Consider the following 68,633-nt stretch of genomic DNA (forward strand, 5'->3'; position numbering starts at 1 on the left):
TTAAGGTCACCGTTTTGCACATGCTATGCGCCTAAGTGCATAATTTGCTGAATGGCTTCTGAAGGCTGGCCACGTAGCTCAGCAGCAGAGCACGGAGAGAACATAGGCCAAACCCTAGATTTAATCCCTGCTGTGGAGGGGCAGGGCGTGGGGGAGGAGCTTCTGAATGGTCTCCCGCAGAAGGGGGGGGCTAATGGTCATGTTCAGACACGTTCCTGAAGCCGGAACTGCCCATCTCGAGTTCAGCTCTGTCAGAGCTACAAGGTCGCATGGGCCTGACAGCACTCTGAGGTTTGAGAAGAAGTGCATCCAGGAGTGAACTCAAGCAGAAACAGGACACAAGAGGTACCGGTAAGATGTACAGGCCTGAGGCCCAGACTCCATGGCATCCTCCACCACCGTTGTCCCCGTGCCCACATAGGGAGGTAACTGCCCTTCAAGAGCCTAGCTCACACATGCACTGGCCCAGTGGGTACAAGCCGAGGACAGATTGTCAGCTGCGGCCTAGTCTCACTCCGGTTGCCTTCTGGATAATACCAGTGATGGCCAATCCTCCCAGCAGGCAGAGCTTCGGCAGGGCCTGGGAATACCCAAGACTTTCTGGGAAAAGGAGAGCCGTGGGAATAAAAAATCTAAGAGTCAAGCACAGTGGGAAACGGCTTGACTGGTGGCCACGGACTTGAAGGATGGGAACACCAAGGAAGGGGGCTTATGACTCGGAGCTGAGCTGTAAGCTGGGAGAGGGCACGAAGCCTGAGGATCCATGCCTTAAAAGACCACCGGGAAAGACGCATTGCAGAACCAAGGAGGGTAGCTAGGCCACTGGCGTTTGCACGCAGCGCGTGCTGTGGTTTCAAGTACGGTTTGCCCCTCTGGAGTTCATGTTGGAGTTTTGGTCATCCTGAGGTGTTAAGAAAGTGGAATTTAATCGGAGGATAGTATTTAGAAGTAGGGCCTTGGGGTGGAGATTAAGATTAAATAAGGTCAGGAAGTGGAGCCCCCATGACTGAATGACAAATGGCGTGTTGCTCTATAACGGCGGCTCTCACCCTTCCTGACGCTGCCACCCTTTAGCACAGCCACAACATGCTACCTCATAACTAATATTGCCGTGGTTACGGATTATGATATGGATGTCTGATAGGCAGGATATCCGATATGTGACCCTCAAAGGGACTGCAGCCCACAGGTTGAGAACACCGATCCATACGCAGGAGCAAAAGAGCTGTGGCGGTGCACGCCTTTAATCCCAGCACTCAGGAGTTCGAGGCCAGCCTGGTCCACAGAGTGAGTTCCAGAACAGCCAGGGCTACACAAAGAAACCCTATCTGGAAAAGACTAAATAAATAAATAAGTGAATGAATGAATGAATAAATAAATAAGGGAGAGACCAGAGGATATAAGTACATTAACACATTCCCTGTCTCTTCACATGTGCTGTCTTGGGACTCTGTCAGCAAGGATAACACCAGATTCTGCCCCTCAACACTGGGCCTCCGGAACGGCGGCCTGAAATTAACCTTTTCTAACCTTTTTTTTATATCTTACCCATCCGGTGGATACTGTGATATTAGCGAGAGAAGCAGAACTAAGACAGTGCGAAAATGGAGGCCTGAGGAGGCGGAGGATGATGTTGTAACTAGGCCAACAGCACGGGCGCCCGCTCACCAAGACGCGCCCTCCTGCGGCTGGCCAACCTGCCCATTGCCGTGCGCCACGCCAAACCCCTGTTAAGACGCCACCAGTCCTCATCCTGTGCCTGGAGCCTGTCACACGCGAGTCTGGAACTGACGCCTACGCCGGACAGCCCGCAAGCCGCTGGACCGCGGCTGAGTGCAGCGTGCTGCTGCGGAGATCTGTGCCGTGATGCAGCAGCTGGGTCCTCCCAGGCTCTCTTCAGCCGCTGATCGAACCTCCTCTTCCCCATTAGAGAGAGCGCTTGATAACCCTAGCTGCACCCACCCTAACTAAGAACTCGATAGAGACCACACCTAAGACCCGCCCCCACTAGGAAGCGAACCCGAGGCTCTGCGCAGGCGGGACAAACACTCTACCCAAAGCCTTCTTTCTCCTCCTTTCCCTTTTCCTGTCTGTGTGTGTGAGTGCTGGGATTAAAGCTGTCCTATTGTTGCCAGCCGCCCGGTTATTGTTGCTTGTTTTCTTTTTTTGAGACAGGCTATCTCTAGGTAGCCCAAGCTGCCCACAGCCAGGAACTTCCCATCTCCTTCAGGGATTCAATCCAGTGAGTGCTGGGTCTATGGGCGTGCACACCACACCCAGCTCCTGCCCGTTTTGTAAACACGTTAGTTCACGAGTTTCCTTTCTGCAACTATAAAAAGTTCACGTCAGGCTTCGGGTGTAGTCCAGTGACAGAGGGCTTGCCTAGCCGGCCTAAGGCAGACTGTCTATTCACCGGGGACTGTGCAGACAGAGGTTATTGTTCCGTGGAGTCTGCGCCGCTGTCCCGAAGATGTCGCAACGTTTTGAGGAAGTCATGCGCAATGTTTTGAGATCAGTGCCCATGCAACGCTTGCACGGCCGAACGTGTCATTTGAGGTAGCTCTATGTTCCCAGGCCATTGTGCCACTGTCGTTCAGATTTGGCTCAGCACAAACTGGAGCAGAGTTGATGTTTTCCTTACGTGAACAAAGGTGATTACCGGGACCAGTGAGATGTCGTGGAAGCCTGGAGACCTGAGTTTAATTGCCCGCTCTCTGTTAAAGGCAAGACCTGACTCCACAAAGTTGTCCTTAGACCTCAACTAGGCATCATGGCCCATGCTCTCCTGCCCCTACCCCTCTCTCTCATACACACAGGCACAGAGTAATTTTCTTTTCTTTTTTTGAGACAGGGTCTCTCTGTAGTCTTGGCTGACCTGGAGCTCGCTATATAGACTAGGCTGCCCTTTGACTCACGGACCCACTGGCCCCTCAAGCTTGTTCCGTTCTGCTCTCCGTCGTAGGCAGCTTTTACTCTGATTCGCAAGGGTAGCTGTCATTTCCAATTCTCAGCAATTGGTCTCCTGGGCTTAAGTCCTCAGCTCTCTCCTTGACCTTGGCTGGGGTCAAAAGGACTTGAAAAGGACTTGGATCATGAAGACAGATGGAAAAAGCCACCCACCGGGCTTTGAAAAGACCCCTGTTCTTTCACTCAAGATGGGCTGGTGTGAGTCTGAGGTGACCCAGCCCAAATACATCCCATCAGAGCAGCATACATCAACAACTCTATGCCACTCTCTTTGCTTTGGCGACCTTTGCAGAAAAACGTAGCCCCCTGTGGGAGAGCGGGGTCAATAAAAGACTCCTAATTTGTAACTAGCTAATGTTTGAAGTTCTAATTCCGGAGCTTTCCAGAGAGAGCACTAGTTTGTGGTCTGAGATGGTCTGGGATGTTATTTGCTAAACTGAGCCACATCACTCACCCTGGCCTGCCTACATTCCTGCTGTGGAAAAGTCGACAGCTCCAGGCCTGCGGGCTGGCTTTCTCCCAAGGCCTCCCCTGGGTGTTCAGCTCAGCGCTGGCCTCCGTTAATGAATACCCTCTCACCTGGGCCCAAGCTAGCAGGGAAGAAAAACCATACTGTGAAATCGGCCCATGCATCAAAGTGGCACAGTGGCTTATGGATCACATTTCCACAGTCTCACAGCTGGAGAGGGCAAAGAAGTCAGTTGAGTTCAGCTCTTCTCTTCTCTTCTCTTCTCTTCAGTATTCCTGACCCCAGAGGAGGAACAGCCGTCATTTCTCTCCTGCTCAATCTACCATTCCTTGCCTTCTGGACACTTTTAGGGATCCATCAAGGGAGGGGTCCAGTAGAACTACCACAGCATTTTCTGCCTCCTCGGCTGCGCCAGCCCTGCCCCCAGCAGAGGGCCTTTCTGCCTGTCACGGTCCATGCACCTATATGTTCCATATGCTCTGGTGTGCCCAGGAGTGACCCTTACCCCCTGGGTTCTAGACTGATGAGAACTGTCCCCAGGAGACACTTCTCTAATGCTCTTAGTTTTGTTTTTAATTTTTTTGGCATTGGGGGGTTTGAACCTAGAACCTTGTAGACACTAGGGAATATTATCTATCCAGAGCCCTCATTTGCTCTTTATTTTGAAAATGCTGAGTTGCAGCCAGGCCATGGTGGTGCACGCCTTTCATCCCAGCAACCAGGAGACAGAGGCAGGTGGATCTCTGTGAGTTGAGGCCAGCCTGGTCTACAGAGCGAGTTCCAGGACAGCCAAGGCTAAGCAGAGAAACCCCGTCTTGAGACACTGCTCCCCTCACACCAAAAAAAAAAAAAAAAAAAGGAGTTGCCCAGGCTGGCCTTGAACTTGTAATCCTACTGCCTCAGCTTCTCAAGTAGCTGGGATTACAGGCTTATGCCACCAGGATACTAGTATTTTTTTAAACCAGACTAGCTTTAGGACAAAGCCTGCTTTCAGGACAGCACCGAGGCTATATCCCATGGGAGGTCAGCCCTCACTCGTCTTTTCTCTTTCATGTTGGTATCTCTCTTGTTCTACTCTCAAGACAATATCAAAAATAAAAAACAAAAACCTTTTCTGTTCCTCCGTGAAAGAGACTGATCCAAAATGAGAGAAAATGGTTCCAAATGCCTTTTTAGCGGCTAGTCATCATCCCCTAATTACGTGTTGAATGCAACACCTTCTCTCCCAAGCTGAATTGCCTTGTGCTAAGACACTGGTTTCCTCTCCGAACACCCTGTGCCAGGTGGCAGGAACCAGCGAGTCTGGAAAGTGCTTTCTCTGCCCGGGAGTGAGCCACACGCAGTCAGGAAGCAAATGTTCAGATGCTTCTGGCGCCCACAGATGGAGAGTTTGACGGAAACTGCCTCTCCCCTCCTCAACCAAGACAAATGGAGCAACCAGACCACCAACACCCCGGTTTCCATCCGGCTGTGCCGAAGCCAAGGGAGCTCTCATCGTCCCACCTGTGCCTTTGATGGCTCTCCACCTGGCGGGTGTCTCTGGTTTCCTCCCAGGCTTCCTCAGAAGGCCACCCCAAGGTGTTAAGAAAGGGCTGTGTCTTGGTTACAGCTTCTATTGCTGGAATCAAACAGCATGACCGAAAAACAAGTTGAGGAGGAAAGGGTTTGCCTGTTTGCACTTCCTTATCAAGTGGTTCCTCACTGAAGGAAGTCAGGACAGGAACTCAAATGGGGCAGGAACCTGGAGGCAGGAGCTGATGCAGAGGCCAGGGAGGGTGCTGCTTACAGGCTTACTCCTTATGGCTTGCTTGGCCTGCTTTCTTACAGAACCCAGGACTGTAACGGAAGTTTTGGTTTCTTTAAAACAACAACAACAAACCTCTGTTATGTTATGTAAATATGTGTTCGTTTTAATCCCAAGTGTGGGATTTTCATTTGGGCTTTAGTTTGTCCACAGCTGATAACTGTCTCGTGTGTGGGGTGTGGTCTTTGCCTGCGTGGCCTAGGGCTCCGAGGATGTAAGGATGGGAGCCCAGGAAGAGACGGTGTGCTGTGTGGTGGTGGCCTGTGGAAAGTGGCCATTTGGAGAAGCCAGAGACACTTCGTGGCACATCAGCTTGGAGGAGAGAGACAGAGGAGACTGCTTGCGGCTTTTGCTGTCGATGGAGAATTGGTATAGCCCTAAAGGAACTCATTGACCCTAAACAGCTGGGAGAAGTAAAGGGGTCTGGGCCCCCTCTCCCCACTAACCTTCTCTCTCCTACTAAGGCTGGCGGGTTGGAAGGGAGAAGCTTTAAGGAACCCCAAAGAAAATAGCTTAAAGATGAGCGCAACACAGAACTACCTACAATTGGCTGGGCCTGCCCCCATTCAATCTAATTTTAAAAAAATGCCTTCCATGCTTGCCTGCAGCCTGATCTTATGGAGCTCCTCTCAGTTGACTCCAGCTTGTGTCCCGTTGACATAAAACTAGCCAGCACAGACCATGTACTGAAAGAATAGCAGCCTGGAAACTGGGCCTTTCATCCTGTATCCCAGCCTATCTTTCTGGGTCAACGATTCATCTTTTGACACTCACTCAAGTGCTGGATGATTCCTTTCCAAGCAGAGATGGTGCTGCCACTGCCAGCCCCGCACTCTGTGCATAATGGTCACAGTTTTGTGTAAGCTGCCTGTTTTGAAACAGGGTCTCCTGTAGTCCAGCTTGGCTTCCTATCCTCCTGCCTCTGTCTCCCAAGGGCTGAGTTTACAATGCTCCAGCTTTGCCAGTTTAACTGTCACAATTCTGATTCCACTGTCATAACTACTGGGCACACTCATTTGTCTCCTAGCCCTGTGAGCTCATTGGAAAAAGAAAATTGTCTCCTTGGCCTCAGTCCGTCCATAGCACGTGACCATGCATGTATGCAAATGAGTGCTTTTTAGGCTATTCAAACCGGGCATGGTGGCACGTGCCTGTAATCACTGTAAGCACTCTGGGAGACAGAGGCAGGTTGATCACTATGAGTTCGAGGCCAGCCTGGTATACAAATGGAGTCCAGGACATCCAAGGCTACACAGAGAAACCCTGTCTCAAAGAAGAAGAAGAAGAAGAAGAAGAAGAAGAAGAAGAAGAAGAAGAAGAAGAAGAAGAAGAAGAAGAAGAAAGAAAGAAGAAAAAGGAAGCTATTCAAATGGGCTAAGCAACTTATGTCCTTTTTGGTTTCTTGCGATGAGGTGTCAAGATACTGCCCAGACAGGCCTAGAATTTAATCCATAGACCAGGCTAGACTGGAACTTGTAGCGATGCACTTGCCTCAGACTCCCAAGTGAACTAAGTTATTTTGAAGATCTCTTCCTTGCTGGGGAGTCCAGGAGTGAAGCTTCTGCTTGTGGTGTGAACACTCAAGGTGCTGGAGCGGTCCCTTGTCTTAGGCGAGCCTAAGCTGCAAGAGCAGGAGCCCATCTCAGAGAAAATGACAATGATGAAAGCAGCCCTGAGGTCATCCCCCGTCACATGTCATGACTGGTCTGTCAGGCCTAGGAAGCAGTCATGAAAGACCTGGAATTTCCAGGCCCTCAAACCAAGCTTGCTTAAGCTGAGTGCTCCAACCTGGGAGCTCTTGCTTGCCAGGACTTAAAGAAATTACATATAACTATCACATGCAGAGGCCTATGACTGTCCAGAAAACTTAGAAGTTAAAGGCACTTCTCTCCCCTCTGTGGGCAGAGATCAGACGGCTAACGGCACTTTGGGATCTGTCACACTGTGTCCCCTGAGGTGGTCTCTTCTGCTGAGAAGATGGAAGCAGGAGCTGGGGCTGACAGAGTAATCGAACCGCACACACTAAGCCCTCAGTTTTCTTTCTGAGACAGGGTCTCTCTATGCTGTCCTGGCTGCCTGTCTCTACCTTCTGAATTCTGGTTAAACGTGTGTGCCACCAGGCCCATTTTAAGCTCCCAGTTCTTTAAAAAAGTGGGAAAGTGAGGCACAGTGGCACACACCTTGAATCTCAGCACTCAGGAGGCAGAGGCAGGAGGATCTCTGAGTTCGAGGCCAGCCTGGTCTACAGAGTCCCAGTCCAGGACAGCCAGTGCCACACAGAGAAACCCTGTCTAGAGAAACCAAAAGGGAAGCTATAAATAGATACATAAAATAATATCTGTTTTAGGTCTGTGAATGTATTGCCTGTACATGCCTGGTGCCCTTGGAGTTCAAAAGAGGGTGTCAGATGCCCTGGAACTGGAGCCGCAGGCGGTTGTGAACCACTATGTAGGTGCTGGGTCCTAACCAGGGTCCTCCAAAAGATCTGTAAGAATAACAAGCGCTCCTAAGCACTGAGCCATGTCCCCAGCCTCTCAGTCCTCAGTTTAATCTCCAGTACGGTGTAGATCTGTGCTCGAGCCTGTAATCCCAGCAGCGGAAGGTGGAAGAAGATTGAGTTGAGTGGTCAACCTTGGCTACATAGAGCTTGATGCCAGCATGGCCTATGTGAGGCTCTGCCCTGCCTCCCATACCCCAAAATAGATCATGCAAAGAATAAGTGTGACCAATAGCTCAGTCAGCCTCACATAGCTGGAGAAAGACCCAAGTCCTCCTCTGGTACCTCCGATTCCCTCTGGGTCACCCTAAGTACCCCAGGGTTTGCAATTAGGCAGTGCAGGAGCGAGCAGCCCTTCCCACGTGGCACTGTTTGTGGGCAGGGCAGGGCTCTAGGAGGAGCTACTTTGATGTGGGCCACTGAAGCCGAGGATCCTCCTCGGTGTGGTCTGAAACCCCGCCATGGTGTGTTTGAATTATAAAGTCCCTCTATAAAGACTGGAGACGAGGCCGTGTCTAAAAATAACCGTGGAGGGCCTGTGCAGTGGGGACAGGGGCGAGATGGCCATTCCAGGCAGGCAAAGGGGACTTGTTTTGCCAAAGAAAACAGAGCAGTCACACCCCACTTTGCAAAAGCAGAAGCCGCCCGCGTCGGAGAATGGGTTCTGGAAAGGTCCCCGTGGTAGGCAGGCAAGGTCTGCGCCCTCAGCCTACACCACACAGAGCAGACAGGCAACGCCAGGAGAAGTAACAACTCAGCCCATGAGACAGTGTGGCAGCCATCAGTGGCTAAACAAGGAAGCTCCTCAGGCTGGAGAGGTGCGTGGGCCGTGGGCAGCACGTACTGCTCTTGCAGAGGACCTGGTTTTGATTCCTAGTACCCACAGCAGGCAGCCCACAACTAGCTGCCTGTAATGCCAGCCTCTGAGTGATCCAGTGCTCTGGGCTCCTCAGGCATTTGTACATACCCATAATTAATTTGTTTTTAATCTTTTAAAAATAGGAAGGAAAGAAAGTCCTCTAGAAGCAATGAGACAGTAGGGAAAAATAAAATAAAAATTCACCCTCTCATCCCCACCTTCCGGCTCTGGGCATTTTAAATTTCTCTTAGTTAGTTAATTATGTTGTGTATGTGCATGGGGTGTTGGGTGTGATACCATATGGACATAGAGATCAGAGGACAATTTATAGGAGTCAGTTCTCTTCCTCCATCCTGTGACAGCATCTTTATATGCTAAGCCATCGTGTCAGCCCCTTTAGGCATTCCTTCTAAGGCAGAGGAGAAACAGGCTGTAGCAGGTTGGGTGGTGAGATTCTGTTGTTTGTTTGTTTTTGAGACAGGGTTTCTCTGTGTAGCCCTGGCTGTCCTGGAACTCCCTCTGGAGACCGGGCTGGCCTCCAACTCACAGGTCCACCTGCCTCTGCCTCCCGAGTGCTGGGGTCAAAGGCTTGCGCCACCACCACCTCCTGGCAGGCAGTAGGATCCTTGCAAGCTGTGATGGAGAGACACTTTGGGTTTCAGCCAGAAAAGAGGTTAATACAGGGACTAGGGTTGTTGCTCACTTGGTATAGCACAAACCTAACATGAACAAAGCCTTGGGCTCAAACCCCAGTATCCTATAAACTGGCCACGGCGTCATTTCCTTATTATAATTCCAGCACTTGGGAGGCAAAGGCGTGCAAGGTCACCCTGAGTACAGAAGGAGTTCGAAGCCAGCCTGGGCTACAGGAGACCGTGTCTTAAAAGGGGGTGGGGGGCTCGGTGGCTTGACCCAAGAGCCCCCGCTTGGAGACTCTTAGGACTGGGTTCTCTAAGAGACACGAAGTCTGTTAGAAGACCCCGTAGAAGGACAGTGCAGCAATTCTGAGAACAGGAAGAAGGGCCGTAGAGGAAGTAGGGTCACATCAGGTCCCTGGGCATTTCTGCCTCTAGGTGCCACAGAAGGCGCCGTTGTGTGAAGGTACAGAGCCGCCGGGCTGCAAATGTCAACCAAGGCTGTGCAGGTGACTTGGGGTGCCAGGCGGTGAGCAGGCCAAGGAAGATGGCTTTTATTAGAAACCTTTCATTTTTCAGACTTTTTTTTTTTTTTTTTTTTCTAATTTAGTCTTGGCAAAGGTCTGGGTGTCCTTAGCCTCAGGGCAATTCTGATTTAATATGAGGTGGGCTGTGGAGTGTTGGAGAAAGGAGGCAGCAATTCGAAACAAAAGCGGGGGTAGGGGGAACTACAGTCCCATCATACCCTTAACCACAGCAGGGACTCAATAAATCAGCCCCTCTGTCTGGGCCTCAATTTCCCCATCAGCAGGACACAAAGAATTGGTTTCGTCCAAGGCTCTGTTTCTCTGTGGATACCGGGTGACAGGAAAATGATAGGCCACCCTCTAGGACTCCCCTAGAAGCGACTCAGTTGAAGGCACAAGCCCTTTCACACGCTGGCTTTCGGGGACCCCTCCCCCCAATTGCCAAACTGAACAAGTGTCCCCAGTCATAATGCAGGTCCAACAGCAAGTTGTCCTCCTCATGAGCAGGCCTCTGCGGTAGGTCCCCGCCCAGTCCAGCCCCAAGCAGCCGGCGCCCTGGCAGCCGCGGTGGACCCCTGAGGGCGTCGGGCCCCGACGACGCGCCGGGCCTGGACGTGGCGCCTTCCGTGGTGTGGCCGGGACTGGGACTGGGCGGAGGCCACTGCCCAAGGGACGAGGGGTCCCCCACCACAGACTCAGGGCCCTTCTGGGACAAGCCGTGCTCAGCTCTGGCCAGCCCAAGTCGGTCACCACAGGAACGCCCCGGGACGCCGCGGCGCGTCGCGTGCAGCGAGACGGGGGCCATGGCAACCCCAGCGCGCATCACCGCCCCCCTCCCCCGCGCCACCCCCGCGTCTGCCGCTGTCTCGGCGGAGCCCCGCATCGGGGCTGCTGATTGTTCATCGCCGCCGAAGACTGCCTGGCTCTGCTCAATTTCCAGACGCCTCCGTGGTCCTCCTGGGGGAGGAGAGGAGGAATCCGTGCTAAGGAAAAGCAAGGCACGGACTCCGCGCTCTCGGGATGCGCTTACACCGCGCAGGCCTGCACGTGTGGCAAGGGGCAGGACCATTTCGCAGATGCCAAAGCCTAGGGCTCGCAGCGGTGGCTGATGGAGCCAACTCCCTCCACCTGGGGGAGGGGAGGGCAAGCCTCGAGGGTCTCTGACCCAGGCTGCAGCAGACTGCAGAGGCTGGGGATCACCTTCTGGGCTCCTGACCTCCTTTAAGGAAAGACTCTTATCTCCCCTGCCCTGGCTTCTCCCCATACTCCTCAGAGCCCCGGGTTTGGCAACAAAACACTGGTGTTTTGTCGTCGTGGTGGGTGTCGGCAGCTTCCAGTGGAGTTTCCCCCTTTGGTTCTGCCAGAATTGGAAGCCAAGGACCAAATTTCCTTTTTCTCTTTAATTAAAGACTATTTAGATCTGCCCCCTCCCCCTATTTTAGGCTCTAATTTCCCTGTCCAGGGAAATTTTCTATTTAGGGACTAAATTAACTCCTGAGATTCCTCCCAATGCTGTTACTCCAGGAGACTCACATTCACAGATGTTCTCTGCAGGGCTAAGCAGGGGGTTTTCTTTTCTTGCTTGCTCTATCGTGATTGGGCTCACCTCCCCATTCAGCTAGTGTACTCAATAAGAGATTTCGGGGGGCGGGGCTCATCACCACCAAGGTTGATTTCGTAAGCTGGAGCCTCAGGAAGCAATTGTGCAAGAAGAGAACTGACTTCCACAGGTTTTCCTCTGTCCTGTCACCTATGGGCGACACACGCCTTTAATCCCAGCACTCAGGAAGCAGAAACAGGCAGATCTCTTGAGTTCAAGGCCAGCCTGGTCTACAGAGCGAGTTCTAAGAAAGCCAGGGCTACAGAAAGACACCCTGTCTCGAGAAAAAAAAAAAAAAAAAGGAAAAGGAAAAAAAGAAAAGAAAAGATTTGGCGTTGGGGAGATAGCTCAGTGTGGGCCAGCTTTGTTACCTAAGTACAAAGTAAGTTTGAGCCCCAAAGCCTCTGTAAAAAAAGACAGGCATCAAAGCATCACGGTATGTATTTGTGTCCCTTTGATTTTTCTTTTTTAAAAATATTTACTTTTCAAATTTTCCTTTTGTGTGTGTGTGTGTGTGTGTGTGTGTGCCTGAGTGTGTGTACCACACACTTCGTAGACGAGCTCGAGGAGGTCAGAGGACATATTAGATTCCCTGGAGATGGAATTACAGGCAGTTGCGAGCCACTGGGTGGCTATTAGGAATGAGACAATCAAGTGTTCTTAACCATGAGCCGTCTCAACACACTTTTTTTTTTTTTTTTTTTTTTTCAGATAGGGTTTCTCTGTGTAGCCTTGGCTGTCCTGGGCTTGCTTTGTAGACCAGGCTGTCCTCGAACTCACTCAGATCTGCCTGTGAGTGCTGGGATTACAGGTGTGTACCACCGTACCAGGCTGCTCCTCTTTGGCTGTAGCCCTCACTGGCTGGAAACTCACTAAACTGGCCCACAACTTAGAGAGATGTGCTAACCTCTGCCTCCAGAGTTAAAGGCCTGCACCACTATTCCTAGGTAATACTTGTAATCCCAGTCCTGGCTTCCTCGGGCTTGCTGGTTTTATCAGATAGCCTAGCATTCTTAGTGCGTCCTAGACACTGGGAGAGCCTGTGTCAAAAAGATAAATAAAGAGCTGGAGAGGCGGCTCCATGGCTAAGAGCACCTGTTGGTCTTGCAGAGGACCTGGGTTTTGACTTCCCAGTACTCACATGACAGCTCAGAACCATCTGTTCCTCCAGTTCCAGGAGACCGGAAGCCATCTTCTGACCTAGCGGTATACTTACGCACACGTAAGCAAAATACTCACATGCAGCTAGGCCGTGGTGGAGCATGCCTTTAATCCCAGCACTCAGGAGAAACCGTGTCTCAAAAAACCAACTAACCGACCAAACAAACAAAAAATTCACTCATACACATAAAATAAACAAACCTAAAAGCTGATAGATAGACCTAGAGACAGATAGGTAAATGGTGGGTGCCTGAGGACCACCATCAGAGATTGTCCTTTGGCTTCCAAGAGCAGTGTGCCCAGATGTGCCTCTGCACACACATACGTGAGCACGCAGAGCTTTTGTAATGTTGGGGCCGGAGAGATGGCTTAGCAGCTGTAAGCACTGGCTGCTCTTCCAGAGGACCTTGGTTCAATTCCGAGTACCACATGGCAGCTCACCGCTGTCTATAATTCCATTCCCAGGGGACCCAACACCCTCATATAAAGATAAGTGTGGGCAGAACACCAAAGTATGTTAGAAAAATAAATTAATACAAGGGATTTCATGATGCTGGGGACTGTATTTGGGCATACGAGGCAAGTGCCTGTACTCCCAGTTTTGTTTTGGGTTTTTTATTTTTGCATTTTAAAAAATACTATTTTGGGCTGGAGAGATGGCTCAGAGGTTAGGAGCACTGACCGTTCTTCCAAAGGTCCTGAGTTCAATTCCCAGCAACCACATGGTGGCTCACAGCCATCTGTAATGAGATCTGGTGCAGGTGTAGATGCAGGCAGAAGAATGTATACATAATAACAAATAAATATATTTTTAAAAAAAAGAAAAAAAATATTTTATTTCATATGTATGGATTTTTTTGTTGTTTGTTTGTTTGAAACAGGATCTCACTTAATATGTGGCTCTGGCTCTCCTGGAGTTCGCTATGTAGACTAGGCTGACTTCAGACTCACAGAGATCCACCTGCCTGTGCAGTCCTGGGGTTATAGGAGTGTGCCACCGCACCTGGTCTGTGTGGGTGTTTTGTTTGCTTCTCTATCCGTGCACACCCGGGTCTGTGGAAGCCAGAAGAGATCCCCCAGAATGGAAGTTATAAAGGTTGTGAGCTGCCACAGGGGTGCTGGGGCTGGAACCTGGGTCCTCTGGAAGAGCAGCCAGTGCTCTGAACCACTGAGCCATCTCTCCAGCCTCTCTCTCTCTGTGTGTGTGTGTGTGTCTCGCCGCTAAGTTTCCCAGAGCAGCCTTTTGCCTCGGCTCTTTGAACAGCTGGCATTACAGGCATGTACCACAAAGGCCCAACCTCATAAAAGGTATCTAGTGAAGGCTAAAGGTACCTTGGGCCATCCCTTTTCCATCAACAAATCTCTATAGCTAACCAAAAACAAGATTTTTTTTTTAAAGTACATGAGCCTTGAGAAACAGAGGCAGGCAGATCTCTGTGAGGCCAGCCTGGTCTACAAACCAAGTCCAGGACAGCCGGGGCTGTGCAGAAAAACCCTGTCTCAAAAAACCAAACCAAACAAAGAAAGCTGCGATGGGAATTAGAGGCTCAGGGATGGAGAGTCCCAGGGCCTGAGGCTGGTGGACAGTAGATGCTGTGCCTCTTGCCACAGCCACTTGAAGTTCTGGTTCTTTCTTGTCCCCTGGGCTGTTGGTAACCACGCTCAGAAACAGTGGCTTGTGTCGGATAACAAAGCCTAAGAAGTTCCTGACTCGACTAAGAGCAGGACACAAGATGCTAACAGTCCACCATAGCTCTGCCCTTTTCCCAGCTTGGATGTCCTATCCGAGGGACCGGCCAGCTGGGTGACACGGTGGCTTCTTCTCCTTGGGTGGCAGGATGACTCTGCATGACTCAGGCCGAGTCTTGGGAGCACACTCACAGGCTTCCCTGTGGTTCAGCTTATATCTGTGTACAGAGGTTTTTTGTTTTTTGTTTTTTTTTTTTTAAAAAAAAGGCATAAATAAAGCTACCATCTGGGAGTAGAGGACCTTGGACTGGGACAAAGTTCTACACATTTTAAATGAGACCAGTGTGGCATAACACACCTGTGATGCCTGAACTCCAGAATCTAAGGCTAGGAGTTCGAGGCCAGCCTGAGTTGCATGCTAAGTGTCAGGCTAGCCTAGGCTAAAGGGTAAGACCAATCAGTTTAACCAACCTGAAAGACTGACACAGGGGTACTGGGTGTGATGGAGTAGGCCTTAATCCCAGCACTTGAGAGGTAGAGGCAGTGGATCTCTGTGTTTGAGGCCAGCAAGGCCTGTGTAGTAAGTTCCAGGCCAGCCAGGCCTACACTACTACATAGCCAATTTGAGGCTGACCTGGGCGACTTGATATCCTATTTTTAAAAAAGGTTTCGCCAGCAAAACGGTTCAGTGGATAAAGGCATGCAAACCTGATGACCTGAGTTCAAGCCCTGGACAGCCCAGTGGAAGGGAAAAAAATGAATACCCAGAAGTTATCCTATGACCTCTACACATTCATACACACACACACACACACACACACACACACAGACACACACACACGCACACTTTCACGTTAACAGTAATTTATCTTCTACTGATTTGTGTGTGAGCAGGCATGTTCCTGCCACCGTGGGTATGTGGAAGTCAGGGGACTCTTTTCAGGAATGCGTTCTCTCCTTCTTCCACGTGAGTCCCTGGGATTGAACTCAGGTCACCGGGCTTGGTGCCAAGTGCCCTTACCTGCCGAGCCATCTCATCAGTCTGTTAATATATTTAGTTAAAGCTTCAAATGTACTGTTGAAATGAAGTCACGGTTGTAAAGGTTTATCTCTTCGCTGTGTCTATGTCTGTGCACCACCGTTTGTGCAGTGTCTGGGGACGCCAGGGAGGGTGTCAGATCCCCTGGAGCTGGGAGTGACAGGCAGCTGGGAACCAAACCAGGAAGAACAACAAGTGATTTTAACCGTTCCCTCAATCTCTCTCTCCAGCCCTCCCTAAATTCACATTTTTATTATTGGCAAAACTATTTGTGTTTTATTACTATTGAGGCTTGTGAGACAGAATGCTGACCATTACAAAGGACAAATAACACTGAAAGCAAGCCTCTCACCCCAGCCTCCTGTTTGCTACCCCACCCCCACTGGGTAGTAATTCTTACTGTTTTCTTAAATGTCCCTATAGGACCAAATACTCTCTTTTAGAGATTTTTTTTTCTTAAGTTTTAAAAATTACATTTTGTGTGTGTGTGTGTGTGTGTGTACATGCCACAGCATACTTGTATAGGTCAGATGACAACTTCTGGGAGTCTGTTGTGTCCTATGGGGGGGGGGGTCCTGGGGATGCCAGGCTCAGTAGCAGGCACCTTTATCTCCTGGGGCCAGCTCACCCTGAAAGAAATCTCTTTAAGCAAGATTAATCAAGATTTGGCTCACGGAATACCGGAGCCAGAATCACGGGATCACAAACGCTACAGGGGGAGTGGCTGCCTTGAAGAATTTGCCAGCTGTCTCTCTCTCTACAGTGGGGGAGAGAGAGATTTCTGTAGGTCTCCATTTCTACATGAGATTACCGAGGCCAAACCTGCTCAAGCTCAAGAGCAGGGTTTGCCTGTTCTAGAACCCAAGTTGCTGGCACTTGGCCAGTGTGGTGGTTTGAATAAAAATGGCCCCTAGACTCACAGGGAGTGGCATTGGAGGTGTGGCCTTGTTGGGTCACCAGGGGTGGGCTTTGAGGTTTCAGAAGCGCAAGCCAGGCCTAGCATCACTCTCTCTTCCTGCCGCCTTCAGATCCTGGTGTAGAATTCTCAGCCACCTCCCCAGCACCACATCTGCCTTCCTGCTGCCATGGTTCCTGCCATGATGGTAACGGACTAACCGTCCCGCAGCTGTAAGCCAGACCCAATGAAATGTTTTCTTTTATAAGAGCTACTGTGATCATGCTGTACTTTCACAGCAATAAAAACCCTACCTAAGACACCCAGCGTGGTGCAAATCCCCAGCGTGTGCCTGTGTGTGGGTCCTTGTAACAAACCCCGCTTTCGAATGGCGTTGGCCTGATGAACACACAGATGAACAAGCAGAGCGGAATCCCTTTACCTCCCTTCCCAGGACTCTCCACCACGAAGAAGTGTAAAGCTAGTAGCCGCACCCCCTCCTGTTGTTGTCAGTTTCGCGGCAGAGAGAATAGCTAGGAAGAAGTGACGAAATGAATTGGCAGGTGTGAGCACATAGCCAAAGAGAGGTCAAAGCAGGTTAGTGGTGTCTGATGCTCCTCAGGAGAGGAGAAAGGCTGGAGAGGTGGAGGGTAAACAGAGTGGGCAGGAAAAACGTGACCCAGCCCCTCCGGCTGGAGTCAAAGCCCTCACCCCAGCTCAAAACTTGGAACCGGTTTGAGGGGCAAGTGTCAGAGTTCACAGTGGCCCCATGGCTCCATGCTGTAGCTGGCTCTCCATGGTTCTGGGACACCCCTGAAGGGTGTCCTCCCTAGCTCCTCCCCTCCTCCCCTAACTGTGTAAGTCCTTCTTCCCGACAGCTAAGTGTCACCCGGTGCCCTCCGTCGCTTCATGTTTCCCAGGGTGTCTGTGATCATCATATGGTTTCTATGCACTTCTCTCCTGCTGACTACTCCCGTTGGACAGGAGCTCCCTGGGAGCCTGGGGGAGGGGGTGCCACAGGGCTCCTGAAAGGCGGGTAGAGGGCGTGGCCCCGGCCCTAGCTGACACCAACTCGCTGTTGATACCCGGCTGGGGATTAGGGAGCAGCCGCAGCAGCTTTCGGAACCCTGTTGTGTGCAAAGCTTCAGACCTGGTGTCCCCCCCCACTTCCGGGCTCCGTGCCCTTAACCTGCCCTTGGCTCCGCAGATGAATCAGCAAGTTCCAGCCCCTGGGGTTCCTTGCAGCACATCCCTAGGGGAAGTGCTCTTACGTGACATTAAGAAATACATGCAACAGGGCAGGAGGCTTGTAAACCACCAACAGCCTGGGTAAGGGAAACCCATGGCCCCAGCTATGCCTGTGAAGCCTCCAGCCTAGGAAACAACCAAAGCAGGGAATGGGAGCAGTAAGGAGCCCAGCGGGGGTGGGGTGGGGGGTGTGTGTGTGTAGGGTTCGTGGGTGGGGGGTCCGGGAAGTGGGGGTGCCCCAGGCTCAGCTGAAAACCTGCAGCTTGGCTACAAGTAGTTACAAAGAGGCAGTTTGAAAGCAGAAAAACCTCGGAGAGAAGGAAAACAAGTGTGTGGACCCTGCTTGAAACTAAGTCTTAGATGAAAACCAAACCAAGTCTCTCTCCCCCAAAAAAATTGCAAGGGAAGAGGGCAATGAGATGGTTTAGTGGGTAAAGGTGCTTGCTGCCAATCTTTGACAACCTGAGTTCAATCCCTGGGACCCACATCTTGGAAGGAGTGAACATGCTCTCACACAGATACCGTGCACCACGGCCCATCTGGACACACACAAACACATATACACCAAATAAATACATAAATAAGATAATTTAAATGTTTTTTTTTTTTAAACAAAGAACACAAAGGCAGTGATTCCTCATTTTGAAGAAGATGCTCCTTGGGTACCTAGAGGAGCTCCCCTGACAAGCTTGGCATCCTTGCCGATTTTAACATTCTATTTCCACGGGTAGAGAGATGGCTCCACAGCTCAGAGCACTGAGCGCTCTTCTGGAGGACCCGGGCTGGAGTCCCAATATGGCAGCTCACAACCATCCGTAATTCTAGTCTAGGGGATCCGATGTCCTTTTCTGGTCTCCACTGGCACCAGGCACACAAATGGTGTACAGTACAGACACACATGTAGACGACACACCCGTACTCGGAACACAGTGAGTCGGAAATATTTAGCTTTCACGTGAGTTGCATTGTTGAAGGTGGCCTGATGGACAGGCCACCTTCAAAGACGCCAGTTCTTTGGCTTGGTTGGCGCAGTGCCTTGCCTAGCAGGCACAAAGCCTTTGGTCCAAGCCCCAGCACTACATAAACTAGTGACCCCAGAACTCCGAGGTACAGGCAGAAGGATTGAGAGTTCAAGGTTATCCTTGGCTACATAATAAATTTGAAGCTAGCCTGGGCTGCATGAGACCCTGTCTCAAAACAAACAAACAAAAAAAGACTTAAGTAGTTCAAACACGCATGATATCAGACTCCCAGAGGAGCCTACGAAGACGCACAGTGAGGAAACAAACAGGGACCGGGTAAGACCTGAACCTTAGGCTGCTGTTCAGACTAGACGCCCTCCGAGATGTGGTGCTGTTCAGGTGTGGGCACAGCTCTGGAATGCCAACGTCTCAGTCACGGTCCTATTGCTGTGAAGAGACACTGTAACCCGTGGGGCCTCTTATTAAAGAAACACTTAATTGCGGGGCTTGCTTACATCATCGTCATGGTAGGAAGCGTGGTGACACGCGTGAGCCGGAACGGAAGCTGAGCACTCTATCCTGTTCTGCAGGCAGCAGGCCCCGGCAGGAGCTCATGAAACCGCAAAGCCCACCCGCAAGGCACACTTCCTCCAACAAGGCCACACCTCCTACTCCTTCTAATCCTTTCAAACAGTTCTACACCCTGGTGACCAGGCATTCAAATAGATGAGCCTATGGGGGCCGTTGGGGAGGGGACATTCTTATTCAAACCACCACGGCCAGTGTGCAGAAAGTGACCATGATCCTATGTGACAGCTGGAAACCAGAAACCACACGGTACACGGCTGTCACGCCTGAGTTCAGGTCTGAGTTACCTCCCTAGGTCACTCTATACATTTGTTTTTTTTTAAGTTTCTAGGGCCTGGCTTTCCTTGTCTGTAAATGAGAATAAGAATACTTACATCAGCAGGACTTCACCGGCGACCCGAGCGGTGTGTATTACCGCTTACAGCAGCCTGACACGCAGCTGCCGTTAGTCTGCCTGTCATTCCGTTATTTTTAGAGGATCTCACACTTGTATGAAATACCCACAGGGACGTTGAAGGGAGAATCCTTCTCCCCTCTGGGGGCAGGCAAGATGTCATCCTGTCCCCATCCTAGACCTTTGTTCTCCTACCACCCATCCCCTCATGGGAAGCTCACACCTGACAGGTCTCTCCTCTGCCCATCCGAGCCTCCCTGCCATGGGCTGGCTGGATGGCAGGGACAGCGCTTCATACACACCACGAGGCCATCATGTGGTGGCTGGACTCAGCCTGCAGCAACGCCTGGAGCCCAGACATCCTGGGCAGGCTGCCAGGACTTCCTCCGTAGGAGGCCCCGCCACTCCCTCTAGGCCCCTCTATTCTGGGAGCCGTAATTTACACACGTCGCTTCCCCACCCTACTCGCTATCTGCGGCTGCAGTCACAGCTCCCAAGGGCCCTGCCCATCCCCAGCTAACTAGGCCTTTCATAAACAGCTCTCGAGCTGCCCTGCTATCTTGGACACTAGGGAGGAGCCCAGCCACCCCGGGAGGAACCCAGGGAGAAGCTGGCCCAGTGTGGGCTTCAGTGAGACATAGCCCTTACCCACAAGAGACAGGGATAGCATCCTCAAAGCCCGACCCCAGCGTCTGCTGGGTTGGGTGGGGAGCAGAGCAATTGAGAGCCTGTTATTACCTGCCTGCCTGCCCCTGGTGGGCACACACAACCTGGGAACTGGGTCATCCTGACCCTGTCTAGAGGTCTGATTTCCTCAGGCATGGGGGGCCTGAAAAGAGAGAGAAAGAGAATGTGTCTATGTGTGTGTGTATATATATATATATATATATATATATATATATTTGTGTGTATGTGTGTGTATGTTTGTGTATTTGTGTATGTGTGTGTGTCCTTCTCTAACATCTCTGTCACCTTAGGGACTTTCACAAGCTCTCTCTCTCTCTCCTCAGCACTCTTCCCTCTCCCACTTGCTCTTTGGGTCTCAGCTTAGAAGCTACTTCTCCTGGAAGCCATCTCTGACACACAGCACATACAACCAACCATCTATGCAGATCTGGGATGGGCATCCCTTCGAAGTTCCCCGGAGGCACCCCAGACCAGCCTTGTGTGTGCCGTGGTCTGTCTCTCTGGGCAACTAAGAGCACTCCCAGGATGGTTCCTCCTTTGTGTTTAGTTTTTTTTTTTTTTTTTTTTCTCTAGCACACAATAGGTGCTCAGGAAATGTCTTGAAAGGTGGCGGTTTCTTCCAGGAAAGCCCAAGCTTTAATGTTCGTATTCCTTTCTCTTTGCTCCATTAGATAAGGCCTCGCTTAGCTCAGGCTAGCCTCAAATTTGCTTTGCCGTGTAAAGTATCACGCCCTTAAACTTCCGATCTGCCTGTATCCATCTGAGTGAGGGGACACAGGCGTACATCACCTATGCTCAGTTTACGTGGTGCCAGTAATTGATCCCAGGGCCTTGAACACGCTAAGTAAGCACCCTACCACCTAGGCCACATTTCTAGTGTCCACCTCTGACCTCCTCCATCTTCAGTATCCCATGCCTTCGTCCTTGAAGTCTAACTGCAGGCTTGTCATACTCTCTGTCTAGCCTGGCCTGCTAAACAGAGTTGCTCTGGCGATGGATGGGCTTGCTCAAGGGAAGGCCAGAGTTTCTGAGGAGGTGCTGCCGATAGGCAGGCAGCCTTAGATAGAGAGGGAGGCAGGTGGAAAGGGGATCCTGAGTCACCAGCAGGAAACCCACTCCTGTGAGAGACAGCTTGGATGCCCGACTGACATGTCAGGCCCTACTGCACCTTCCCCTGAATGCGGTCCAGGCCTGCTCTTGTCAGGGGCTGGACAAATACAGTCCTGCAGCAGCTTCTACCTTCGGAGACCATGACGCCCACTCCTGGGAATGGAGTCAAGGAGCCACGACGGGGGGGGGGGGGCAGCCTTTTATGGGGACAGCACAAGAACAGCGATGCCACCTTCCTCTCACTTCTGAAGGTCACCAGAGCTAAGCCAAGTGAGGACAATAGTTTTGGTGGCAAATATATATATATATATATATATATATATGGTGAGGACAGTCATGTGACCCAGCCATGTCTGAATCTCAGGACCTCTGCACTTACTGTTTCTGACCCCAACATGCTCTTTTCCTGACCTCTCCATTCTTCCCTCCTTCCCCTTCTTTCCTTCCTTCCTTTCTTTCTTTCTTTCTTTTTTTTTTTTTCAAGACAAGAGATTCTCTGTGTAGCTCTTTCTTTCTTTTTCTTCGTTTGACAAGGTCTTTATTTATTTATTTATCTATTGGTTTGGTTTTGGTTTTTGATTTTTCGGGCCAGGGTTTCTCTGTGTAGCCCTGGCTGTCCTGGATTCGCTTTGTAGACCAGGCTGACCTCGAACTCACAGAGATCCACCTGCGTCTGCCTCCCTGAGTGCTGGGATGACAGGCGTATGTAACTGCATTGTTATTTCCTCTGGTTTCTGTTATCAGTCACTCCACCATTTCAGGTATCTGTTAACTTATTATTATTATTTTGAGTGTGTTATGTATGTGTGTGTGTGATTCAGCTGTGCTATGGTGCACATGTGGAGGTCAAAGGACAAGTCCCAGGGGTCAGTTTTCTCTCCTTCTACTGTGGTTTCCAAGAATTGAACCTATGTAAGCAGGCCTACTGTGAGACAAGGACTTTTTCTGGATGAGCCATCTTTCTGGCGCCTGATCTTTGCTTAAGTGTTCCCTTTTAAGTCAGGCCTTCTTGGACCACTCCATCCCGTGTGTATGTATGTGAGAGAGAGACACAGAGAGTGAGAGGTCTCACATACATAGCCCAGGCTGGACTTAAACTCTGAGCTTGCCTCATCTGCCTCCTAAGTGGTAGGCTCACCGGCATGTGCCGCCACACCCCCACTAATCACCCCATTCAAATGGAACCTCCATTCCCCCACCGCTCCCTGCTTCCCACCAGGATCTTTCCCACAGCGCCGGCTGCTGACTGGCACCCTGGGTTGGTCTTGTGGGTAAGTGTCCACAATATGCCGTCTACCCCGTTTCCTGCTACTCTCAGAACTCAAAGTCAGTTTGGTTTAGACGGAACTCCGGTGCCGTTTTCTGTTATCGTGTGACGAATTGCCCCCAGATTTAGCGGCTCACACTGGCAAGTATTTCTCCCTAAGGCTGTTTGAGCAGGAGTCCCCCTAGGATTGTGGGCCTCTCAAGGTCAGCTTGGGTGGACTCACATCCGTGCTCATTCACCTGGGGTCAGCCGACCCTGGTTCTCTCTGACCAGGGCTCGGATCCTTCTCCTGGGGCCTCTCTCAGCCCTGCCCACAGCTTGGCAGTGCCCAGCCAAGGCAGAGACGCAGCACTTCGTGGTAGAATAGACATCAGGAGGTGGGCATGTCAGGGCCCATTGGAGGCCAGCATCCTTGTCACCAACACAGAAAGAAAGGCTTGTAGAAAGAGAAGAAAGTGGAGCTGTCATTAAAACTCACATTTGTAATCCCTGGATTCAGAAGGCTGAGGCAGGAGAATGAGGCCAAAGTCAGGGCTGCATAGTGAAGTCGAGGTCAGCCAGGGACACTTAAGGAGAGAGAGAGAGAGTGGGAGAGAGAATGAAGAAAGGCATTTTGGCATCATTATGTGTAGTTTAGTCTGTAGTCTTCTTGGAGGTTTAGCAGCCTTGACCATGAACTTACCCTGAAAGGACCTTAAATCACCCAGCATTCTCTCAGCCACCCCCACCCGGCACCCTTATAGTCCACGCCCACCCAGCAGGCTGTGTGTGACCGTGGGCACATTCCGAAGCACATTGGCCTATTGTGCAGATGGGAACACACGCAGACGTAAACAGGACTGCCTCGAGGGCCACACCCACCTCAAGATGGAGCCAGGATTGTGCGCTCACACCCTGAGGAGGTGCGCACATCTCTGAGACATCGGAGGGTTTGTGGGGCTATGACGTGGCGTGACTGAGAGCACATGGGCCGGTGTTCTTAGGAGTCATCCGGGGGTGCCAGTGCCTAGACGGGTCATGTGACCCAGGTTTATCATTTGGGCCAGAGATGGTTATGTGCTGTAAGACCTTAGTCACCACCAAGCAGGCAGGGGACAGTGAGATAGACAGGGGCCGTTTCCTGTTCACACCGTGGAGCACACGTTACCCCGGGGGTTTTTGTTGTTGTTGTTGTTGTTGTTCTCAAGCCTGACTTACCTATCAGTTTCTAAACTTTCTGCAGAGAGGAATGTTTACAAGAAAATTGGTTTGCAGGATGCGTATGGTAGTGCACGCCCATCCTTGCTCTTGGAAGGTAGAGAGGGAGGAGGCTGAGGAGTTCAAGGTCAGCCCCAGCTATATGAGATCCTGTCTTCAAATATAATATATATATATATATGTATATATTGTCTATACTAACAATAAAATTATATGTACAGATAGATGTATTATTATATGGGTACATATTTATATATAAGACATATATAGCTTTATTTATATATATAGTATGTATGTATCATGTATAAGTGTATTTATTTATTTATTTATTTTTGGTTTCTGAGGTAAAGTTTTTCTGTGTTTCCCCTGGTGTTGATGATTATTAGTATTTAATATCGATTCATCTTTTAGTTAAACAGTGGTTATTCCTAAGTCAGCTGCATACCCAAATCACCACAAAGTGACTAGGATGTATTTAGTTAAGCTAGAGCACAATGCTGGGCAACAGTTACTCCATCCTAAACCTCCAAGCCCGCATAGTTTCCCCCCATTCAGATTTCCGACGTTATACTTGCTTGTTAGTCTTATCTTAGATCCGGTTCATCTCTCCTGGTGTTTCCAGGTCCTCTCTTCTCAGATATTTCTTCTCCAACCCTCCTCCCACTCACTTCTTTCTCCTCCCCCTCCAGACCAGGATGCCCCACCCTATTCTCTCCATTGCTCAGCATTGGCTGGTTGTTTTATTGACAATACAGAGAACAAACGGTAGCATCTTCACACAGACTTGAGGCAGGTGATGCTTAGAATAAACATCACAGTGCAGTGTCCAGACTAAAACCAGAGAGTGGGGGAGAGAAATCAGCATTTGAATGAACAAGGGTGAATTGTATACATTCCACAAGAACATTATACCAACACCCTGGCTGTCTTGGAACCCACTCTTTAGACCAGCCTGGCCTTGAACTCAGAGAGCTGCCTGCTTCTGTCTCCTGAGTGCTAGCATCAAGCGTGTGCACCACCACCACGCCTGGCCACATATAGTTTTATTATTTGTGTGTTTTTTTTAAAAGGCTTTTAAGGATTTGTGCATTTTTATCATACGGCTGCTTTCCCTATATGTATGTTCGTGTATCACTCGAGTGCCCGGCAACCTGCAGTTCCAGATGGTTGTTATCCACCATGTGGGGGCTGGGAATTGAACCTGGGTCCTCTGAAGGAGCAGTCAGCGCTCCTAACCACTAGACATTTCACCAGTCCTAAGAAGCTCTTTTTAAAGATTTATTTTGTTGATATGTGTATGTGTGCATGAGTGGGTTTTGCATGCAGGATGTGCACACAGGTGCCAGAGAAGCCAGGAGAGAGTATTGGTTCCCCTGAAGTTGGAATTACAGGCAGCTGTGAGCCACCTGGTGTGGATGCTGGCAGCTGAACTTGGGTCCTCAGCATGGTCAATACCGTTTTGTGTTGGTTACTCTTTGTTTGATTTTATTTTTTCAATAATTTATTCATTACTTCTTTGTGGGCATTGGTGTTCTGCCTGCGTGTACGTACGTCTGTGTGAGGGTGGAGTTATGGACAGTTGTGGGCACTGGAAATTAAACCAGAGTCCTCTGGAAGAGCAGTCAGTGCTCTTAACCGCTGAGCCATCTCTCCAGCCCCCTTGTTTGTGTTCTTTTTCAAGACAGAGCTTCTCTGTATAGCTCTGGCTCATCCTGGAACACCAGGCTGGCCTCACACTCAAGAGATCCGCCTGCCTCTGCCTCCCAAGTGCTCCAATTAAAGGTGTGTGCCGTCACTGCCAGTGCATTGGTTACTTTTCTATTGTTCTGAGAAAACGCCATGATCAGGGCAACTTATAAAAGTAGGTGTTTGGGCTGGAGAGGTGGCTCAGCGGTTAAGAGCGCTGTCTGCTCTTGCAGAGGTCCTCAGTTCAATTCCCAGCAACCACATGGCGGCTCACAGCCACTTATACTGGGGTCTGATGCCCTCTTCTGGCATGCCTGTGTTCAAATAAAATCTTAAAAACAAAAACTTAAGTGCTGAGACTACCGTACAGTGAGGATAATTTAAAAAAATAAAGAAATAAAAGCAGGTATTTAATTAGGGACTTGCTTACAGTTTCAGAGGGTGAGATCATCCGTGGCTATTATGGTGGGGAGCATGGCAGCATCTACTGCCATGATGCCAAGTTGAAAGCTTATATTGTGATCCACAGTGCAAGACAAACAGACAGGACAGACAGAGAGAGAGAGGGAGAGAGGGAATGATGGAGAGAGAGACTGGGCCTGGTGTGGGCTTTTGAAACCTCAAAGCCCACTCCAAATGACACACCTCCTCCAACAATGGCACACTTCCTAATCCTTACCAAACAGTTCCACCAACTGGGGACCAAGCAAGCACTTAGACATACGAGCCTATGGGGATCGCTGTCATTCAGACCACCACGTTCTTAACCGCTGAACAATCTCCTCAGCCCCTGCTTTGCTTTGTTTTTCCCCTTCCAGACAATATCTCGTGTAGCCAAGGCTGTTCTTGAACTCCTGATCCTCCTGCCTCCAGCTCCTGAGTGGAGGGATTTTAAGTGAGCGCCACCACTCCTGGCTTTAGCGCTAAGTTTTTTTAAAAGGTATCTCTAACACCCTCAGGTCATTTTCAGACCTCAGATTCAATGGCCCTGTGGTCTCCCTGAAGACGATGGCTGGAACCTGTGTCTCATGAACAAATGAATGAATGAAAACTAAGAAGAAAGTCATTACTGGGCCAGAATCTTTGCTAACTGGCATATCCCCCCCCCCCCTTTTTTTTTTTTTGATAGCTGCCTCCAGAATATGCTGACTTCACAAGACCCTCATCCCAGCTTTACCCTGTGCTCCTTCGTCACTGCACGACCTTAGACTTAGCACTTCACCTTTCGGCCTCATTTCCCCCATTATCGTAGAGGCCTTTTAATCCAGCAACGTGGCTACCATGGCAAGGGGTCACATCCAAAGACTTAGAACACGCCTTTAATCCCAGCCCTCACACCTTAGACTGAGAACAGACAGGAAAGAGAGTCTGCTTGAGAGCAGTTCAGGGAGAAAGAGGAGTAGAGTCCAGTTTGGTAGAGTTGAGTTCATGTAGTCAGGGCAGTTCAGTGAGTGGAGTTCAGAGGCCATTTTTCCCCAAGCAGAGCAATTCAGTGAGATGTGGAGAGAAGCCAGTTGAATCAGTCAGTTTGGAGAGGAGTTTTGACCCAGAGCAGCTGAGTTGAACCATCCAGCCAGAGTTCAGAAAGAATTAGAAAGGGTGAGTTTATTCAGCAGTAAGTCTCCCTTCAAGGTCTGGGCTTGCAGAAGATTAGATTGTACGGAGGCTCGAGGCTTCCAGGCCCAGCCTAGGGATAGTCAGGTAGAAACTCTCTGGGCTCAGCCCATACTATGTATTCACACAGTTTGGGTACAGCTCTCATCTCATCCTGTCTTCTGAGGAAATAAAGGCGACATTTACACATCACGAAAACAATGGTTTTATTGTAGCAACCAAACCTTCTAAAATACAAAAGGCTCTTAATTTAGATGAACTCCTATTTTGGTGGGTACATCTGGAATTAAGCCTAAGGAACTGAGGGTTCAGGGCCGCAGGTACTGCTGGCTCCCAGTTACTATCATCACCTTGTCCCTGCCTTGGGGAGGGGTGATTCCTGGGGGAGCAGCTGGCTCAGGGGAAGGTATGAAAAAGTCTCAGGCAGCTATCACCTTTGTTAGCACAACCACAGTCAGATGGATGGTTGCAACCTCACTGAGGCCAGCATAGTCTCGCCTTCGGTCTCATTCACCCTGCAGAAGCAGACTAGATGGATCTTACCCGTCATACAGGCAACAGTTATTTTTAACATTCAAACAAGGATAATTTAATTTTCTTTTCATTGATTAATTTTTGTTATTTGACAGTTTCATATGTGTATATATAATTTATTTATTTTTGTTGTTGTTGTTTGTTTGTTTTGAAACAGTGTCTCTCTGTGTAGCCCTGGCTGGCCTGGAACTCACTTTGCAGATCAGGCTGGTCTCGAACTCACAGAGAGCCAGCTACCTCCCTGGGATTAAAGGCGTGTGCCGCCATGCCTGGCCCTGTTTTAATTGTTTAATGTGACTCTACATTAAACAGAAGGTGCTTTGCGTGAACAGCCCGATGTGTGCATGCGGAAGTCAGAGGTCAAATTGTGGGAGTCAGACAGGCTGCCAGACTTGCTCAGCGGGTGCTTCTGTCACTGAGCCACCTTACTGGCCCGATGTTTACAGAGTAGCTCTTACTGATCAAGGACTCTGTAGGGTGTGTCGGATGCCCTGAGAGTAAAAGCAGGAAGGTCCCTGCAGGTTGTTGGAGACTGTGGAGTAGACAGTTTAGGGGAAGTGAGGTTATTACTCCCCAAAAGAACTACAGGAGGCTGTGGAGATACAGATGAGGCTCTCATCTTGGGAGCGAGCAGGGTGAGCTTCCTTTCAGATAAGAGCTAGGCCCTGACCTCAGACAGGGGCAACAGCACAGGCAAAGGCCCTTCGGCAAGTGACTGAAAGGCGGGAAGTGCGGTTGTAAATTCCATGGCTGTGCAGAATTACAAAGTATTGCAGACACCTCAGGGAACACGTGCGCCAAGAGGATGGCGGGAACCAAGTCCTCGGCAGGGGACGATTCTCAGTGACGTGCTGGAGGTGTGGGTGGAAAGAAACAGATGTGCATTAGTCAGTGTTCTCAAAGGAAAGTAATGGATAGGATGAAGTAATAAATCTATTGGAAAGGGACTTGTGGGGCTGGAGAGATGGCTCAGGGGCGAAGAGCACTAGCCGCTCTTCCAGAAGACCCAGGTTCAATTCCCAGCACCCACCTGGTGGCTCACAACCGATCTACAGGATTCGACACCTTCACACAGATGTACATGAAAGCAAAACACCAATGTACATAAAACAAAAATAAAATAAGCATGGAAAAAAAAAAAAGCCAAGTGGACCAGGAAGTGGTGGTGTGCTCCTTTAATCCCAGAACTTGGGAGGCAGAGGCAGGGGGATCTCTGTGGGATCAAGGCCAGCCTGGTCTATGGAATGAGTTCCAGGACAGCCAGGGCTACACAGGGAAACCCTGTCTCAAAAACAAAACAAAAAGCCAGGTGGTGGAAGGGCAGGCCTTTAAACCCAGCATTCAGGAGGCAGAGGTAGGCCGACCTCTGGGTTCAAGACCAGCTCGCTGTACAGAGTGAGTTCCAAGACAGCCAGGGCTACACAGAGAGTCCCTGGTGTGTGTGTGTGTGGGGGGGGGGGAGTACTCTTTAAAGATTTTTTTTTTTTTCTGAAAATGTGTTGTTATAGTTTCCCCTGGAAACCTCTAGCTCTTGTGTGTAGGTCAGCCCAGGAGAGGCAAACCCCGGAACATGGAAACCACTTGAAATCTGTTAGTGGAGCATGTGTGAACAAGCACTGTTCCCTTAGCACAGTCGCTCCGGAGAAACATGTATGTGGGACTGTTAGGTGTGGTCTACCCCTCCCCCACACCGGTTGCTTCATCTCCTCTCACTACCTGCTTGACAAACGCGCAGGGTAGCAGTACACGCAATATACAGCAGCACGCCATTTCCTGCTTCCTTTTAAAATAATTTAAAATTTTAATTTTATTTTATGTGCCTGGGATAAGGGTATCAAATCCTTTGGAACTACTAGAGTTACAGACAGTTGTAAGCTGCCATGTGGGTACTGGGAATTGAACCAATCTCTACAGCCTTTTTTGTTTTGTTTTGTTTTGTTTTTCAAGACAGGGTTTCTGTATAGCCCTGGCTGCCTGCCCTGGATCTATGGACCAGGCTGGCCTCAAACTCACAAAGATCCCCCTGCCTCTGCCTCCTGAGTGCTGGGATTAAAGGCGTGCACCACCACGCCCCAGCTACACCCTTTCTCTCTAAAGCCCAGAAAGGGAAAAGATGCTGACGGTTCAATATGGCAGCACAGGGAGGGAGGAATGCCAGACCCTGGATCTGCCTGCCTCCCGCCCCTCTGATTCTTTTCTCCCACCACTGTGGCTTCCTGAGGACAAATCCATGAACCTGAAGATGGGAGAAGGGACTGAAGAGGCTGGGGCGGGGAAGGCAGACAGGGAGAGACAGACACAAATCTGTTAGGGTAGAAGTATAGGTTATATGTTCTCTGCCCAGAGGAGGTGGGAGGGCAGGAAATGAGAGCCAACAGCAGCAAAGCACAAGAGTTCAAACAGGACAGTGGTAGCATGGTCAGGATGGGACTTCTCAGGGACCCAGAGCCCTGAACGAGGGATCTCCTTTTTCCTCCCGGAGGGCCCCTTGGGCGCCCTGTGGAAACACAGATGACACAGAAGTCCCCGGAGGGAGGGGGCAACAGCAGCTCAGGTAGATTTTCCGTTTTGGTACTTATTTTTTTTTTTTTCCAGCACCAGAGATTGATCATAAATCCTCACACTTGTGTTCTGGCACTTTAAATCCTCACACGTTAGGTAAGATGTCTACCTCTGAGCTATCCCCAGGCCAGCCCTCCTCCCCTTATAGTCTCATATAGCCTAGGTAGACCTCAAGCTTATTAAGTAGCTGAAAATGACTCAAAATTATTATTGTTGTTGTTATTAAATTACTAATAAAAATTAGCCTGGCCTGGTGATACATGTTCTATCTATCTATCTATCTATCTATCTATCTATCTATCTATCTATCTATCTATCTAATTTTCCTCTTGGGGCAGGGTTAAGACAGGGGTTTCTTTGTGTATCCCTGGCTGTCCCGAAAATCACTTTGTAGACCAGGCTGGCTTTGAAGTCAGAAATCCACCTGCCGCTGCCTCTGGAATGCTGGAATGAAAGGTGTGCACCTGGCCTTGACGCAAGCCTTTAATCTCAGCATTCAGAAAGCAGAGGCAGTCAGATTCTGTGAGTCCAAGGCCACCTTGGTCTACATAGTAAGAGCTTGTCTAAATAAACAAGCAAGCAAATGAAGGAATAAATAGATAAAAAGAGAAAGAAAAGGAAAAAATGACCTGGTAAAAAACCCTTGAACTTCTGACCTTCCTGCACCATCACATCTGGACTCCCAACCTTTCAAATTTATTTTTAGCTTTTATTTTGAAACAGGATCTAGACCAGCCTTAAGCTCACTCTACAGCCCAGGTGGGCCTTGAACTTGCCATCCCCTTGCCTCAGCCTTACAGTCCTGTCACTAAGGCCTGGCTTTCTCTGACAATGTTCTGAAAGGCCTGTTTTCTTGCACAGTCTTCTTCAGGCTGAAGCTAATCTAGGACAGGGTACACACTGAATCTACTGAATCTCCCTATTCCCCCCAGTGCGGTACACAGTAAATACCTCTTTTTATTTTATTTTTTTTAATAATTTATTTATTTTTTTATTTTATGTGCATTAGTGTGAAGGTGTCAGATCCCTTGGAACTGGCATTACAGACAGTTGTGAGCTGCCATGTGGGTGCTGGGAATTGAACCTGGATCCTTTGGAAGAGCAGACAGTGCTCTTAACCACCTGGGCCATCTCTCCAGCCCCCTCTTTTTATTTTTAAGAGCATGAATGGTTCGCCTGCATGTATGTCTGTGCACCACGACACGCCTGGTGTTTGTGGAAACTGGAACTGGAATTACAGATGATTATGAGGTGGATGCCGGGAATCGAACCCTGGTCCTCTGAAAGAACAGGCCGTGCTCTTAACTTGCTAACAGCTGAGCCGTATCTCCACCACCTGGGTTTTTTTGTTGACCACAAACAAGCATAGCATGGTTGTGATGCATGAGCAGAACACACATTGTTCCCAGCTTCTGAAGGATCTGGCTTTACAGATCAGAGCCCAGACCTGTGCTTTGCTGTTGCCCAGCTCCTCTGTGGACCAGTGGGCGTAGCAGCCTTTTTGGACCCTTAAAAAGGCAATCGAAAACCAGACAGGTTCACCTAGTTTACTGGGACTCATACAGTATAGGAGCCTGCACAAGCCACGGTCAGAGAATCAAGAGTCCTCCCCATGAGGATAGGGACCGGAGCAGACTTATGGAATGCCCCTAGTGCCACCGGGCAGCAGACAGGCTTCTGCATGTTTGGGTGAGCCCAGGGACTCAGGCCAGAATATTTCAAAAATGCTCTTTGCTGTACCCTCCTAGGGCTCACGGGCCCAGGTGACTAGGCAGGTTGGTGCCTGTTCGGAGATCACCCCACCCATTCCTGCTTTGCTCCTTACCCGTGCCCTCTGGACCTGGCTGGGATCCGAGGAGTCCAGGAGACCGTGTGGCCTCCAGGCAGTTAAGAGGAGGAGCCCTTAAGGCTCACTCTCCGGTCTCCATTAAATAACAGCCAGCCCTTAAAACTTGGAAGATCTTGATAGTCTTGCCCTAGTTGGAAAACAAGGTCCAAAGGGAGCCACATGCCTGATGTCACGGAAGTTCTAAAGCAGGTGTCCTCATTCCTAGTCAAACTGTTCTAGCAAGCCAGAGTTTAAGGGATGCTTAAATAAGGTAATACGTAGTAGTTGTTTTTCGAGACAGGGCTTTTCGGTGTAGCTTCTGCTGTCCCAGATTCAATTTGTAGACCCCAGACTCAGAGATCCGCCTGCCTCTGCCTCCCTAATTGCTGGGATTACAGGCCTGTGCCACTGAGCCTGGCAGTTAACCCTGGAGGCAGAGACAGGCTGCTTTTTATGAGTTCCAGCCCAGCCTGGTCTACACAGTGAGTTCCAGCACAGGCAGGGCTCTGCAGAGAGTCCTTGTCTCAAGACAGAAACAAAATTAAAGCTGATTGTGGTGGTACATACCTTAAATCCCAGCGCTAGAGAGGCAGAAGTAGAGAGATGGCCAAGTTTGAGACCAGCTTGGTCTGCAGAGAGAGTTCCAAGACAGTGAGGGCTACACAGATAAACCCTATCTCAAAAAAAAAAAAAAAACCAACCAAAAAAACCTAATAGGCCCAGGTGTGCTAAGAAAGTAGTTCATTCAAGAACATGAGCCTCCTGCCAGACATGGTGCTGTAATCCCAGTTTGGAGTTTGGGTGAGTAGAGGAGGGAGGACCAAGTCAACCTCAGCTACACAGTGAGCTGGAGTCTAGCTTGTCTGGAAACACACATACCTGGTGTGTTTCTATAAATGACTATAGATGAGACGGGGTTCCAGGTCCCCCTACATCTCAGAAAAACAACAAAGAGGAACAAACAAGCCTTCTCCCCTAGGGCCAGCACCTTTTTCTTGATCAGAAGGGGACACTTCCTTCTGATTAAGAATACAGTTGGAGGATGGGGGCTGGAGAGCTAGGTGGCTTGGCCGTTTAGAGCACTGGCTGCTCTTCCGGGAAGACTGAGGTTCGATTCTCAGCACCCACAGGCAGCTCACAAGCGTCTGTACCTCCAGGGCCAGAGGATCCAACACCCTCACACAGACATCCATGCAGGCCAAACATCAGGGCACACACAGGGAAAATGAAAAGTTGGGGTCCTAAGGGGTGTGGCTCAGTTGGAAAAGGGGTTAGTGCCCGAAGGCAAGGTACTTTCTTAACGTCCCTAGGTGCCTGCCTCTGTAAAACTGGAAACACTAAAGCCACCCGCCAAGAAGCTGTCCAGATCACGTGGCCAAGGTCACCCAGATGGTTCCTGGAAAAGTTAGTTAGTGGTCTTCTTCCCTCAGGTGGGCCGTGACCTTGGATTCCTGGCTTCTTGGCTTCACCACTGGAACCTCGGACAAGTGACTCAGCCTCGTGGTGAGGCTCAGCTGGAAAGCTCCACTCTGGCCACCTGAGTCGAAGCTCAGCACGGACTTGAGCAAGCTCTGTCACCTCAGGCGACTCTTCTTCGCTCTCCGCCGGGTCGGGTGACCCAAGTCCTAAAGTGAAACTGATAAGGAGCACGAACTTCGACTCTGTGCTTTGCTGAGCGTGTGCCTGGGATGCCTGGACCATGGCTCACTCTTCCCTCCTGTCTCTGTCCCCATCTTTAGACATAGGGCTGATGGCCCCATTGGTTCACTCTCTGTTAAGAGGGAAAGTAAAGAAGATTGAAAGATGGACAAGGAATGTTGTGAGCGTTTTAGCTTGTACCTCGCAGGAGCAGGGGGGAAGGGAAATGGATGGAGTGTGTTGGGGGGGAATAGGCATTCCCCCATCCCCCCCCCCCCCCCCCCGTGCTGGGGCTAGAGATGGTTCAGCAGTGAAGAGTGCTCCTGCTGGCCTCTCAGAGAACCAGAGTTCAGTTCCCAGCGCCCATACTGGGCAGCAGCTCACCTATATTACAGTCACTGCCTGTATCTCCAGCTCCAGGGGATCTGAAGCTCCTGGCCTCCAACCGGTACTTGTATGCTCATCTCAAGCATATACCCACATACACGCGTAGTTTAAAATAAAATAAAGCTTTAAAACGCATCAAAGGTTTCTGTGTCTGGGCCTGCGAGTGTCAGTGGTAGCTGTTCCCTGGCGTGCCCGACTGTCCATCCAACACCGCTACACTTATTTCACTAAGGCGCTCTGCAGGCCGCACAGGTGAGTTCTGGCATCCCCGTGACCGGGCTAGAAGGCAGAACAGGCAGCAAAAAGGGAGATAATTAGTGGAGGCCAAAAGTCCTCTACCAGCTCTCCCTGACAACATCCGTGAATCTAGAAACGAGGATGAGCTTGCACCAGAGAATCAGGATTTTTTTTTTTTTTTTCAAGACATGGTCTTACTATGTAGCTCTGACTTTATCGTAACTCTTTCTGTAGACCAGGCTGGCTTTGAATCTCACAGAGATACAAACAAACAAAACCCAAGAGCCGGATTCCTGAAGCACATCTGTAATCCCAGAACTCGGGGAGGCAGAGGCAGGCGGATCTCTGAGAGTTCAAGGACAGATTGGTCTACAAAGTGAGTCCAGGACAGCCAAGGCTACACAGATAAGCCCTATCTTGGAAAAACAAAATAAAACAAACAAACAAAAATCTAAGGCCTCTAGAGTCAGTACCTGGGTGTGAGTCACAGAGCTAAATAAAACAAACAGGAATTGGGTGGTTAGTTGCTGGCACATGCCTTTAATCCCATTGTCCCAAGTCTACAAGGTGACTTCTAGGACAGGCAGGGCTACACAGGGAAACCCTGTCGGTCTGGAAGACAACAACAAAGACAAACATGGTCTCCGCCAACATTTACTTAAAGGAGAGCAAAAGTGAGAGGCATACTGTGAGGTCCTAGATAAACCAATTGGGCCGGAACCCCAGCAACTACCATCCCTTAACTGGATGGCCCAGAGCAAGTGCAGTTAGCTTCTATTTTCTTCTTTTCTGACTGCCACCATTTTGGTAGGAGAGAAAGGATCAGATCACGGATCCACACGTTCAGATCTTTCCAGCACCTACCCACTGCTCTGCCAGTACATACTGGACTGGCATAAGGAAAGGTATTAGAAGCACATGCCTCGCTCAGGAGGTGGAGACAGGAGATCAGAAGCTGAAGGTTATTCTGGACTATAAAGCAAGATCCAGACTAGCTTGGGCTACGCGGAAGTGTCTCAAAGGTTGGGGGCACTTCAGGGCAGAGACCAGATACAACACAGCCGCTAAAGACCGTGTGAGCCTGTCTTTGGCAGGGTGTGGAGAGAAACAGCTTCTGCAAGAGGAAAGATTGCAGAGTATGGTGACTCAGGCCTTTAATCCATCAAACCGGAGGCAGGGGGATTAGGAGCTCCAGGCAGGAGGACTAGCAGGGTGGGTAAGTGAGCTCAGCACAAGCCATAAAAGACCCCAGCTCAAAATTTTCTTTTAAAAGGGCCTGGCCTGGCAAGGCGGAAGGAGCATGGGCACCTACTAGTTGGCCTCTGACCTCAGCAAGGTAAGGTGAAGGGGCACCGCTGGGTTAGGAACAGGGGCAATGGAGAAGTCATGGGCAAAGGTTTAAAGGATGGTGGGGTGGTGGGTCAGGCTCGCAGCCTTTCTATCTACCTTTATACTGGGAGAACCATGCATGGAGTACCGGTATTCAGAGCTACAGGTCGGAGGAGGGCTGAAGTTCGACCCAGGCCGGGGTACCCCTCCTTCTCACCTAGAGATCCCGTCCTGTGACTGAGTGACGAGTTCTTGTGTTTGAACTCTTGGGCAAACTGTTTCTCCTGGGTCAAGGGCTCGGTTCACAGTCCGGGCTCAGGAAATCTTAGGCTTCAACACCTCTTCTCTCTTGATCTTAACCTCGGTGTCCTGAGGGCTGGGAAGGATGGCAAAGCTCCCCAGAGGGGGGGGGAAAAAAAAAAAACAGCGGGAGACGGAGCCAGGAGCGCGCACCCTCGGGACTCGTGAGAAGGCGGGTTATTCGCTCCACTGGGCTCCGCGTCGGTCCTCCAACTCCGTGTTTACGCGGTGCTGCGTGAGTCCCTCCGCCCGCAAGCCCGAGTGCTCGGGAGTCTGGGGGACCGGGTTCCGAGGACGCGGCGGGTCGCCGTGGCTCCTCCGGGAAGGGCGGAGGGCGGCGAGCCCCGCGCACGTGGAGAGGGCGCTGCTCGGCTCCTCCGACCGTCCGGCGGGCGGCGGAGGGGCCGCATGCAAATCCCCCGCGCCGAGCCCAGCGAGGGGGGCGGGCAGGGTGACAGTGACTCACGCGCGTGCCCACGCGCACGCAGAGGGTGCCCCGCACCCACGCCAGTCGGACGGGACGCGCCACGCTCCACCCGTCCCGCCCGCCCGCCTGGTCCCACCGCCGCTCGCGCGGCCTCGGGGACAGCCGGGAGGCGTGGCTCGCGGGCAGCCCGCCCCTTTGATGTGCGCCGGCGCCGCGGTGATTGGCCGGGCGCTTGTGACGTGCGGGGACTGCGGTGGGCCCGGGTGCTGCGGCAGCCGCAGCGCCCGCCGCGGCTCGAGCTCAGGCTCCCCGGCATTTAAAGGGAACGCAGCGGCGGACCCGGGGATGGGGGCAGGTGGAAGGGACGGAGCAGAAGCACATCATCCACAGTCCCTCGGGGCTGGAGGGACGCGTGAGCCGGAGCTCAGAGATCCGGGGGTGGATAAGACCGCGTCCCCCCCAATTCCCGTAAGCACCCCTTGCTCCATCCTGCCCCTAGATCCCTTAACTAGCCCCCTTCCCACTACTTCCACTCCAAACTCTATTGGGACACACAGCGGGACCGCCGCTGCCCTGCGTGAGTCCTGGGGCTCCGGGAGGACCGCAGTCTCAGTGTTGGGGTGGGGGCCGTGCGGAGTTTGAGGGTGTTTCATGCGCTTGGTGGTGGGGGTAATCCCTGGGGTACGGAACTGGCCCCCCCTTCTTTCCCAGGTTTGTGGTGCTCAGTGTCCCCTCATCTCCGGGGACTGTCATAGCTCCCCGCCACCCACAAGTCTTCCCTTCTCCCCGGCCGCGCACCCCCCGCCCGCATTAGAGCGAAGCGCCGGCCAGCTGGGGGTGTGCCAGAGTGCCTGCTTTCCAGTCACCTCTAAAAATATCTCTCCTGCTACCCCACCGGCAGCTGCCGTCTCCCTGTCCCTACTCGGTGAGGATCACCTCCGCCTGTCCACCCAGGCAGGGCACCCCAGAGGCGACGTCTAACCCCAGATTCCTCGCTGGCACCAGGGCACAGATCATTACCCCCTAGCTAGCCAGGACAGGGGGCATTCCAGAGCCTCCCAGCAGCCGGGGAAGGTTCGGCTAGTTTCTCCAAGAGACCCCAGAGTTAATTCTGTTTGGGATGCTGTTTGACGCCGGTGATGTAAGCTGGACCTCTCTGGGCTTTTTCTTTTTTTTTTCTTTTCCTATTAAGGGTTCATGAACAAGAAGGGGGTTCCTGAAGTTGAGTGTTAAGGGCAAGAATCCTAGCTTAATTGTCGGATCTAATTTCTGGTGCCGGACATATTTATTCTTGGAGCCGAGAGGGCTGTTACTTTGACTTTTCTGAAGTCCTCAACCCCATTCTCAGCCTGCATGTTTCTTCTGGAAGACTCTCCGAACTTTCCTATGGGCTATACCCTCTCCCCAATTAGAATTTCAAGCTTAGAGCTCTCTCTCACTCACACGAACTCCTACCTTCCCACAGACTTAACCTAAGCGTATCTGTGTCAAAGGAGGGAGAGAGTGGGTAGAGGCTGTGATCTGATGTGGAGTCCGGGACCACAGAGGTTGATTTTTGGTGGGACTAGAAAAGAACTATCTTCAGCCCCAGAGAATCTGCCCCTCACAGCTCTAGCTGGAGAAACTCAAGAGGTCCTGTCCTCATTCTCCACCAGGGACTCTAGTAGCCCACACAGGATTTTTTGTTGTTGCCGTTTTTTAAGACTGGGTTTCTCTGTGTACCCCGCTGTCCTGGAACTCACTTTTCATGTAGCTCGGGCTGGCCTCGAACTCAGATTCTCCTGGCTGGCCCTCCCTCCTGCATCACCAGGCCAAGCAACTGCCATTGGCCTTTTTGAATGCTATGGAGGGAAACAATAACTAGGGGAGAGTGGGGCAGGGATGGGGTGTCACGGTGAGGCTGCTTTAGTGTCTGGGAAGAAACCAGGGGTGCCTGGCTTTCTTCTGTGGGCATAAGAAAGAAGCAAGGGTATGAAAACTGATCTTAGCAGAGTATTTATCACATGCCTGAATCCCTGTGCTCTGGAGTCTCAGAACTAAAAACAAACAGTATTAGATTAAGGGTGTGCTGTATAACAAGCCTGGAAAGCCCTGGGGTCAGTGCTGACTGGGAGGGAAGGGAGAAGCAGAATGAGAGAAGGGAAAGTTGGTCTGGTGGCTGCTGGTGACTATTTGTATCTTCTCGTCTTGTGTCCGCCCCTTGCTTCTTTCCCTTCCTGATGCTTAGTCCCTCTCTTTGAAATTGTTTTGTGTAATGGTTGTGGCGCCCCCTGACTTTTCACCTCTAACTCTTGTCTTGGGACAAAGGTTGAATCTCCCAGGATTCTGACAGTGACTCCTTACCCGATATCCCTTGCCTGCCATTCATTCCCTTGTCCCCTTCTCTCCCATTATCTCAACAATGTTTGGGTCTCACAGGGCACTGCTACTTTTTGCTAGTGAGCTTAACGTCCTTCCAGTAACTAGCTCTAAATTCTTTGGGGGCGAGGAACACTAAGCTACTTTCCTGTCTCTACTGAAAAGCTTTGCTGTGAGGATGCGACGGTGGGCAGCTCTCTAAAGAGGGTTCCAGAACCTGTGTCTTCCTGGTCCTACCATAGTCTATTCTGGAGGCAGTTGCCTCTCTGCTGCCCTGGGATGGCCAGGGAGTGTCACCTTGACAAAGTCAGAATTTACTTGTGCCTCCCATCGCCACCACTAGAGGGCAGAAGTCAGCTAGAGCTTTGCTCTCTCTGGTATCTTTCCAACTCCAAGCTGTATCTTTCCAATTTTAAAAGGGACTGGCCTCTGGCCTCTCGACCTGGGAGGTGAAGGGGTAGGGGAGTTGGGCGGCACCGGAAGCTGTAGATGGTATGCTGTGTGGCTGCACTGATGATGGTCCTAACCAAAAGATCAGACGGGGTCACCTAAACTCCAGCAGAGATTTCAGCCTGGCCTGCTGGTGAGACCCCTAAACAAAATTAGTGTTCCTGTGGGGCCCAAGACTCTCAGCCTCTATCGAGACAGCGGTGCCGTGTTCATGAACTAAGTGCCAGCCTGTTCAAACAATACGGCCTCTGGGAAGTGAGTTAATCTCTCTGCCCTCTGCCTTCGTGGGTCTCATGAGCCGTGAACACCATTGGGAATAAAGGTGATGGGTAAACTGTGATGCGCCCCATTCGAGTGTGGGCATAGCTCATCCACGGGGAAGAAGCCCTGGACCAGACTCTGAGATCTGGTCTTAAAAGCGTCTCAGCCCCTTTGAGTGAATGGCCTTTGGGCAAGTCCCTTTCTTAGCCTCCAGTAATGCCTTCTGTAACCTCTCTGGGAAGCCAGGGAACTGGCCAAAGATGCTGCTAGTAAGGAGCATGCCCGAAGTGTATGTTTAAGCGTTTACTCCTGCTAAGAACATGGGAGTGTTTCCTGGGCTTGATGGAAGGAAGAGAGAGTCAGAGGGGCATGAGTGGGGAGAGGGAAGGCAGTGAATAGACACTTTGTTTTGAGACAGGCTCTCTCTACATACACCTGTCCTAGAACTCACCAGGCTGGCTTGGGCTTCCAGAGATCCGCCTATCTGCCTCCCTCCTGAGTGCTGAGATTAAAGGTGCAGATATGGACTTTCTTTGTTTTGTTTTTTCCAGGAGCTCTAGATGACAGCTGGAGACCAACAAAGTTTCTAGAGGTGGTGCTCAGCATCCTGTGTTGACAATGAGCGGGTGTTTTCCAGTTGTTGGTCTACGATGCCTATCTAGGGTAAGTGGGACCCTTCAGGATGAGTCCTCAAGCCCCAACTTTCCACCTTGGGATAGGAGGAAGCCCTCTCCGGCCCCTTTCAGATTTGCCCTGTCCACTGGCTCTCTGTGAATCCCTGAAAATTTCTCTGCTCTGCATCCTGATGCCTCACATAATGGGAGATCCCAAGCCAGAGATTCCCACAGACTGGTGCTAAAACCCCATCATCCTGGAGGTGATGAAGTGGAAGAGATGGTTCTCTGAGGGAGGCAGGTAGCCAGGTTCCAACACAACTCTGAAATGAGCTCGAGCGGTTGTTTTATAAGGTGTGCCAGGCCCCCCAGCACCCCGGAAGTAACGAGAGCCGGTAAGCGCTTGGGGTGTAGCTGGGTTGGTGGAAGGCTGTTCATCTCAGCACTGGGAAGGTCTTGAAGGCTGGAGAATCGGGAGTTCACGCTCGTCCTCAGCTACACAGCAAAGTTTGAGGTTAGCCTTGAGCTGCACGAGACCCATTCTTTACAAAGAAAGAATGTGGGTGTAGGCGTGTGACTGGAAACCAGGTTCCATATTGGATACTTAGCACACTGGCATAGGAATCAAATGCTGGACAGGAGTCAGAGAGACAAGCAGTGTGACGGGCATTTTAGGATTTAGAGGGTCTGTCACTCTGCCCTCCTCACGCAGCTGCTGGCAAACAGAAGTGGGCTGGGACCTGTAGGTGGAGGAGATCCTACTATGTCCATGTGCTTGCTTCCCTTTGGGCCCCCCCCATACTTCCATGGTTCCCACGCTGTTCCCCCTTCGCCATCTTCCAAAGAAATGACCCTGACCCCAAAGTCTCACTACTTAGGGCCCCCCACCATGTTCCAGCAGCCCTACTCCACCCTCCAGGTCCGACTTCATCCTAGAAGCCCCCGCACCCCGTCACCGCCCCTCCCTCCCCCGCCCTTTCAGCCACTGCTGCTCTCTCTCTCCTCTCCCCTACCTGTCTCCCAGGTGTGCCGTGGCCTGGCGAGGGGGGCTTCCACCTCCTTAAGCTCCATTGCTTCTCCTGCTGCCTGCTTGCTTCGGACTCTGGCAGAAACCCCACCCGCTGGCACGCGCTTCCCGGGGAATTGGCAAGTGATTAGCGATGGGCAGCAGCACAGGGCCCGGCAGCTCCCAAAGAGCCTTCCCTAGGTCTCGTGTGGTCTGCATACCTACCTGGTAATTTTAAGGGCTAAAATCCAGTTCTCTGGCCAGGCCGGAGGAGGCTCAGGAACCTGGCTTCCCAAGCCCTGCCACTTAGCACGACATCCAGGCCCAGGGAAGCCCACCTGCCTTGGCTTTTCCTGGAGCCTGGCTCCTGCTTTTAAAACCCTTGATCCCACAAAGTTCAAAGGGAGGAGACTGCTCCCCCCCCCCAAAAAAAAAACGATTCTTCCATCCACTCTGCTGATTTAGAGCAGAAAGTGTGGGGTTCGCCCACTACTGTCTGCAGCACCCTCCTGAGCCTCAAGGAGTAATCCCTGACAAGTCACTCCTGCTAAGTGAGCCCCAGAGATCTCATGAGGGCAGCAGAAAAGGAAGCCTCTGGCTTCAAGGCTACTTAGGATGTCCCCCTTCGTCAACCCAAGCACGAGTAGCTGAACAAACAGGCAAGCGACGGCGGGGTGTGGGCCACACCTCGGCTCCGACTCCAGCTTAACCAGCCTTGGGTCCTCCTCAGGTCTTGGATGTGCCAGCGACCCTGGCCGTGGCCCGCTAACCAGCCTCTCCCTGGCCGGCTCCCGCCGCGCCGCCTCTCGCTTGCCTTCTCCTCCTGCTCCTCTTCCCCCTGCTCCCAGGACGGCAGGATGGCTGCGCCGGGAGCGCCCCGCTTCCTCCTGACCTTCGACTTCGACGAGACCATCATAGACGAAAACAGCGACGACTCGATCGTGCGCGCCGCGCCAGGCCAGCAGCTGCCCGAGAGCCTGCGTGCCACCTACCGCGAGGGCTACTACAATGAGTACATGCAACGCGTCTTCAAGTACCTGGGCGAGCAGGGCGTGCGGCCCCGGGACCTGCGCGCTGTCTATGAGACCATCCCCCTGTCGCCGGGCATGGGCGACTTGCTGCAGTTCATAGCCAAGCAGGGCTCCTGCTTCGAGGTCATTCTCATTTCCGATGCCAACACCTTCGGGGTGGAGAGCGCCCTGCGCGCCGCCGGCCACCACAGCTTGTTCCGCCGCATCTTCAGCAACCCGTCGGGGCCCGACTCGCGGGGACTGCTGACGCTGAGGCCCTTCCACACGCACAGCTGCTCGCGCTGCCCCGCCAACATGTGCAAACACAAGGTGCTCAGCGAGTACTTGCGAGAGCGGGCCCACGAGGGCGTGCACTTCGAACGCCTCTTCTACGTGGGGGACGGTGCGAACGACTTCTGCCCCACGGGGCTCCTGGCGGGCGGGGACGTGGCCTTCCCGCGCCACGGCTACCCCATGCACCGCCTCATCCAGGAGGCCCAGAAGGCCGAGCCCAGCTCCTTCCGCGCCCACGTGGTGCCCTGGGAAACAGCCGCCGAGGTGCGCCAACATCTCCAGCAGGTGCTGAAGACCACCAGCAGGTGTTGAAGACCACCAGCAGGTGTTGAAAGACCACCGCCAGCAAGGGGGTTGCCGGGGGGGGGGCAGAACCGGGGGGGGGGGGGGGGCAGGACTGGAGATGGCCTGGGAGCGCCTGGTTTTTGACTCCTCCCTCTTCCCTCTTGCTTTGCCACGCCCCGCCCCGCCCCGGGCGTCCCTGGAATTCCTGTCCGCCCGTAGGCCGGGAGCGGAGAGTCTTGAGCGGTGCCCTATCTATGCAGTCAAACGAAGCTCGGCTGCCTCCTCTCCGAGAAGCGGTGGGCACCCCTTGGAAGGCAAGCAGTGCCCCTCGAGCCGAGAGGAAGGGGGCTCCTGGCAGTTGGGAGAAGGAACACCTCCCCCACCCAGTCTCCCTTGCAAACGGACTCAGCACCCCCCCCTCCCCCAATCCGCATGCCAGCACGGACTTCCTCGCGTAGACCTACGATGCTCAGGAGACAGCTCCGGGCGTGCTTGATCTTGCTTCAGCCAACGCCGCCCTACACTCCGCTGCGCCGGCTGCGCCTCTCTTCCCCCCCCCCCCAACCTCCCGCCCACGCCAGACGCCCCCAAAGGAAGTAAAAGCCAGAAGGAACAACCACCTCGTGCTGGTGGAACGAGGTCGAACCCAACCAGTGACCTCGGAGAGATTGACAGGTCCTCTCCAAAGTCCTCTTCCGAAACCCCCCTGCCCCCTTCCGCCTTTATGGAACAGAAAGCCATGTTTTTAAGAAGAGCCAGGGAAACCCAAACCCCTTCCCCCTCTAGTTTTCAGACCTATAAAGGAGGTGAAGGGGGAACAAAACGGCTCTTCGTCAGTTGCGCCACAGTGGGAGGGATGAGGGAGAGGTGCTCTTTGCTCTTCCGGGGTAGGGGAGGCCTGACGAGCCCAGACCGAACATAAGCGAGAGGCAAAAAGCAAAGGATGCGGCGGATGGCTGCCTGTGACTGGCAGGAGTCTGGTCAGAAGTGGAGGACGGAGATGGTGAGGTCCTCCCTGGGCAGTCTGCAGAGCTGTGTGCATGACCTTGTTCCCTTTTCCATCACGCCCTCTCTGGTCCTCTGACCCTGTGGGGCAACTACCAGGAGGTCAACAAGAGTTTTATTCAAAGCTGTCAATATGCTCTGCATGAGTCAGGGGTCCTCTGGGCAAGGTGCCTGAACTTGCCTCCGAGTTTTGGGTTTTTTGTTTTTTTTTTTCTTCTCCTGAGTACCACGCCCTCTCTAAGCACCCCCTTCCCTCTGCTGTGTGGAGCAGGGGCTGAACATGGACACAGTCCCACAGCCCAAGAGGTAGGCAGGCGGTCCAGCTTTGACTGCGGAAGCTGGCTTCTCGGGGTTCCCGGGGGTCCCCTGAGGCAGTGCTGGGTTGGTGCAGGGACAGATCTGGGCTGTCAGCAGCTGGGTTCCACATAGTTCCCGGGGAAGAATCCGGCGCCCTCTGAGCTGACACCCTCACACCAGCCATCCGAGTAGCGGCGGGTGACACAGATGAGGGTGCCCTCGGAGAAGGAGAGCTCATTGTCCTTCTGCCGGGTGTATGGGTATAGTGTAACCACTGCAGGGCAGGAAGAGAATCCTTGTGAGACAAGCCCTCTGCCGTCCCCTCCACCCCCCAAGTGACACAGCTATAATGCTGGGCTCTAGGGAAATAGTGGGAGGAGGCTGCAAGGGGGGGGCTTTAGAAACTTCACCTCTCTCCCCAGCTCAGGCAGTATTCAATACCAGGCCAGCTGCTCTTTTCCTAGGCTTCAGAACTCAGCTCATCAGAAATGAAGGGGAAGGAGAGACCAGATAAGGTCGCACCTCGGCAGAGAGCAAATGCCTCTGGGATGGAGACCAGAAACCCAGCAAATAGATTCTGGTGCCTTTTGGGTCTCAAGAAGGTACCTTTCTCCAAGTAGGCATCAGGGACCCAGCTGGGCTCGTCTGGTCCAAAACCCGGTGGAGGCGGAGGCAGCAGCCCCAGTTCATCCCCCTCCAGAGCTGGAGGTGGGGGCAGGAGCAGCTCTGTTGCTGGGAAGGAAGGCAAAAAAGGTGTGTGTGTGTTTGTGGCATGGGCCACCCTTCCACTGTCCTGAGGATCTCACTGGGATGGGCCACCCTTGCACTGTCCCGAGGATCTCACCGGTTCGTGTCACCACCCGCAACCCACCGCTGAGGCTTGGAGGGACTCAGCACAGGCTAGGCAGACCCTGCTGGACAACCCCTTAAAGGGCAGGTGGCTTAAAGGCCCTGCCAAAGTTAACTTCACATGAGAAGCTTTGCACGCGGCGGGGGGCGGGGCAGTGTAAAACAGCCTGGGTAAACTGCCTCCCTGGGGTTCCCGAGGAGCGCACGCTGCAGCCCAGAAGGCTGGATGAGAGTCTCAAGGTGGGCGGGACACTTCTTACCCAGAGGGGGCTGGAATAACTCCTCCAGCGGAGGGGGAGGCAAGAAGACCTCCGCAGAGATGGGTGGAGGGGGCGGGGTCCCGGGTGCTGCGGGTGGAGGAGGCGGGGTCGCAGGTGCCACAGGTGGAGGAGGCGGGGTGGCAGGTGCTACCTGTCCCTTGGACTGGGGGATCCCACTGGCACCCTCGGCACTGCTAAAGACCAGAGCACATGCAGATGAGGGGCGCCCTCTAACGGGGGCTGGGGGGCCGCCGCTCCAACCCAAAATCTAGCCTCATGACTTTCCACACCCTGTGGTCAGTTTTCTCGACCCCAGAAGTCTGGCAGGAGGCCCTCCCGAAACTCACCGGCCGCCTACCCACCCACCAGACTCAAGCGCTCACCCTGCCGAGGCCAAGGAAGAGGCAGAGGAGGCAGCGGAGAGCTTGCCGTCCGGCACGGCCGGGAGCTGCACCGGCTCAGGGATCCGGGGTGGTCTCCTGGGGGGTGGGGTAGGGTGACATGAGGAGGGAGGGCTCTCTGCTGAGCGGGCCTCAGGGTTGAGGAAGGGCGACTCGCGGAGGGGGAAGCTGGGCGCCAGGCGAAGGAGTATCAAGGCGCCAGGTGCTGCGGGTGAGGGGTTGGGTGAGGGGTTGGCGGGGGGGGGAGCAGTGAAGAACCACAGGGGGCTGGGCAGGGCTGGTTGGGATGGCCTGGAGGCCTCACCCCAGCGTGGCCGAGGCAGGTGTGGCTGGCGCCTTTATGCTCTTGCGAGACAGGGTCCCGGTCCGCGACAGCTGCGTGCTCAAGTCCTGAGAGGAGGGGTTAGGGTTGACATCTGGAGCAAGGGGCGCAGCTCTCACCCCCATCCCTGGGAGGAAATGGGGGAGGGGAGGACGAGAACTGGGAGGGGTTAGCCAGACTCAGCAAGTTCCCACTTCCACTTCCCAGCCCTCCTCCTGCCCTAGCCCCACCCCGGCGTCATTGCCCGAGCCACAAGAGTCCTTAAGTCTGCAGCACCCCCCCCCCCCCGCCCCAACCAAGCCACGGAAAGAAACCCGCAGCACAGACACGTCTGAGGGCCACTTCCTCTGCATAGCCACAGTGACTGAGCTGGCCTTTTCTCCCCACACTATCTCAAATGCCCAGGGATCCGGGTGGCTGGGTGGTCCTTAAACTCTGATTAGTTAGACCTTTACTGCAGCGTGAGCTGAGGAGACACATCTCGCGGGAAGTGTCCCACTCATCACTTCCATAAACCTACGGAAATGACCTCCCCAGATTCAAGGCAGAGGGATGGCAAAACCCAAGACACTCAGGAGAGTCGAGGATCGGGTGCAACTCGCGATGCGAGAGACACCATTGTAACTTCGGGACTTCCCCCGGGGTGAGCACCGCAGGGCCCATGTTCTCTGTCACCCTGCCTCGCTAGGGACAAGACAAAGGGGGAACTGAGGCACAAAAGCTAAGTTGGAGGCTGGGCCCATGGATCAGGGGTGGAGCTTGTGCAGAGTTTATAGAAGGCCTGGGTTCCATCCACAGCGCCATCAAAAGAAAAACAAAAGATAAGAAAGTTGGATGAGAAAAACAACTTACAGGGACCTGGGAACTGAAGGGGAAAGTTATATTCCCTTCTGGGGCCGGCATAGTACCCAAGGGTTAAACTTCTAATCTAATCTGGTAGGAAACGGTGCTGACAAGCTGAGATCTGTCTGTCCCCTCCACCAAGTCTGCCTTCTGTTGCTGCCTCCTGTCCCTGCCACCAGCATTCTGGGGTGACTTCTTAGAGCAGTGGCTTCAAACCCCCAGACAGAGGAAGTTGCCGTTCTCACGTGGCTGCGAAGTGGTTCTCATGCCCCGACAGCCTCCCTTCCCCCTCTTCCCCTTCACACCCACACCCAGTACCCATGGGTGGGGGGCGGGGACAGCCCTTGGTCTGAAGCCGAGAGTCTTCAGAGAAAGGGTGTGAGAGGGGAAGGAGGGGGCTGTGAGGTAGGACAAGAGCTCGGAATGAAGGGAGACGGGAGGGGGCTGCATGGCAGGACGGGGCGGGCAGTGGAGAAGAGAGAGGGCTTCCCTTACCTTGACACCATGGCCAATGTCATCCAGGCAGGTGAAGTTGAGGGGTTTTCTGTGGTAGGGAGTGAGGGGAGGCAGGCTTTCAGGGGGGATGACCTTCTGGCTAGGGGGCAGCCTCATGACAGTGGCTAACGTGCCGATCTCCCTTCGGGCCACCTTTTCCATATGCATGTTCACCGTCTATACACGACAGGGTCGGGAAGGCGATGGTGAGAAATAGCCTGCACAACACCCTTCCCTTTAAGAGGGGGGCAAACCCAGCACTCGGGAGACAGGCAGGTAGGTTTGTAGGCCAACCTTGCTTATATGATGAGTTCTAGTCCAGCAGGACTACATAGTGAGAAGCCCTGTCTCAAAAGAAAGAAGGGAGGAGAAAAGAACGGGGCCCACCGGAGGCAAGGAAATGCAGAGAAAGGGCCGGTTTTGTCCCCGTGGCCGTACAGCAATTAGGACAAGAGTGGCAGGAGAGGATGGAGCCTCTTTGGAAGCAACTTCCTGGTGGAAGAGACTTCAGGTTATTATTAGCAGGAACCAGAAGAAGAGGGGAAAATGACATCCCAGGGGATGCTGGGAAGGGCTTGAAGGACAGGGCACGGCTCTGGAGCAGAAGGGCCTGTGTGGAGGTAGCAGAGAATTACACCTAAATCAGCTCTCCTCCTTAGGAGACAAATATGTGAATTAGCTTCCTTTTGAAATGTTCCCTCAGGCCTTGAGGGGTGGGCCCTTAGGTCTTCAGGAGGAAGAGGAAGACACACCCCATACACTGATCCCCTTGGGGACATATGGTTAGATTAAAAGTGTGACTCGCTAATTCCTGTGCCTTGTGGGGTCAAGGATCCTGGAAGGAAGGCTAAGGGTATTTATGACTCTGTGTGGTGGTGGCAAGGACATCGTGGGGCTGAGTCTAGGCTTGCCTAGCCTCAGCGGAGGACATTTATGAATGCACGCCTCTATGTCAACGCAAAGAGGATGATGGCCTTTAGTTGCTCCTGCTCTCTACAGGCACTGTGAACGGCAGACAGAGCGTTAGACATCCAGAATAACATTCAGAGACAGAAAAAAAAAGAAAAGTCTACTTTCCGGAACTTTGTGCCTAATGGGGTAGCCAGGACCCCACTAAGACATAGCCGTGATAGAAGTCTCCAAAGTTCAGAAAGTGCCAACATTCTGTAGTCACATTGGCCTGTGTGGACGTGGAGAGAGACCTTTGTTACAGAGACCATTAAAGTAGGGCTGAAGAGCTGGGAGCAGAAGGGGACGGCCACACCCTTACCTGGCCCAGCGTGCTGATCCTGGCTTCCACCTGCCGTAGGGCAGCACCCTGGAGGTCCAGCATTCGAAGGGTATGCCCAGCCAGGTTACCCACTTGGTAGGCCACACTGGCCAGGGCCTGGGTGGTAAAAGCCATGGTCTCCTCTAGTGCCTTCCGCTTGTCCGTGGCCTGAAATACACACAGGCTTGGCCTGAGGCCAGCACATTCCACAGCTTCCTTGGCAGAGTCCCGTGGAACCAGGAGAGAATCTAAGGAAGGCGGGAGCTGAGCTTGGAGAAAGCTGCAGTCCTTAGATGCTTGAGGTAACTTCCGGAAGGATGGTGCTGCAGTGAGAGGAGACACGCACAGGCAGTGCGAGGGACATTGGGAAAGCAAGCCTGAGGAAACTGGAGGTTGGGGGAGGAGTCCTTTCCTCCAGTTGTTGAGATGAGGGCTGAATGAGAGGACCCTATTGCCCTCTTCAGCAAGTGTGTCTTTGCAGGCTGACTGGTGAAGGGTAGAGAAGAAAGAGGGAGTTGATGCTGGCTAGAGGAGACATTCCTGCATTTAAAAACCAGCCAGCCAACATCAGGCTCTTACCTGCAAACCCTCATAGGGAGGCCAGCCCCCAGCCCCAACCCTCAGGCAGGTGTGTGCGAACTCAGAGGACACTGCGCCCCAGAACCAAGTGACTTCATTCTCTTGTTCCCTCTGACAGCTTTCTAACATGCTTTTCTTTTCTGAAACAGGGTTTCCTGCAAGTATAGGCCTCAAACTCTCAGTGTAACCAAGGCTGACCTTGAACTAGCCCTTTTGCCTTGTCACCTAAGTGCTAGGATTACAGGTGTGCACCACAACAGTTGGCTTTATTTTATTATTTTATTATCTATCTATCTATCTATCTATCTATCTATCTATCTATCTATCTACTATTCGGATTTTCAAGTCAGGGTTTTTCTGTGTAGCCCTGGTTGTTCTGGAGCTCACTCTGTAGACCAGGCTGGCTGGCATTAAACTCAGAGATCTGCCTGCCTCTGCCTCCAGAATGCTGGGATTAAAGGCAGGAGCCATCATTACCCATACACAGTGGCATTAAAATACCACCCTCCCTTTTCCACACAGACCTCTTGCTTCTCTCAGGCCCCACTGGCTACTGGGGTTCTGCACCCTAACAAGACACGTGGCCCCTACCTCGGGGCCTTGGGGCTTGCATTTCTTAGAGTTCTTTCACTAGGCAGTTCCAGCTTCTCCACTGCTCTCATCACCCTAAGCTTTTACCCAGCTCACCTTTATGAGATATCAGACTCCCCGCCTTTTTTTTTCACGCCCCACCCCATCCACATAGAAGTACCATAAAACCAGAGAGCCTGGTCCATTCTGTTCTGCATCCTATGCTGACACAGTCCCCAAGACATAGAAGATCATAAATAAGTGTGCGTTTGTTGGCTGATCGACAGGTCAAAGGGGAACCCAGCACTAGCTGGGCAGCTTCCTTCTTCACGCCAGACACTGGCCAGTGCCACTCTGTCAGTCAGTGGAAAGCGGGTGGCCAGAGAGTGACTAAAGACAAACTAAAGACAAAAGAAGACTTTTTTTTTTTGGTCCCAGACCAGACCTTTGGGGCTGGGTAAACCTTCTTGGGTCTCCGACTTCCCCATCAATCATGAGCTTGGTACACTGAAGCCTGTCCCTCCCTTTGGGGGGGGGGGGGCAGTGGGCTACAGAGGTGAGTCCAAGGCCAATTAGAAGGGCACTGGCAGTTAAGGCTGCACACCCCACGGCCTCCTGGCATGAAACCTTGTGTCCTCCCCAAGACCTGTCACTGGAACTATCAGAGTCGCGTCCTTGGTGAGATCGGATTCCTCTCACGTAGCCTGAACTAGAACCTTCTGGAAAACCCATGCCAAGGTCCTTCCCTTCCCCACTCTTCTGTTCTGACAGCAGGAATGCAATGTTCATTTGTGTGCCTATTTACATGGTATCTGCATAGGCAATAAAATTTACATTTCATCTACATATGCCAACCCAAATCCTTGAATAGGCAAAGAAACTAGAAAGGACTGCAGACTTTGTTCTAGATCGTTGTTTAATGTAAGAAAACAGTCCCCCCACACACACACACACCCACTCCTGGACAGTCCTCTTGTTTGTAACCCAAACAAGAAACGCATCTGCTTGGACCCAGCTCTAGGTGCCTCTAGACGTTTCTAACCAGTAACTTCAATCCTGGCCCAAGGTCAGGTCTGGCAGAAGGACCCTTACAGGACCCTTCCTGTAAGCTGACTGTCATGCAAATGACCCCATTTTCACACTCCTGACTGAGAACCCCACAGTTCACCAGGGGAATAGCCTGAGTCAGTTCACAATCTGCCCCAGGCTATTCCCCTGGGCTTCTGACACCTGGTTAAATGGGAGGGGTTGGGGGAAGAATGGGATGGAGACCCTATTAAAGACATCCACCAAGATTTTCCTCTGTAGACAGACAAGGATGGTCTAGGAGCCAGTGGTCTACACAACGGAATCCAGGGATTCCAACCTGGGTGGGGACTTCTGGGGGGCCGCCCCCTCAGAAGAATGGGGTTTCCTCACTAGCATGTGCCTTCTATCCTCCTGAAATGGTAACAGCAGCAATGGCAGCTACACTTGGCCTGCCCTTCCTTCTTAAGGGATGACGGGCCCTGATCGAATGCTTTAACACTCATTCCAGTTAATGCTTGTAACCACCTTGGAGAAGTTAAGAGTCTAAGAGGAACCTCATCCCATCCACAAATGGTGACAACGGGCCTGTAATTCCAGTCTTCTGGGGGCTGAGGCAGACAGGTCATAAGTTCAGGGACAGCCTGAGTTACAGAGTGACGATGACTAGAAGGGAAGAGAGAGGGAAAGGAAGGAAGCCGGTCTGGAAACGCACCACAGGTTCCTAAGTCAATAGGTGGCATACCTGTGGACTCGGCTTCGTGGCCTCAGTTCCTGTGTGCACAGCAATTGTATGCATGGGACCACCAGAAACACTTTGAGGTGCGGGGAGACACCGATGGAGTGAAAAGGGTTGCTTCCATCCCTGCCAGGCATACACGCTTAAGTGCTGGGGGGGCAGAGCTGGTTTATAAGCCACATGCCAGATCATCTTTCTAGAAGCTGGTCACTCAGCCTCACACACACACAGAGACACACACGCACACTAGAATGACACTCAAGGTAGCCCTGTGGCCTGAAGGGTTAGGGCCTGGGCTCTGGAGTCAGAATTCTGGCTGCTTGTTGGTTTGGTCTATTGGAGTTAATGTCCTGCTATGTAATCCTGACTGGCTTGGACTCACCATGTAGACTCTAAAGAGGGTCTTGAACTTTCAGAGATTTCCCTGCTGTAGCTTCCCAAGTGCTGGGATCACACAGGTATGGACCACCACAGCCAGCTAGAATCCTAAGTTTGAACCCTGTCTCTGTGTCTATCTTGGAGGCCTCTGGAAATACAATTGAAGGCTTTGCAAACCTCAGCTTCCTCACTGTGAAGTGTGAAAGGTGCTCACCTCACAGAACTGGGGTTAGGGACAACAAGAGGCTGTGGGAGGGTTCAGAGAGAGGTCACTGCCTCTCTTTGGTCTGCCATTTCCAATAGGCATTTGCTTTCCTTTTCTCCCCAGCCCTCTCACTGTAGGAGGAGAGGCGCCTGGTGTCGTCTCAAGGTCTGGCTAGAGGTAAGAGGTCACAGACTTGGTCTGTCACTCTTGATGGAGCAGTGGAAACCAAGGACAAGGACAAAGAGTGTAGATAAACTGTCCCAAGCCATGCACCATGTCAGGCTGGCAGAAGGATGGAGAAGGAGGGGCCCAGGTTAGAAGGCAAGGGAACCATGCTTGGCTCTGCTAGCCATAGCTGAGTGGCCCTGGAAAAGTCACCTCCACACCCCAATTCCCACCCCAGAGCAGCTGTTCTCACGTTCATAAGACAGGAATTATATAGTCTTTGCCTCACAAGGTGGCTCTGAAGATTGACAAAAGAGCAGGTGGGCAGTCGTGAAATCTTCTGCCCCAGGAATTAATGTTATAGAAGAAGCACAGGATCAGCAAGGCTACTCCAGGGTGGAGGGGGTCTTAGCTCAACCCAAGACAGCCCTGGGCTCCCCTTCCAATGCCTTAAGAAACTGAAAGAAAACTTCACGACACAAACAACAGCCAGGTGAGCTGGTGGGAGCCTGTAATCCCAGCACTGAGGCTGGTTTGGGAGGCCAGCCTGCGCTACAGTTAACACAAGGGCAGCCTGGGCCAAACAGTGAGACCCTGTCTCAAAAACCCCAAATAAGTAAAGTTCAAGCTGCCCTACAGAGCCCGGGGCCATGGTGGTGCACGCCTTTAATCCCAGCACTCAGGAGGCAGAGGATCTCCGTGAGTTCGAAGCCAGCCTGATCTAAAGTGAGTTCCAGGACAGCCAGGGCTACACAGAGAAACCCTGTCTTGAAAAACAAAGCAAAACAATGCTTTGTTTTGCCTCTCCTGTCATCATTTCCCAATAGGCAGGCTGTAAATCCCCTGCCTCTGCATCACACCCCATCTCTCTTTGGGGTCCGCTCTGATCCTCTGTTCTCCCTCAAACATCAAGGAACAAACTCCTTTCCGGTGTCCGCGGGAAGTTTCCTGACTCCCCTCGGGCCAGCCTGAAGATGCTTACCAGCACCTGTGACAGGACAGGGTCTTCCCCGAGAGATGAGCGAGATTATATATGCAGCGATGTGTGCATGTCCTCTACCTCCGAGGAGGCCGTGGCAGAGAGAGCAAGTGCTGTGGCGCGTGAGATGACGGCTGAAGCCTGAAGACTGCTCAGCCAAGGCGAGAACAGTTACCTGCAAGGGGGACTAGGCGGCAGCTCCCCTCCAGGGTTCTCTTGGCCTGCGCCCTCTCCACTTACCTGCAGGTAGTTATCCTCGCAGTACCTGGCTACCCGCTGCAGGGCGCTGTGGTTGCCCCGCAGGGCCTCTCGGCCCGTGGGGATATCAAAGTCCTGCAGCTGTTGCAGCTCCAGCTCCGCCATGGCTCAGGCCTCGGTGGGGCTCCCTGGGGAGCCTGCCGGGTTTTTGAGCCTCACCCTGCCCCTGATTGGCCGCTCTGCCTTCCCTCCCTCTCACTGCTTTTGGTTTCCTCTGCGTGAGACCCAAACCTGCCTGCAAAGGGTAGGCATGTTCATGTTCCGGGACAAGAGGAAGTCAGACCCTGGGTTCTGGGCCTGGGCCTCTCTGTCCCCTGCTCGGGGAGAAGGGGGAAGCCAGGGGCCTGCTTGGGGGCTCGGCCACCCAATCTCACCAGGCAAAGGAAGCCAAGGTCGGGCCATCTGTGATTGCTCCCTGGTCCTGGAGAGGAAGCTCGTCGATGGGGGGGGGGGGGGGGGGGGGGGGGGGGGGGGGGGATAAGTAATGGGGGGGGGGGGGCAGGGCTGGCAGTGCCGCTACAAGGGAAAACAGCCCATACAGCAGCAAGAAGAATGAGGGTTAGACACCAGGAATGCAGAGCTAGAGTTCCTGAGGAGCTGTGGACAAGCCTGTTGAAGGGTCAGGTAGGAAGTTCTGTGGCCAGTATTTTGTGCCTGATGGAAGTAGGAGAAGATGAAATTGACCAAATAAGTAGTATGAGGGAACCAAATGAGCATCAGGGAGGCCTTGGATGCGAGCTAACGGCACTCCGGGTGCGAGCGTGGACTTGAGGCGGCGCCACTTGGACAGATGGCTGAGCAGGCCTCACGCATTAGCCAGGAGTTGGATGGGCCGACGGTTCTGTCCTAAACTTGGATTCATGGAGCTCCCACACGTGAGAGGGACTTGATCCCGGGGCCAGGGATGGCCTCCCAGAGCCCCTCCCCCTCCCAGCCTGTCATCCTCCCGGCAGAAGAGGAACCTTACTGACCACACTGGTTCCCTAACATTTCCTCAAGAATGTCCCTTGCCATTGGACAAATGTCAGCCAGAGCAGGAGCTCAGCTCTGCTAAATGCCATCGTGGTACGTCAGGTGGTCCTGGGAGTGGCAAGGAGAACGAGCAGGTTGTAGGCCAGGACTAGGAACCAAAAGTAAAGGACATGACCATTGGGGCGGCCAGGGCCACTAGATACTAACCGTTGAGAGTTGGGACTGAGGGTATGTATTCACGGTGTGAATGAGGAGTGTGAGCCTGAGGACCCTTGTAAGTGAAATGATAGGGCCCCTAATGGAAAGCACAGGGCTTCCGGATGGGGAAAGCTAGGAGCCAGTTTGGGGCATGTCATCCGGGGAGGAGCAGGATCTGCGATGGAGAAAGACAGGCAAGGGGGAGATGTGGGGCTAGAGGGAAGCTGTGCAGCTGGGAGAGGAGGCGGCTAGGAGAGGAGGCGGCTAGGAGAGGAGGCAGGATCACTAAAGGAGATGAGCTGACGTCCTCCAGGGCCCCATCATGGAGGCAGCCTGTTTGTTTGTTTGTTTGTTTGTTTGTTTGTTTGTGTTGCGGGGGGGAACGTTCGTGTCTGCTATATAGGAGCCAAGGGCTTGGAGGCTCAGCTCAGATCAGGACTTGCAACCCTGAGCTCCTGATCGGCTTAGGAGGCTGAGATTTGGCTTTGCCGACCATCTGCTTTACCTGAAGATTTTCAGCCGATGAGGCCCTAGGAGGTTCAAGCACCATCACGCCTCTGATCCTGGACTGGTGGTTTGGGGAGAGCGCTAACAGGTAAGGAGGCGCTGGGACACTGGGCAGGGATCTAGTCTTAGCGTTACTAACTCTAAGCACCAGGCTGGCTCTCCTGGTTTCCCTGGTGTTTTGATGGTGATAATCACAGAGTCAGAAATAAGAAGAAGAGCTGTTCCCTGGTTGTTATATGCAGTATGACAATGTTTCCCTGTGCATTATTGTCCTTTTTATTTGATATATATGAATGTTTTGCATGCATGGATGTACTATGCCTTATGCATGCCTGGTTCTCACATTGCTCAGGAGATGGCATTGGGTTCCCTGGAACTGGGGTTATGGATGGCTGTCAGCCACCAGGTGGGTGCTGGGAATCAAACCCTCGCCCTCTGCAAGGCCAGTAAGTTCTCTAAAACGCCGGGTCATCTCTCCAGCCACCTCATGCATTTTTATTAATTATTATTATTATCATCATTGGTGCTCACAATAATAGTGGGATGAGGGATGTAGAGCCGTGGCTAGAATGCTTGCCTAACGGCCTTGAAGCCCAGGTTCCCTCCCCAGGAGCACAGAGTCGGAGCTGTGGTGCCTGACTGCCTCCAAACCCCTTAACGCTGCGCACGCTGTCCCCTGTCAGGACCTAGACACAAAACATCCGCTCAGTCATTATACAGAGCACTCACTGTTTGTCCCAACTTTTCTACACTTAAACTCCGTTTTCCCTTCCTTTTCTGTTTCCTCCCTAGAGAGGTTCTTTGTCAAGGTCACCCCTATTGACCAGTCACTTCTCTTCCTTCGAAGCCTTTGTTCATGATAGAGTGAGAAATGGAGGGATACAGTGAGGGACCTTGATTGGGGTATCAGGCATTGAAGTGCTGATGGCTGTGGCATCCCATCAGGCCCCAGGTCTCCCTCTAGGGCAGGATGGCCCAGGATCTCAGTGAAAAAGAGCTGCTGAGGATGGAAGTGGAGCAGCTGAAGAAGGAAGTGAAGAACTCACGTGACCCGGTGAGCCTCCAGTCACTCTTCTTGGATTCTCTTTCTGTTGGAAGCTGAGGGGAGACGCTAGGCAGAGGACATATTGCTGGGTTGGGGTGGGATAGAGAAGAGAGTTGGGGTCCTCCTCATGTTCCTGGGCTCAGGGGAGAGACAGAACTGAAGGGAGCCCAGCGTGTCCCAGGCTGGGCTGACCTCGAGTCCCATAGGTGTTTGAGGGTCGGCTCCAGGAACTCACCCCCCTGCCTGCCTCTTTCTTCTCCCTTCTTCCTCGCTGACCTCTTCCCCACCCTGCCCATCTTATTTAGATTGCCAGGTCAGGGATTCTGAGAACCAGACAAGAGCTGTGACCATGTTTTATCATCTCGCAGATTTCCAAGACAGGGAAGGAAATCAAGGATTACGTAGAGGCCCAAGCAGGGACTGACCCTCTTCTCAAAGGCATCCCAGATGACAAGAATCCCTTCAAGGAGAAAGGCGCTTGTGTGATAAGCTGATGGTCCAGAGCACCCCCACCTTTCTCTGTCCCTCCTCAGCCAGACCCACGTGTGCCCGAATACCCAGGGACTAGTGCTTACCTCCTCTTCCACATAAAACAAATAAAGATACTGGAAAAGACAAACAAACAAAAACCCTGAGTCGATTCTCAATCCTGCTTTCCACCCTGTCCCCCACCTGTCTGCCTTTCCTCATGATAGGGAAACAATGGGTAGGGTGATACAGTGAGGAACTGTTAGCCAATGGGGCGCCTTCACTGGGGGTGTGGCCAGGAAGACCCAGAGGTTTACAGCTGAGCAGGTGGTCCATGGATGGCAGGTCAGCAAGAGCCTGCAATCCCCTGAGGCCTCAGAGGGAAGTCCTAGGCGGCATTTACTCCTAGAATGCCATCCCCCATCTTTTCTTCTCCTACCTTCAGCATCAGTGAGGCTGGGAAGAGGGCTCCCCTGCCCCATGCCCTATCTTGATATCCGCTTCCTAGTTATTTGGGTCACAGCGTGGGGGTTGGGAGCTCAGTTGGTAGAGTGCTTGCCTGGCATGCAGGAGACCTGGGGGGTTCCATCCCCAGAACCACATAAAGCTGGGTATGTTGCCCCTGTCCAAAGGGCCAGCCCTGGGGGACTAGAGGTAGGACGACCAGAAATTCAGGGCCGTGGTCATTCATTACATAAGAAGTTTGAGACCAGCCCAGGCTAAGTAAGATTCCGTCTCGATAAAATGAAACAAAATAAGAAGGAAAACCAAAAACTGCACTAGCTTTGATAGACCGAAAATGAGAGAGAGAGAGAGAGGTTTGTAGGGTCATGACTACGTGGTTTATGGCTTATTTAATGTATTAAGTGTCTATTGCGTGTTAGGCAGTACAGCCGGAAGCACGAGCAAGACTAGCTGGTTCTTATTTTTATGGAATCTGGTAGAGAAAACCTAAAAGAATCTGCTGTGAAGCCAATAGTCCATGGTCTGGGGGGAGTCAAGGGCTATGCAGAAGCACAGAGCAGATGCACCTTTAGGGCAGTAAATAAGGTCAAGGTGATCACCAACAAGAGGGCAGAGGGTACAGAGGGTGAAGCTCGGAGGAACAGCCAGGCAAAGCCTTGAAGGGATCACGGGCTCTGCGGCACACGACTTTAATTCCGGCACTGGGGAGTTAGAGAGGCAGGGGGATCTCTGTGAGTTCAAGGCCAGCCTGGTCTACAAAGCGAGTCCAGAACAGCCAAAGCTACACGGAGAAACCCTGACTGGCAAAAACAAAGTCTTATTTGTGACATCAGTGCTACATTCTCTTCATGAGCGGCTAGAGAGATGGTTCCGTGGTTAAGAGTGGGTTCTGCTCTTGCAGAGGACCCAGTCTGGTTCTCAGCACCCAGAGGAGGAGGCTCACAACCACTTGTAACTCCAGCTCCAGGAGATCGGTATATCTAAGCCTCCAAGGGTGAGCACACACGCACACATACATGTGCACATATACACAATTAAAAACAACACAGAATTAAAAATAAAACAATAAGTAAGTGTAAATAAAAAAAAAATTTAAAAATTGTTTTCATGACTCGGTCATAGTAACACGTGCCTGTACTCCCAAGACTAGAGAGACAGAGGGAGGAAGATCACAAATTCAAGTCAAGCATTCCAGGTTACCCTGAGCTACTCAAGAGAAACCCTGTCTTAAAAAAAAAAAGAAAGGAACTTTCTCCTTTTCTTCTCCTTTTTTTTTTTTTTCTTTTTTTTTTTTTTGTTATTTATTTTTATTTTTTTGTGCATCAGTGGCTTGCCTGCATGTATGTCCGTGTGAGGGTGTCCGATTCTGGGGCTACGGACAGCAGTGAGCTGCCGTGTGGGTGCTGGGATTTGAATTCAGGTCAGTGCTCTTAACCACTGAGCCAGCTCTCTAGCCCGGGAACTTCCTTCTTTACCTCAAAGGTAAATAGGAACAGAGATGGGTATTTAGGTAGCCAAGGGACCTGGCTCAGTTAATAGAGAGATCAGTCAGGTCCTGCCCGGGGCTGAGAATGTAATTGTGGGCACAGCTCTGAGGCTTTGTTAGCCAGGAAGAATCTGGAAGAATCATAGATGAACACACATGGTACAGAGTACTCCCTGACATATAAGAGGTTTGTTGGATGTTACAGGGACTCCTAGAAGGCCTACCTAATCCAGCTAAATGGGTACACTGAGTCCTGGGAGAGAGGACAGAAAAGGTCTCCAGATAGAAGTTATTCCAAGGAGGACTGAGTGCCAAAGGCTTATGCTCTGACTACCTGTGGGGTGACGCTCCTGGAACAAACAGGAGCACAGAAAGGAGAGGAAAAAGAACCACGGTTTGGTGTCTGGCATGATGGCATGTGATTCGAACACTGGGGAAATTGACATAGTTTGGGAGAACAGCTTAAGATACCTAGTGAGACTCTCAAAAAATATATATTCATAGATATATAGATATATATAGTCTTAGTCACTGTTCTATTGCTGTGAAGAGACACCATGACCAAGGCAACAGTTATAAAAGAAAGTATTTAATTGGGGGTTTGCTTGAAGTTTTCAGGGTTAGCCCATTATCAGCATGGTGGGGAGCGTGCATGGTACTTGAGCAGTGGCTAAGAACTTTACATCATGACAGCAGACAGAGAAATTTTGGGCCTGGTGTGGGCTTCTGAAACCTCAAAACCTTCCTCCAAAGAGGCCACACCTTCTAATCCTTCTAATCCTTTCAAACAGTTGTATCCTTTGGTGACTAAGCATTCACATATATGAGCCTATAAGACTATTCTCATTCAAACTTTTTGTTGTTGTTATTTTTGCTTTCTGTTGAGACAGGTTTCACTATGTAGTGCTAGATGGCCTCTCCCTTGCTATTTAGACCAAGCTGGCCTCAAGCTCACAGAGATCTAGCTACTACTAGCCTCTGCCTCCTGAGTGCTGAGCCTAAAGGTATACACCCTCACAACCCTGCTCAAACTTGAATTTAATGTTTTTGTTTTGTTTTAGATTTATTTGTTTCATGTAAAGGAGCATTTTGCTTGCACACCTGTATGTGTACCATGTGAATGTCTATTTCCTGCAGAGTGAGGTCAGAAGAGGGCACCGGATTCCCTGGAACCTGAGTCTCGGACAGTTGTGAGCCACCATATTGGTGCTGGGAACCAAACTGAGTCTTCCGTGACTGAAGCCAGTGCTTCATCTCTCCAGCCCCAAGAACTACACTTAAAATGGAACAGCAGTCAGGTCGGGACTGAATATCAAGAGGAAGTCCTTAGGATGCCCTCTGGAGGTGGACTGGAGGGTCAGAGGGTCTTGCTTGTTGGGCTATGCAGCTTTATCTGCTGATAGATCCATCCATCTCTCTATCTACTTCCTGGGTTGTTTTGTTTGTTTGTTTGTTTGTTTGTTTGTTTTTATTTTGTTTGCTCATTTGTGATAGAATCTCATACAGCACTCCAGGCTCTCCTTGAACTCAAGGCAACACTTCTGCCCCAACTCCCCAGTGCTCAGTGACAGACACGAGCCACCACACCTTGGGGAAATGTGTTCTTGACAAGATTGGAAGCAGAAAGCGATCGGAGAGGGAAGCGAGTGATTGCTTTCCGGGGAGAGATGACATAAACAGCAGCGGCCATTAGTAGGAATGGGGATGCCTTGAAGAGTTTCTTTGGGAAGTGAAGTTTACAGATCTTGGCTTCTGATGGGTGGGAAGGAGAGAGTGTGCTCACAAATGACAGCGCTGGGTTCTCGAGGGTGAGCTGAAGGAACTGACCCAGTAGACTGTGTATATTCAATATAGGGTGGTTTGCCAGATTGGCTGACAGAATGAGGGCTGGGCATTCTAGCGGTGCCCAGCTGTATGTTAGAGAGGCTGAGAATGTTGCAGCTCCCTGGTCTACGGAGCTGGGTGCCTCACGGTTGGAGGCTCTGTGGAGAGGCACCAGCATGCACTTAGTCCACCTGGGAAGGCTGAAGAGGCTGGAGTGCGGTGTCAGCAGAGGACGATACTGTCAGAAGGAAGAAGCTGTGGCAGGTGCCACCTCTTTTTCCTTCCTGGGCCACCATCTAGAAGGTATTAATTGAGAACATATCATCCCCCTCTCAGTTAATCCTCTCTGGAAACTCTCTCCCAGAAATACCTAAAGTTGTGTCTCCAAGGTGATTCTAAATCCCTCGAAGCTAACAGTTAGGACCAAACATCAGCAACCAAATGCCAGCACCGCCGAGCAAAGTGGCGCTCGCTTTTGGCCCAGCACTTGGGAGGTGGAAGCAGGCAGATTTCTGTGAGTTCGAGGCCAGCCTGGTCTACAAAGTGAGTTCCAGGACAGCCAGGGCAACACAGAGAAACCCTGTCTCGAAAAACAAGCAACAGAGCATGCGCTACCCTTGTTGAGGACTGAATTCCAGACCCCAGTACCTACATCAGGCAGTCACAACCACCCGCAGCTCCAGTTCCAGAGGAAAATGGCTATTTTAAAGAAGGGGGAAAGGCTGGAGAGATGGCGTTCTGGTTAAGAGTACTGCCCTGGCAGAGGACCCAAGTCCAGTTCCAGCACCCACACGGTGGCTCACAACTACTTGTAATTCAAGTTCCAGGAGATCTGATGTCCTTGGTAGCTAGGGTTTTGATCCTGGCAAGAAACTCTATCCCTTCTTCTTGACTGGGGTTCCAGTCAGAGAAGTTCTTTTGTTTTGTTTTGTCTTGTCTTGTTTTGTTTTCGGAGACAAGATTTCTCTCTGTAGACCAAGCTCGAACTCACAGAGAGCCTACGGCCTCTGCCTCCTCAGTGCTGGGACAAAAGGCGTGTGCCACCACACCCAGCTAGGGGCCATTTTTTAGCTGATCCTCACTCAGACTATCACAGGCCACATGCTCTCCGGAGACTGTGTTTTCCTAGCTACTCCAAGGTACAGTAAGAGTCACAGGATCCCCTGAGCCTCAAGCTCAGGCGTTGGCCCAACACTCTTTTCCATCTGAGGTTTGTCTGTTTGCTATGTTCTGCTGCGATATTCTCACTAGGTAGCCCAGGCTATGCTTGGAACACTAGATCCTCCTGCCCCCAGCTTCTCGAGTGTGTGTGCCTGATGTCAAGTGTACACACCAGATGAGTGTACGCTTTTCCCTCTACCACAAGGAATGTCAGCTCTCTGAGCACAGAACACAGCTTCCACCTAATGGAATTAAGGCCCTGCGTCCTGGTCGTATTGCTCCTTTCTTTGGTGCCCAAGCCTCCCGTGAGCAGGTTAAAGGGACAAGAATGGGGGAGGGGGAGATGGCTTATCAGTAGAGTGCTCGCCTTGAAAGTACAAAGCCAAGTTTTTAAAAAGGCAGGCATGAGGTGGCATGGCATCACAGCAGTCAAGAGGCAGAGGCAGAGGTAGAGGCAGGTAGAGCCCTGTAATTTGGAGGCCGGCCTCTATCTATTGAGTTCCAGGACAGCCAGGCCGATATAGGGAGAACCTGTCTCAAAAATAAAAGAAAGAGCAGGGAGAGGTGGCACGTGCTATCATCCCAGCACTCGAGGAGGCAGAGGCAGGCAGATCTCTGTGAGTTCAAGGCTAGCCTGGCCTGCAAAGCAAGTCCCTGACAGCCAAGGGTACACAGAGAAACCCTGTCTCAGGAAAAAAAAAAAATAAGGAACTGAGAAAGAAAGGAAAGAAAGAGAAGCAAGAAGCTGGACACAATAGTGAACATTTGTAAGTCCAGGCAGAGACAAGTGGCCTAGGGGACTTGCTGAGTTCTAAGCCAGTGTGAGAGACCCTGCCTCAAAATAAATAGATGATAGATCAATAAATGTCGGGTGTGGTGGCACACGCCTGTAATCTGAGCACTCTGGGAGGCAGAGGCAGGCTGATCTGAGTTCGAGGCCAGCCTGGTCTACAAAGGGAGTCCAGGACAGCCAAGGCTACACAGAGAAACCATGTCTAACAAACAAACAAACAAACAAAAAAGTAAGTAAATCAATAAAATAAAGGTGCCCGGCATCTGAGGAAAGACACGCGAGTGTGTAAGCACAGGCACACACTCAGAGGTGTACTTGCACACACACAAACATGCACACACAAAGAGAATGGGCGTGGTCATTCCCAGAGTGGGTCACCTGTGGCATCCCATCCACCTTTCCCGTCATTGATCTCATAGATGTCCAAGGGTTTGAACCTGGAAAGGGGAGTCCTGAGAGGCGGGTACCGCTGGTCCAGCAGAGCCCACCAGGCAGCTTTTCCAACTGCACTTGGCCCTGGGCAACATGGTATCACCCAGCAGAGCTGGGGCCACCGCACTGGGTCTTTCCCAGTTCAGCCTACCATGACACACAAGCCACCGCTTTCAAGTTCTGATCACACATGGTGCCAGAAAGGCCTGCCACCATCAGCTCCTTGGCTTCCCCCCGCCCCCCTTTTGGTGGCTTTATTTTTATTAATTTACTTATTCATTTTTGTGGTTTTCTTGCTTGCTTGCTTTATTTAGTTATTTTCTTTGTTTTGTTTTCAATGCACCCCGACAACAGTTTCTCGTCTTCCCACTCCTCCCAGGCCCCAGCCCCCTCCTCATTGGTTTTACTTTGAGGTATTTTTAGATTTACAGAAAGACTGCAGAACAGAGTTCTGCAAAGTAACATAGGTTTTTGTTTTTTTTCTCTCTCTCTACCCTTGCCCAAGTCGCCCAATGGTGACCTCTTCTAGGACCATGACATTTTTTTTTTTTTAAATTAAGAAATCAAGAAATGGAGATGGCGCAAGCCTGTAACACCAGCACGTGGGAAAAGGAGGCCCGAGGATTACCAACAAGAGGCCAGCATGTTCCACATCGTGAGTTTCAGGCTAGGCAGGGCTACACCATGAGATGCTGTCTTCAACCAGCAGCAGGGGCCTGGGGGAAAACTTCAGTGAGTGGAGATGCCTGCTGCCAAGCCTGACCGCCTGAGCTGTGGGGACAGCTCAGCCCTTGGGAGTCTTGCTGTGCCATCCACAGAGAGGTCCCGGGGCACTGACGTGTGCACATCAGTGCATACACACAAATAAACAAACAAACAAGAATTCTCTGCTCCAGGATTTCTCTTAAGTTTATGGTCTTTCCTTTGTTCTGCCACTAGAGAACTAACTGCCTAGTGTCTTTCAGTCTCTGGACTCACCCCACAGGGTCTAGCCTCAGCGTCTTCCTGGATCTCTTTGTCTTCATCTCACTGATTATGCTGCATGACCTTGACTGCCTGACCGGAACCTTAATAACGTCCCAGGAATCCTAGAAAATAGAAACGACTTTCGGAGCCACCCTGAAAACAGCAGTTTCCAGAGAAAGGGGAAGCAGTACAGTGCAGCCAAGTCTCCCAGATGTGGTTAGGAGACGAAGGGGGAAGGAACCGAGGGAGGCAAGGAATAGGAGAAGAGACAGAGAGAAAAGACCAAGGATGCTTCCTTTAACTCTATCAGGGTCTTCGGAGGATGAGTGAACGGTGATGCCACAGGTAGAGACGACCCCCCCCCCATCCACACACACTTTCCCAGAGATTCCCCCACCCCCGCTTTTCCTCTCCCCTTCTGTGCCTAGAAGAAGGCCAGAAATAGAGCTCGGAGGAACCGCAGCAATTCAGGCCAGCCGGTGGAGGCAGGGCAGTGGAGGGGCCTGAGAGCTGTCGGGTCAGAGAAGGGAGACTGCCCAGCAGAGACCAGGCGATTGCAACTCAGAGGATCCTGATCTGAGGAGGCAGTGTGGTCGTGTAAACTCCGCCAAGTCCTGCTCAGTACGATTGTGCTGAGTCCTTTTCAAGTTTCAAGTTCTTGAGACAGGCTCTAATGTAGCCAGGGTTGGCCTTTCACTCACCGCAGAGGATGGCCTTGGATATCCCATCATGCTGATCTTTCTCTCTGAGCTCCTCAAGCGTTGAGATTATAGGCTTGTACCTCTGTGGGTACAAGCTAATCCTAATGGACTCTAATTCTCCAGGAAGGCAAAACTCTCAAGCATTCATCTGTAAAAGCTGTATTCCCTCCCTCTGCCACATCCTTAGTGAAAGACCCTTTACCTCAGGCTGACCACTCTTTCCCTGTCCTCATTCATTCTCTCTGTAGGAATTTCTCTTCTCTTAAAGCCCGTCTTGATTGTTTTGGATTTTCGTTTGTTTGTTGTTTTCTAGACCCGTTTTCTCTGCGTAGCCTTGACTGTCCTGGAGCTCTGCAAACCAGGCTTGTCTCAGACTCAGAGATCCTCCTGCCTCTGCCTCCCAAGTGCTGGGATTCGAGGTGGGGCACAAGCCTGTTTTGCCTGTCTTGTTTTGGCTTTGAGACAGGTTTTCAGTACTTAACCCAGGATGACCTGCCACTGGTTACACATGTAAACTGGTCTCGAACTCACTGTCCTCCTGCCACAGGGGTCAGGATTAGGGGCTCAATTTTAACGTTTCCATCAAGATGAGATGGCTTGGCAGGTAAAAGCTGTTGCTGCTCGCTCAGGCTCAGGCTCGATTACCCGAGTTCTAGCCCAAGAATTCACAATGGAGGAGAGAACTGACTCCTGAGGGTTCCCTTTTAACCTCTTACAAGCACTCCTTCCTTGCACATCCATCTCCACAATCATATGCACACATCACGCCCCCCCCCCATCCCAAGAATAATAACACAATTTTTTTTTTTTTAAATCTTCATTTGATGTGGAGAAGTGTTTTGCATGCAGGTGCCATGTGCATGTCTGGTTCCTGCGGAAGCCAGAAGAGGGCACTGGATCCTCGGGCACTGAGGTTGGGAGCTGCCATGCTGGGAATCGAACTGGTCCTCTGCGAGAGCAGCACACTCTCTTAACCAACTGCTGAGCTGTGTCTCCAGCCCCAGTTATTTATTATTATTATTATTATTATTATTATTATTATTATTATTATTATTATTATTATTATTATTTTTCTTTTAAGGATCTCAGACTTCTTGAGGGAGGAGGTCAAGGCTTGCTTTATCTCATTGACCTTCGAGGGTGCTGGCCAACAGGTGTGAAAGGAGCCTGTGTTCTGCCACTCACAGGCTGCTGTGTGCTAGCGAGCGTGATAAGGGGTGCACATACGTTATCTTATCTGCGAGTGAAAACGGAGACAAGGAAGGGACAGCCTCTGGAAGGTAGGAGGCGAACGCGACTTTGCTGGCGCCAGGGTGCTGCCCCCTGCTGGTGACTAACATGGAAGACGGCACGCTACAGAAGGTATCCTTCTGCAGTGCATTCCAGGTAACAGAGCCCGTCGGTCCCTTCTGCGGAAGAAAACCATGAGAAGGGACTTGTCAGACCGTTGTGAGAAAAGAGAGGTTTCCTCCAAAGCTACAGGGGCCAGGAAGACGGGAAGATAGGGTCAGAGAACCTGGCGCTGGAAAAGAGCAGGGGGGTGCCAGTGGGTTTTGTTTGTTTGTTTGTTTGTTTGTTTGTTTTTGCTGCTGCTGCTGCTGCTGCTGCTGCTGCTGCTGCTGCTGCTGTGGTTTGGTTGGTTGTTGGGTTTTGGTTTTTCAAGACAGGGTTTCTCTGTGTAGCCCCAGCTGTCCTGGAACTTGAACTGTAGTCCAGGCTGGCCTTGAACTAAAAGATCCACCTGCCTCTGCCTCCCGAGTGCTGGGATCAAAGGCGTGTGCCGCCACCATCACGTGTTGCTGAAACCAACATTTTAAAAATAACATGCATCAGGATTGAGAGATAGCTCGGCGGTTAAGAGCACTTAACTGCTGTTGCAGAGCATCTAGGTTTCATTGCCAGCACCCATATCAGGTGGCTCATAATCACGGGTAATTCCAGTTCCAGGGAGGTGATGTCCTTCGGCCTCTAAGGGCACTTGCATACACACGGCACACATAAACTCACACAGGTACACACACGTAAATAAAACATATGAAGGAATCCTAAGCACCTAGAAAAATATCAGAATGCAGTCTCACATATTAAGGATAAGTATCTTTTCTTTAGTTTGCTTGTTTTTTGTTTTTTTTTTTTTGTTTGTTTGTTTTTCAGGAAACACGTTGCCCAGGCTGGCCTTGAATTCACTACAATATAGCTCCCCTTCTCCCCAGAGTACTGGAATTGCTGGCCTGCACCACCACATCTAACACACACACACACACACACACACACACACACCCCGTTAGATTTATTCATTTTACTTTAGTGTGTATGTCTGTGCCCCTCATGCACACTTGGTAAACCAAGGTGGTCACAAGTGGGCATTGGAGTTTCAGGAACCACAGTACGGATGCTGGGACTCAAAACCAGATCCTCTGCAAGAGGAATGAATGGCTGCTCTTAACTGCAAACCATCTTTTCAGCCCAGATCATGTTTCTTAAACTTATATTTCAGGTGTGTGTGTGTGTGTGTGTGTGTGTGTGTGTGTGTGCGTGCTGGTTTGTGAAACAAAATATGTTTTCTGGCCCACAGTATTAATACCAAGGAATAAACGAAAAACAAACAAACGAAAAAGGGGAAACCCCTGGAAAACTGACTGGAAAGTTCATGGCCAGCGAAGCCCTGAGCTGGAAGAGGAGTCACTGGGAAGCTGAGGAGGCCTGACACTGAATGTGGTGCCCGTTGTCTCCCAAGGGTCTTTGAGTTCCCCAGAAGACGTCCAGGAACCGGAAGCCTCATCTTGAGGACTGTCCCATTGATGGACAGCACCAATGGTTACAATGTTCTTCCTAATGGCCCCTTCCACTTCCACCCGCCAGTTCTCCTCTGCATCTGTCGGAACCCACACTGAGAACACATAGGCAAATACATTAAATAGCTGTCTGTGCTCTCTTAAGGTTTTCCTCCTTGTGTCAGCGTTTCTCCTTTCTGGTGTCTAAGCTTTCTAGAACTAGCCTGGTTGTCCTTCTGGAAGTTACCGTTATCGGAGGAGGCACAGACTGGTCCAGACAGGCAGGTGCTTCCCCCTTCTCTCGCCTCACATCTCCTGTGTGTCTATGTGTTCCTGAAGAGTTGGGCGGAGCTGGATGTGTGTCACGTGTGTGTGTGTGTGGGGGGGGTCAGAGGACAACCCTTTGGGAGTCAGTTCTCCCCTTCGTCCTTATGCAGGTTCCACGGTGGAGCTCAGGTCAGCAGGCTTGTGAGGTGAGCGACTTCACCCCCTGAGCCGTCTCACTGGCCTCTTTCTTCCTCTGACAGAATCTCATGTAGTCTGTGCTAGCCTTGACCTTGCTGTGTAGCTGAGGATGGCCTTGAACTTCTGATACTGCTGTTCCTACCTTCCACGAGTAAGGATTATAGGCGTGTGGTAATATACCCAGCAAGGGTTTTTCTGAAACATTGGCAGGCAAAAGGCACCGTTGTTATTCTTTTACCAAAGAGGCTTAGTACATTCAAACAGCTTACCCAGATATGTTTACCCAGGTTTTTGCATGACTCCTGGTCTTATAAATGCATCCTCATGTCTACTTAAAGCAAAAACATATTGTGGGATAGGTTCTGTTTTAGACAAAGTCTTTTGAAAATTTATTTGTTTGTTTGTTTGTTTGTTTTGAGACAGGGTCTTTCCACACGTCCTGGGATGTTCTGGAACTCACTATGTAGAGCAGGCTGACCTCATATTCATGGAGATCTGCCTGCCTCTGACTCCCAAGCGTTAGAATTAAAAGCGGGTGCCGTTATTGTCAGCTAAAATAAGCTTTTTTTTTTTTTTTTTTTTTTGAGACACTCTGCTGTGTCCCAGGCTAGCCTCCAATGCCCTATCAGAGCTCAAGATGACTGTGAACACCTGTTTTTCCTGCCTCTGATGGTTCTCTGTGTATCTCCTGCTGTGGATTGGGCATAAGGTTTTCTGCAAGCTAGGCACACACTCTACAAGATCAGTTGCTTGTTTATTTTTAAGTGTATGCGGTTTTTTGTTTTTTTTTTTTTTTTGTGTGTGTGTGTATGTGTGTCTGCAGTGCCTGAGACGTCAGAAAAGAGCACTGGATCCCCTGGAATTGGACCTATAGACAGCTGTGAGCACCACGTAGGTGCTGGGAATCAAACCCAGGTCCTTTGAAAGAGCAACCAGAACTCTTACATAAGGAGCCCAGACAGTCTGTGTAGCCTAGGCTGGCCTTGAATTCTGTTCTCTCGCCTCACCCTCCTGAGCTATGGGGCCTCAGGCATTCAACCCATAATCACCTTAGGTAATTTTCATTTATTTATTTTATATGTTAGTATTTTGCCTTCTGTCTGTGTACCGCATGTATGCCGGATGCACTCAAAGGCCGGAAGAGGATATCAAGTTGTCTGGAGTCAGAGTTGTGAGCCACCATGTGGCTGCTGGGAATTGAACTCTGGTCTTCTGGAAGAACAGCCAGTGCTCTTACCCATTGAACCATCTCTCCAGCCTGTAGATGAATAATTTCTGAGCATTTCAAGCTCCCTGTAGAATATGATGTGCAGGCAAAAC

At 51.5% G+C, this 68,633-nt stretch overlaps 3 protein-coding genes and 1 long non-coding RNA gene across 16 annotated transcripts; 2 read left to right on the plus strand and 2 right to left on the minus strand.

The window, feature by feature from the left end:
• Positions 1-30,997: 30,997 nt before the first annotated feature.
• On the minus strand, positions 30,998-36,123 carry LOC129686507 (uncharacterized). The gene is made up of 3 exons (XR_008721621.1): positions 35,628-36,123; positions 33,842-34,123; positions 30,998-33,590 (listed from the first exon to the last, which is right to left on the minus strand). It is a non-coding gene; the product is annotated as an uncharacterized LOC129686507 (long non-coding RNA).
• Positions 34,903-42,470, plus strand: Phospho1 (phosphoethanolamine/phosphocholine phosphatase 1). 4 transcript variants are annotated; one of them, XM_055620535.1, is made up of 4 exons: positions 35,183-35,217; positions 35,355-35,417; positions 39,758-39,869; positions 41,557-42,470. In XM_055620535.1, exon 4 carries the CDS (start codon positions 41,564-41,566, stop codon positions 42,440-42,442), a length of 879 nt encoding a protein of 292 aa, XP_055476510.1. In that variant the 5' UTR covers positions 35,183-35,217; positions 35,355-35,417; positions 39,758-39,869; positions 41,557-41,563; the 3' UTR covers positions 42,443-42,470. The 4 variants fall into 4 exon arrangements, with proteins under 4 accessions (XP_055476511.1, XP_055476510.1, XP_055476509.1 ...); XM_055620536.1 differs by having other exon boundaries at positions 34,903-35,417; XM_055620534.1 differs by lacking the exons at positions 35,183-35,217; positions 35,355-35,417 and adding an exon at positions 36,351-36,605.
• Positions 42,471-43,518: 1,048 nt separating this feature from the next.
• Positions 43,519-53,447, minus strand: Abi3 (ABI family member 3). Of its 3 annotated transcripts, none has more exons than XM_055620354.1 (8): positions 53,431-53,447; positions 48,158-48,325; positions 46,888-47,064; positions 45,532-45,617; positions 45,210-45,305; positions 44,827-45,020; positions 44,324-44,449; positions 43,519-43,991 (listed from the first exon to the last, which is right to left on the minus strand). In XM_055620354.1, exons 2-8 carry the CDS (start codon positions 48,290-48,292, stop codon positions 43,828-43,830), a joined length of 978 nt encoding a protein of 325 aa, XP_055476329.1. In that variant the 5' UTR covers positions 48,293-48,325; positions 53,431-53,447; the 3' UTR covers positions 43,519-43,827. The 3 variants fall into 3 exon arrangements, with proteins under 3 accessions (XP_055476329.1, XP_055476328.1, XP_055476325.1); XM_055620353.1 differs by lacking the exon at positions 53,431-53,447 and adding an exon at positions 53,039-53,335 and having other exon boundaries at positions 44,827-45,017; XM_055620350.1 differs by lacking the exon at positions 53,431-53,447 and adding an exon at positions 53,039-53,335.
• Gngt2 (G protein subunit gamma transducin 2) lies at positions 53,374-56,405 on the plus strand. Of its 8 annotated transcripts, none has more exons than XM_055620357.1 (4): positions 53,374-53,448; positions 54,630-54,821; positions 55,679-55,787; positions 56,147-56,405. In XM_055620357.1, exons 3-4 carry the CDS (start codon positions 55,704-55,706, stop codon positions 56,270-56,272), a joined length of 210 nt encoding a protein of 69 aa, XP_055476332.1. In that variant the 5' UTR covers positions 53,374-53,448; positions 54,630-54,821; positions 55,679-55,703; the 3' UTR covers positions 56,273-56,405. The 8 variants fall into 8 exon arrangements, with proteins under 8 accessions (XP_055476332.1, XP_055476333.1, XP_055476330.1 ...); XM_055620358.1 differs by lacking the exon at positions 53,374-53,448 and adding an exon at positions 53,629-53,680; XM_055620355.1 differs by lacking the exon at positions 53,374-53,448 and adding an exon at positions 53,687-54,121.
• The last annotated feature ends 12,228 nt before the right edge of the window (positions 56,406-68,633 follow it).

Source organism: Psammomys obesus, unplaced genomic scaffold (genome assembly GCF_907164565.1).
Source record: "Psammomys obesus unplaced genomic scaffold, mPsaObe1.curated_primary_1811, whole genome shotgun sequence".
In the NCBI taxonomy this organism is placed as follows: Eukaryota; Metazoa; Chordata; class Mammalia; order Rodentia; family Muridae; genus Psammomys; species Psammomys obesus.

Bases quoted from the DNA above. Each gene is read 5' to 3' on its own strand.
- Gngt2 (XM_055620357.1), top strand. From the start codon at position 55,704: ATGGCCCAGGATCTCAGTGAAAAAGAGCTGCTGAGGATGGAAGTGGAG. The intron at 55,788-56,146 runs GTGAGCCTCCAG...ATCATCTCGCAG, and splicing joins TGAAGAACTCACGTGACCCG to ATTTCCAAGACAGGGAAGGA.
- Abi3 (XM_055620350.1), bottom strand. From the start codon at position 53,161: ATGGCGGAGCTGGAGCTGCAACAGCTGCAGGACTTTGATATCCCCACG. The intron at 45,021-45,209 runs GTGAGCGCTTGA...TCTGGTCTTTAG, and splicing joins TCTTCCTTGGCCTCGGCAGG to CAGTGCCGAGGGTGCCAGTG. The intron at 44,450-44,826 runs GTAAGAAGTGTC...CTTCCTTCCCAG, and splicing joins GTTATTCCAGCCCCCTCTGG to CAACAGAGCTGCTCCTGCCC.
- Phospho1 (XM_055620536.1), top strand. From the start codon at position 41,564: ATGTGCCAGCGACCCTGGCCGTGGCCCGCTAACCAGCCTCTCCCTGGC.